The 72,089-nt window shown below is 39.2% G+C and overlaps 2 protein-coding genes across 17 annotated transcripts in view; one reads left to right on the top strand and one right to left on the bottom strand.

The window, feature by feature from the left end:
* The window catches only part of C2CD5 (C2 calcium dependent domain containing 5), a 58,051-nt gene extending 44,006 nt beyond the window's left edge, over positions 1–14,045 (bottom strand). For 4 of the 16 annotated variants that reach the window (XM_026035791.1, XM_026035786.1, XM_026035794.1 and 1 more), the window contains exons 1-8: positions 14,008–14,041; positions 13,662–13,764; positions 10,957–11,043; positions 8,840–9,011; positions 6,354–6,449; positions 5,681–5,836; positions 4,172–4,370; positions 1,399–1,550 (exon numbers count right to left, since the gene is read on the bottom strand). In XM_026035791.1, coding sequence (XP_025891576.1) covers positions 1,399–1,550; positions 4,172–4,370; positions 5,681–5,836; positions 6,354–6,449; positions 8,840–9,011; positions 10,957–11,043; positions 13,662–13,751 — 952 coding nt within the window. In that variant the 5' untranslated portion in view covers positions 13,752–13,764; positions 14,008–14,041. Of the gene's footprint in view, positions 1–1,398; positions 1,551–2,520; positions 2,646–4,171; positions 4,371–5,669; positions 5,837–6,353; positions 6,450–8,839; positions 9,012–10,956; positions 11,044–13,661; positions 13,765–14,007 lie in introns of those variants that run through there. The other 12 variants (XM_026035787.1, XM_026035792.1, XM_026035784.1 and 9 more) reach the window with 9 other exon arrangements.
* A 22,719-nt stretch (positions 14,046–36,764) lies between these two features.
* ETNK1 (ethanolamine kinase 1) lies at positions 36,765–64,134 on the top strand. Its single transcript, XM_026035779.1, has 8 exons — positions 36,765–36,982; positions 48,172–48,431; positions 49,226–49,366; positions 50,269–50,411; positions 56,483–56,566; positions 57,857–58,017; positions 61,559–61,632; positions 62,624–64,134. Exons 1-8 carry the CDS (start codon positions 36,827–36,829, stop codon positions 62,694–62,696), a joined length of 1,092 nt encoding a protein of 363 aa, XP_025891564.1. The 5' UTR covers positions 36,765–36,826; the 3' UTR covers positions 62,697–64,134.
* Positions 64,135–72,089: the final 7,955 nt, after the last annotated feature.

The following is a 72,089-nucleotide window of genomic DNA, read 5'->3' as shown; positions in this document are numbered from 1 at the left end:
AAAAAAATTGAAATACTTGACTTTTCACATTAAGCAATCTGAGTAGTTGATATCTCAAGTTTGGTAAAGTTTTATGCATCACAACAGAAGCCTGATACGCTTTAACATAACCAACTTTCACATGGAGATATTCCAACTTAGAAATAGTCTTCAGGACAGGACTTCAAGGCATTTAAATTTAGAGATGATCATTAACATTGCATTTAAATACTTTGCAGCATAGGCTTCCTACCATGAAAATCTGGTCAAATAAAAGAAATACATTTTCAAATACTTAGTAAAACAAACATACGAATTCATAGTATTTGGTTTTAATTTTACATCTTTAAAATTCCTGGCCACCACAGGTTATTTGCTAAAACTGCCATCTATATATATACATGTTTTTCCCCTAAGAAGACACAGAAGATTCTCCTGCAAAAAGACAGCTTCCTAACTCAAAATATTTTTCAACATAATGTTGAAGAATAACCTGGGTAAAAATACAACTCCATTCAAATGCAACATTTAACTTCTCAGCTTGGAAATGTTCTTGAAAGAAGTACCATCAGGTAAAGTTAGTTATCCGAATAAAATTTGATATACTTTAAAATTGTCAGGAATAGATGGAGACAAGAATGTTCTGAGCTTCATATACCACAATTTATAACACTATTTAAGAAGCAAGGCAACTTTTTTTAAGCAATATTGCAACATATTTTGCCTTTGAGTGAAAAAACTCAAGGTACTGACTATATAACAGAAAACTCACAGAATACAACTCTGAGTTGTGCTGACATTATCACTGACCTGTAAGGAGGAGTAAAGAAAAAAGTTCAAAAAATTATGATAATCCAATGGATAAAGAAAAATTATTTCAGGTGTTCAGAGAATCACTTATTTCAAAATGGATACTGTGTATTATAAGCCATTTCACATACCAAGGAAATTAAACAGACAGCAGATGATACATTTCTAATATCACGTTTGCAAAAAGGAGTTAAAAAAAATCAGTCATGTAAATAAAGATACATTTATTGTATAATAAATTAGGCTTGGATAAGAAGATCTCTTTCTCTCTTAGTATATTAGGATAGGAAATAAATTCCTCTAATTTGTAGTATGAAGTGGAGGAAATAAGAGAAAAATGCTTAGGACTCCCTTAATGCCCTAAGATGCCATATTTCAGCAGACATTTCTCTTGTGTTACAAATATCATTTAATGATATCCTAACACTAGTGGACATATAGACAGGTCATACACCTTACAGAAAGCCTTTAAAGATACAGTCGTGCTATCTGAAGTCTCCATTTTCCACATCACTTTGATAACTCAAATGCCAAAAAGCAAAACGGGGTCAAATGAAAATATAAAGAGAGAAACACAAATTAACCAAAAAGCGGGTGGAAGCGCCTTACCAGTTTTGGGTGTCAAACTCAAATCTGTGTCAGAAGAAGAGGACTGTCGACTGTAGGACTTGGAAGGTGAAAAGGAATAGGTTTGGTTTTTCAGAGGGGTGGAGGGTCCTGATGAATGAGTATTGGGATTGGGATCTTCATTGAAGGGAATCCTGCCAGAAGAAGGTGGAAACATATTCAGTAATCCTGTGCCAAAGGACCCGGCTGACAGCAGCATGATCCAAACACCAGGATGGGATTGGGGCAGGGCCAGCAGCTATTCCTTAAGTGCGAGACTGGGAATGAGGCCAAAGGCAAAGAAATGCTGTTTATCCGTTCAGCATTCTATAGCTAAATGCTGAAAATCTACAATGAAACAATTAAGCCAAATGGAAGGCATGAGATGTGATCAAAAAAATCATATATGCAAAAGAAAAAAAAGACACTTTATGGCTTAAAAATCTGATCAAACGCACAATGTTTTGAGTTAGTTTAATAAAGAAAATAATGATCTCAAATTATATTTGTGTTTATACATATTTGCACATTTATGTATATACACACATATATATTAGAAAAAGTTTCCTTATCCTATAGCATCAACAACATGCCACAGCTAAAAACAGCAAAGAGGAAACCCTTTTGGGGAACAACTCTATTAACAAAGAGTTTGGTTATGCACAGAATGACTTACCTGCTCTCCAGAACTCTCTCTTCCACAAGTAGCACAAACTCTTCCTATAATCATTTTAAAACTCAAGTACCATAAGTACCATACCTGAATTAAGATTAGAAACAATTATGAACTCCAATCAAAACATCAGTGGCTGTAAAAATTATAGATGTTCCCCAGATCTCCTTTTTTTTTTTTTTTTTTTTTTTTTAAAGGAAGTAGTACACTTGAAGAAAGAGTGTGGCTTTGTGGAAGAGCCTCTGAGGATACACTTATTTCCAAGACACTGCTGTCTTTGTTTCAGTAGCTGAACACAGTAGCTCTTCAATGACAACAGAAAGAGTCTTCATGAGAAAATGAAGGAGAAAAGATGGGTGGTACCTGCCTACACTGCCTGCCTGCCTGCACTTGGCGACCACTGTGCCTGTGGCCTGCCTCTCCCCAGCTCTTGAGTCTGAGCAGTCTCGTACCAGTGTAGATGAGAGTGGGAACAGACACAGAGAAGTTCTGAGTAAGTCGTGAGCCAGTAGCAGTGTGAATTGGGCTGTTGTGAGTCGAGCGGCATCCATGGCTTGGCGGATGAACCAGCGGAGACCTGAGAGAATTTGCAGCCAAGGTGGAAGAAAAGAAAACAATACATACAACAGGTTGCAAAGTTATGTTATAAATGATTTCAGGGAGGTTTAGCTAGAGGAGATCTTTTATTTTAAGCAGACACTAAGAACTGTAACTCCTAGCATGCAAGAGGCCAGATGAGAAAGAGAGAAAAATAGAGAAAGGAGGAGGGAAACAGAAACACACACACACACACACACGCACACGCAGAGAGAGAAACAGTTTAAGCACTAGACTGTAAACATATAAATGTTTCTTTGGCAATAGGGCATCCAGTTAGCAAAGGCAGTAATAACAAGTGTTAGTTGACTTTGCTGGCCTTGAGATTCTCGCTTTTTGGACAGAAGGAGAATGATTCTTTCAATATCCACCACCAAGTTGCTGAACACGGATAATTTGTGTGGTGGAAAGGAAATTCTACATTGTGCTCTAGAGTGAATGTTATTGATTTAGGAATGCTTTTTTAAGTCTATGATTGCCAGGTCCACTTCATACTTTATCCTCACTGAGATTTTCCAATGTCTGTATCCAGAACTCTTTTGATGGCAGATTTTTAGAAACAAAACAAATTAAGCAAACCTCTGATTTGAAATAGAAATTAGTAATTTTGAGAAGTCATAGTATACTGCTCCCTGCATTACCTTCACGATGTAACAATTTAAGTTAATAACAATACATAATCAAAATAATACCTCTGCAAACCTTACACAAAGAATACGCTTGTTGGGTTTCTTTCTTCCCTCTAGAAATTGGTTACCTCTATCAAACAGAAAATAACTAATTTGTTCAAGCAACAATATACTAACAATTTAGGGATTGAAAGCATTTGTCTTTTATTTCTGTATGCATTTAAAAATACGTATTCAAAATGTGTTTGGTGCTGCTGTGAGGGATGATGAAATTCTATTTCTCATCATGCAAAGTTCCCCATGCAAGCACACCCTAGTATCCTCTATTGTTAACTTTGCAATGGTAAAAAGCAAGACATGCAAGATAAGAATATTACAGGGTCATTCTCTAAACCACTGAACTGTCTGAATTTAAATGTAAATTTATCTTTTTTTAGATGCTCAGAATTAGAAGTCAAACATGATAGTATCAGAACTGGAAAGTCTCATACAAAAGGTTTTTCATAAGAAATCCTCACAAACAAAAATGCTTAATATACAAATACAGAGTCAAGGCAGAACTAGTTATTAGCTAGGAAACTGGTGGATCACAACCCAGGACTGTGCAATATCTCTGCTGTATAAACAGAAAAAAAAAGTTACACTGTCATATTAAGGTTTACCATTGCAGCTCCTAAGGAAACAGTGCAAGTAACCCAACTTATAACATTTCGAAGTTGTGAAATACAGACTGAGTTGCAGACAAATAAAACTGCAAAAGGAAAAACAAATTCTGGGGGGAAAAGAAAAAAAAACACACTGGTTATGCAAAACCAAATGAGTATGAAAAGAAGAAAGATGAAACTTATTCCTCTACAAACTATTAATTCATACTTACTCCTTCATTTCTTTGGATGGGGAGTTACATGCAGGTAAGGATGCCGATGTGCTACTTAATTTATCCAAGGTACAGGCTGTTCCTATGGCACGTACTACTAGTCCAGATTCTCCCTCCAAATCAAAACACTGCAAATAGCCAACAACAGCATTTCCTCTCATTTCAAGTACCTTCAAGCCAATCTTCCTTTGCAGTTCACCTATAAAACAGTAGGTAAAGAGCTCATAATTGTACAAACTACTTTTCACTGTATCATTTTCGGGGCTTTCTCTAATTTTTGGAATTACAGAGTCAAGAAAGCTGCTAATAGACTCATACATAATCCATAATACTTAATTATACCAACTAGATCACAACTTCTGCTTATTAATTACCTGATGTTGCATAGCTTTTTTCCAAATCTATTCTATTTGTCTTTCAGAAGTGTTCTTTCTCCTTTTCAACTTCATTAGCTTTTTCCATTTTCTAACATTTATAGCGAAAGAGATGCCAAAATGTGTGTTGGAACACAAGAAATTTTCTAAATGCTCCTTTATATAATTCATACCAATGAAGCACCTTTGAAAGCAACATGAAGATATTTACTGTTCTTCTTTCATTTAAAAATTCTTAAAACTAAAGCATCTTTCAACCTAAAACGATGCTTTAATTTCTTTAATGTTTTTCATTAATCTTGCTTAAGAACAAAATATGACAACCAACACATGCCTATATTTTCTCCATTTTTCTATTAACTGCACACAAAAGAGATTGCAAAACTGTAACTATAAGGAAAAAAATAGAAGTTCATTGACCTCTGCAGTTGGACAGCCTCTGTATTAGGTGCAAAATATCTTAGTTTCCCTAAGTCGTCTAGTGGAGGGGCCTTATGTTGTGCTACACTGACATCATCGGGATCTTTTTTCACAACTGGTCTTCATAAACATTACAGCAACAAAGAAGTTTTTGAAGATTCTTGATGCCATATGGGCTTTTAATAACTGGTCTCTTGAGAATTAAAGATCTGCTCTACAAAACAGATGCAATTATACAAATGTGTGCTTGAGAAACACTGAAGCAATCTTGACTCTGAAAAAGATAAGTTCTGTCATACTAAATCCGAGATGGTGTTTACATAGACTGCTCACATATCAAACGCAGTACAAGGGGTGCTGGAGTTGTTTACATTCTTAGTCATTAAGAGTAAAATTGCAGTAATCTGAACTAATAACCTAGACTCCTCGGATGAGTTATAAAGATCATCTTTTGGAGAGCTCCAGAGGTTTCCTAGACCTTCCTAAAAACAACCAATAGATTAAGTAAGCAGCAGCATAGCTCACCAAGGCAAACAAAGAATCAGCAATACTGACCATCAGTTAGGACAAAGAAACTTCAGAAACTGAGTAGTGTGAACTGAAAAAATATACATAGTTAATACCAAAATTCACAATTTTATTTTAAATAATCTATATTAGAAGGTAGATATTTCAAAATAGCAGCAATCACAAGTAGAGCTTACATGTTTAATACCTGACATTAGAGAAATAAGTCTTTGTCTAGCCTCATTTGATGCCCGTGGTGTACGAATTCGGTCTATCCACTGGTACTCTGGGTCTTCATTAACTACAAGCTCTTCCACAAATCCATGTATTATTACTGCTCTGTAACACTTGGGAATAGATGTAGCTGTTTAAATTTAAAAAAAGAAAACAGTTTAAGGATGTAAACTCTAAGTCAAAGAGTTAAGATTTCAAAGGAAAAAAATAAAATTACACCTAAAAAGGGGTATGAATGCTTTCAGAAACTAATCTGTATAGCTTTCTTTCTGTCAGAATCCAGACATATCCAGGCAGTTTTGTTCTGGAAGACCACAGAACACCGATAATTGTCCAGTGTATCTCACACACAGCTCTGTTTCAGCATGTACCATTAGGAAATCTTTTCACTTGTGTCTCTCGAACAAAATATACATACAAAGTAGCTTAAGGTGAATATGCATCATGCAATGAAATGCAACTCCAGACATGCAAAGAATGACCTACATTTTTCAAGATATAAATAGCAGAAATTAATTTTAAAAAAAATACATCTATAATATTTGCCATATATTTGCAGTGGACTGGGGAGAGAAAAGAAACTGACAGAATAGGAAAGGAAGAAAAAAAAAGATTTGTGTCCAGATAAACTTTTTCCCTCTACTTACTGCAAAAAAATTTGACTCCACAGGATGACTGCCTAAATCTGTTCAAATCATTGAAGAGATCTACTTTCACCACCACATTGATCTCCCCACGTATACCTGTAGGCAAAAAAAAACAAAACAAAAACACACAAAAAATGAGAAGCTGTACCAGAAATCAATTCAGAACTCTATGTACTATTCTATATGATTAGTAACTAATGCACAATTGAGTTAGTTCTTTCTTGACAATTCATGTCCCTGCTAAAACAGCACCGTTCATTTTGCAGGTCATGTATCAATCCTAGGCCAGACCAGTGCAGCAGGAAGACACTTCCTTGCCTTGCGGTTCTGCCAACAGTCTCCAAGGCCAGGGCAGCTTTTGAGGCTGAAGTCTAACATGTACTGTTCCCAAAGTACCTGCTACTCCAAACAACATTTTAGAGGAGGGATGGGACTGGTGAAAGAGAAGGCATTAGCCTCCTGCTACAGTAATGGTCCCTGCTCCAGTGAGCAAGTGTTCCTTCAGCTCTCTTGCCCTGCATCTGCAACACAGCAAGAGTATAAAACTGGCATCTGGGATCTCCTGACACTCTCCCCAGATATCCTAGGTACGAAAGGTAACTTGAAAGGCATTGCAGGTGACTTGAACTGGAAGCTTGGCCATATCAAAAATCATTAAATAACATTAAAAGTTTTCCACGCTTTTCTCCCTTAAATGTTTTTGAGATCACAGTAAGGCTGCTCTCTGCAGTTGATTCTAATGAACAAATTTAAGAGTGCCACAACACGAGAGTGTAAATTTTTGAGTACCACAGAATAGGCATATTAAATGCTTATCAAAAACTTTGTCTAATACTTTGTCCCTTAGAAGAAATAAAGGTACAACAGACTTCCTAGACCGAGCTTAATTTTTCAATCATAACTAAATCTTGTTAATAAAGAAATATTTCTTCAAAATACATCTAGTCCTTTTTGATTTTATTATGTTTCTCTCCTGAACTTTCTCCTTTTTTCCCTACCTAGGAATGAAAAATATTTTGTGTCACTTTATTATAGATTCTGACACATTGAGGGCTAAGCTTCTTGATGAGTCTGATCTCTAGTGACTTCAAAAGCCTTTACCACCTAAATATCTGGTACTCAATAGCAAAAAAAGTGAGCAAAAGTATGTGCTTTGTAGATTATCTCTGACATTAGTGCAATAAAGTCACCCAGATCTATCTTCCAAAATGTCAGTAGAAAGAAGCATTCACTTACTTCAGTAAGAACTATATCAGGTTTAGGTATTTTCACAAACAGCCACGGTAAAGTACAAGGAAAGTCATTTTCTTTTTCAAAATACAAGTCTGCATTATGCAGATTTTTTTTTTAAGCGTCAGTTACTGTCTGACAAGAATCAAGGTAATTGGAATCTACTGAAACAAACATGAAAATATAAGAATTCTTATTTCACTTGAATAGAGAAGCTAAAAAGTACCGTACCTAGAAAAACAGGGAGAAATTTAGTTTCTCTCTGTCACAGAAGTTGCACATGGTTCAAAGACAATACAATGTTCACCTAGATCAACTTTAAAATAAAATGTATGATATGAAAGAGAATAAGATAGGAAAAATCTGGATAGAATTAAAAAAATGCATGCAGCACTTCTAAAAAAACTGTCAATATGACTGCTACAACAGATTCAAAATATTTTTATGATTATATAAAAAATGCTTTCCCACTAATAATTTGTAATTAACTTTAATATAGTTAAATCACTGGGTTTATTATTAGATAAAAAAATCAGGTCTTAATCACAGACTAAAAACAGATGTTCTGCAATAAGGCACTAAAGAAAGTAACTTGCTATGAACCAACCCTGACATTCTGCATGAAAGCTCAGCTTCGTTAAGTTCAGAAGTATTACTACCTTCATTCTCTCAATTCAAGTATTTTGAAGAATTCTATCTAGGAGTGTGAGTATGTTCTTAAGGGGGAGGGGGGAACGAGTACCATGCTGTACTTTATACTGGAAAGTTGTTACATCCTATCCCTCCATTTCAACTGAAGTTTGTCTAGCATACCAGAAGGGAACACCGCAAGTGACTTCAGCAAGAGTATATTCTTTGGGTAGCAGTAGTTGTGGAAAAAAAAAGAATAAATTAAATTTCACAGTAATTACTTTAACTAACACATGAAAATGTTCTTCTGTTTGCCAAATGCTTTTCATAGAACTTGAGACAAAGCATTATTCTGAACTACTGAATTCTCAGGCTAGAAATTTTAGACATCATTTCTATACAATTGGTATTTAAAAAAAGTATCCTAAAAGTATAATTGTCCCTGATTTTTAAGTTGCACTTTATCTTAGTAAAGATCTAATATGGAAAAAAGCCCCAAAATGGTAGCATTCTACCTACTATGACTATATTATTACAGATCTCAAAAGACAGTTTGAAGAAATGAACATCTTAAGTAGGCTGCATCTCAAACAACATAATGTTACTTCTAAATCAGCAAGCCTTACCATGGATGGTATCATAAATGGGAAACCATCCTGATATAACTGTTGCTGCCTCACTATAGAGCAAAGGATCAATGTCTATGTACACTTTGCCAATGGCATCATTAGCACTGTACGTATCATGATCAAGAACTGTGATCTGGAGAGGTTCATCTTGTAGTTCTTCATCATCTACCTAGAAAGAAATGTTGACATGAAAGGTGAATATAAAGAAAAAGCAAGGAAACACTGCTGAAAAAACAAAAGCAAGAAGATACAAGTCATTTATCTACAATAATACGACAAAGATCTCTAATTTTATTTCCTCTAGGTAAACAACACATTCACTTATTTTGATTATTACCCTTCATATAGTGATAACATCTCAAACCAGAAGTTATGACTGGGACAAAACAAAACAGAAAAACAAAAAAGCAAAATTATAGAGATTATACATTCTAAAATTCCACGTGATTTTTTTCTTTTCGGCACACACTCTATATTGACTATAAATCCTAAAGACATTTAATATAATCCATTGCAAAAACAAAACAAAAACAGTAATTTCACACATGCACTTTCTTAAATAAATGCAATTATCCATATTCAGATACTTCAATTATATTTTTAGAAGAACATACAACTAACTTTCTGTGCTAAAATTCATAAACCAGGAATTAGACTTAGCCAAACATAATGGTATGACTCATAATAAACATTTGCAGAATTTTAACAGGTAGCCTGGCAAACTGATCAAACCAAACACACACACACACACACAATGTGTTAAACAATCACTGTTTTTCTACTCTTTGAAATGTGGAATTCTGATTTCTTTTTCAATGCTGCTCTTTGGCTCTTTCTTTCCCAAATCCATTTGCCATGTAAAAAGATACAATTTTGAGACTTCTGTTATTGTCAAAAAACTCTTTCTGTATGAATAGTTAATAGTCCACACAGATCAGCTAGTCCTTCCCTCTCTCCAAAAAAGAAGTCAGGAATTGCTAGATAAAAATTAAAGTAAGTGAACTTTCATATCACAATTCTATTCTCTTCATCAAACATTCAATGTTGATTAACAATCTGTTTTGAAACGAACGTAGTAACAAACAAACAAAACAACACTAAGTACTTGTTCAGGGCAGAACGTCAAAGGGCAGCTCTGCTACTGCTATATTCAGCTCAAATTAACCAATTAGCACAGGAAAATGCCAAGCAGCCTCATCCTTATGCAAACAAAAGGGAAATGAAGGCATTAATAAATGCCATCCTAAAGCTTTATATTTTGTAATTTCTAAACAAAATGCTCCTGTTTTCCTTTGTTAAAGGCATTACGGTAATAACTAAAAACTCCAAGCATATTCCAAATACCAGTTAACTTTCCTTACTCTAAATTATTAAATAAATACCCATATTGATATGTAATATGTATAATTAATATGACTGATTTTGATTAATATGTATAAGAACATGAAGGGGGAATGTAGGGAGGAAGGGGCCAAGCTCTTCTCAGTGGTGGCCAGTGACAGGACTAGAGGAAATGGGTGCAAGCTGCAACACAGGCAGTTCCATCTCCACGTGAGGAAGAACTTCTTCACTGTAAGAGTGACAGAGCCCTGAAACAGGCTGCCCAGGGAGGCTGTGGAGTCTCCTTCTCCGGAGGTCTTCAAAACCCACCTGGATGCCGCCCTGTGCCCGTGCTCTAGGTGTCCCTGCTGGAGCAGGGGGGTTGGAATAGATGATCTCTACAGGTCCCTTCCAATCTTAACCATTCGGTGAGTCTGTGATATGAGGTGGTCAAACAGATAATGTGGTTTTGTTGTGGGTTTTTTTTTCTCTTTTCATTTTTACCTTTATCTCTTCTATCATTACCCATTACTCTGAGTTGCAGCCAAGATGGCAAGTTCTTACCCACAAAACAGTTCTAGAAAAGCCAATGCTGAGATGCTCTGGTGTCTCTCTCACACACCTCTAGCAATCAAAGTCTAACTTCAGGTAATCTTCCTGAAAAGGTTTCATGTGTATTTAAACAGTAACAGCCTCATTTCTCAAAACTCCTATTTTCACCCTGAAATAAAGCAAATTCACTAAGAGTCCCTAAGGCAGAGTAGCCATACAGGTGATCACTAAAGAATACTTACTTCAAATTTAAACCATTCAGAATTCCACTGAGGATTGAGCGATTTGGGATACACATCCGTCTTAAATGTTGTATTTCCAAATTTTACCTAAAAACACAAGCATTCAAATACAAATAAAACACTAATAAATAAATTTAGAAAAATGAGTTACCCATATTTTATCCATATGTGCAGATAATTCAAATATATATTTCATTAATATCAGGGAATCCTCAGTGACAGTGGCTTTCTGAATCGATTCACATGCATCAATAGGTAACTTTCTACATATCATCAACACTTAAAAAAAAATTCTCTAAGCACTTTTTCTTTTCTCCACTTTACAGTTAAAACTACAGCTTTTTTGGCTACTGACAATCCCTTGGTATGCTCTCTTTGCAGTCGCTTGCCTTTGCTTTATAACTATGTTAAGCAAAACAATTCCTGATTATTCATTCAATAATTTATGTAAAATAATTGTGTCCTCTAGGATTTCTAAATGGGCTTTACTGGCAAGTTATGAAACAAATTCAGAACTAAAATGGTAATATTCCTAAATAGATTTCTTAACATATACTGTATCCACAGATGCACACTACACAATAACTGAAATAAATCAAAAATAATAAATAGAAATAAAGATGTTTTCCCTTCCTGCTGTGAATTTAGTGATCAGTGTCTAATATACAGTCTAATATCCAGTGCCTGCAGTTTCTGGAATTATTTCAGCTATTATGGTATTTCATAATACCATATGGGGCAAAGCACTATAATAAAGGGATACTGATGCTACTTTGAGCTACCTCATATACCATGAGTAGCCAGCATGCCACAGTCCTGAGCTCCACCTGGACTAATTCTGCGTGTTATTTAGCAGAGTAAATTAGTTCCTTTGGAGCCCTAAGCGGCTACAACTAAACTTCTCCTGCAGTCTAGCCAGTGCTTTAAAGATAGCACAGCAACTATGCACTGCATTGCAGTCTGCTCTTCAAATTTAGAAGCACAATTGTAGAGATAAAATTGCTTCCAATCACGGATTTGGAAGAGCTCTGAATTCTGTCCTCCTTTTCTTTCTTAATTCCAGATTATACTAAAAAAGAGAAATTAACACTAATCAACCAGTTAACATTACAAAATAGTATTTGCACTGGAAAAGAATAAAAAATAAAAGCAGAAGACTTCTAGTATCCATATAAGTATGATTATAATAAAACCATAGTTTCAATAGCAGTTTATTTTGACATAAATCTCCCCTGCTGTCTCACCTACTCCCTGGGTGGAAAGGATGGTTCCCACCCTCTCAATACCTTCTGTACTTACTAGTCTAAAAAGAATGACCTAACCTATGTATTTCTTCTGCCTTACTTGTGCCAAAATGAACATGAAGCTGCAGAGTAAACCAGATAAGCAAACTGAACATGGTGAAAAATAGAAGAATTGCTCTAGGCTGGCTTTCAACCAAATTTAAAATTACAAGAGGAGCAATTTATAGATTAAGCATATTGAGACATTTGAAAACAAACACTGTAATGCAAAATTATAGAGTACAACGTGCTCTAGATGTCCCTGTTTGAGCAGGGGGGTTGGACTAGATGACCTCTAGAGGTCCCTTCCAATCTCAACTATTCTGTAATTCTGTGAAAATTAAATCATTTTCACTTATTTAATACAATTATTAAATTCTATTTCAACTCCATTAAAGAGCATGTCAAAAATATATTTTAATTATTTATTGTCCCACAAAGTAATATAGTGTCTACTGTCAACTGAATTTTAAGCAACAAACTCAATTTAGACTGAAATGTCCAAAATCTATTCTGAAATCAATACTAACGGATTTTCTAAACTGCACAGCTCTGGAAAGACTTTACATATACAACTAGACCTTAATTCCAGTGTCATGCTAATATCAATTACTGTTTACAGTAAAGGCTTGTATTCCTTTAACATCCATTTTTAAATTCTCTAATTTCTTCTAAAATTATGATCTTCTGAATCTATGGCATTTTATTGAAACTGCTCTAAATTAATTGCACTGGAAATACTGAACCAAAAAACAGAAGGATGTCAGTTCATTTTACAATCCCTTCCTAAGAAATTCCTTAGGTATATTTCCTATCAACTACGTAGAGATTGGTTAACAGTAGATACTTCCAGTACAAGGAAACAATCTAAACGTTCAATTAAGTATTTGCCCACAATAAGAACCGTCCTTCCATTAGATTTAACGCTTTAAAAAAAAAAATCTGAACGTGGGCCTTGAGAGTGAAGCCTGCAGAGCCACTGTGCGCTTCACGTTCTGAAGCACAAACACGTCGTCTGACGTAAGACCTGTTTTTACTGCTCACAACAGATGTACTGCAACTTGCAACGGACTCCACTGGGCTCACGTATCAGCTAGAGCCGCTCACTAACGGTCGTCACCAGAGGCTTTAAAAATAAGCGAATAAAGAGGCGGCAGACAGTGATAAGGCTGGACGGAGAGGCAGCAGCCCCGGGCTCGGGGCGCGCCTCGCCCCCGCGCTGTGGCAGGTGGGACGAGCGCGGCCTCGCTGCCCCCCCCCCTCCGCCTCGGAGGCGACGCCACCAACGGCCGCGCGCGGCCGTTAGGAGCGCGGCGCGCGCCGGGAAGCGCCCTGCGTGCGCGGGGCGGCAGCCGGTCGGGCCGCCGCCAGGGCCGGGCAGGTGCGCAGGGGTCGCGGCTCCCCTCCCTCGCTCCCGCAAACCTCCACGAAGGCGTCGGTCAGGTCGCTGGCGCGGTCCATCACGGGCAAATGGCGCCCGGCCACGATCTTGACCTTCAGCTTCCCCGGCATCTTCCTCCTCCTCCTGCAAGGGGGAAAACAAGAGCGGGCGCCCCATGCAGCGGCGGCGGCGCTCCCGCGCATGCGCCGCGCCGGGCAGCGGTCCGCGCTGCCGCAGCCACTGCGGGGCACGCGCGCGGCGTGGCGCGGCCGCCGGGAGCGCGCGCTGCCCACCCGGCGCCCCGCCGCCACGCACGGCCCGGCCCGGCCGAGGGCAGCCGGGGAGCAGCGGGGCAGGCAGAGGGTTCCCCCTCCTCCCCGCTCCTACCGGCTGCGGGGTGCCGCGGTGCCCGGTGCCGCCCCGCTTCAAAATGGCGCCGCGGGCACGGGGGACCTAGCCGCGAGTCGAACGCCGACTCCTCGATGGGTTTGCCGTGCCGGCGGCGCCGGGCGAGGAAAGCCAGGGCGCGTGAGCGCCGAGTCATCGATGTGCGCGGCGGTCGTTGCCGCCGCCCCGGGGGCTCCTCGGGAAATGAGGCGATCCCTAAGGCAGGGCAGCAGGAACGAGGGAGGATCTAGGGCGGGAATCGAAACCGGGGAACATATTGCTAATGTAGGAGCTAGTAATTCCTATGCTAGCATTTTAGCGTGGTCCGGAAATATGCTTTTGAAGGGGATCAGCCCCTCTTGCTGCGCTAATAGACCTAATGGCTCGTGTTGTGGAGCGGTCCCAGAGCCTATGAGCTGGATATTCCGTTTGGATAAGATTGAACTGAGAACTGTGCGCTAACAACACCCCTAAGAAGTCGCAGCTGCTCAAGGGCATTCAGTCCATGGCTAGTCTGAAATGAAGCCCCCTGAAATAAGCAGTGACGGTGCGGAGGCTGAGTCCCCAGCCCCGATCCTCTGGGAATATCTGCCACCAGCCACTGCAGCGCTTGCTGAGACGGCCGGTTGTGTCCTAACCTCCCCGTTAGAATAGAAAGTCAACTGCAGAAGGTTGCGATGGCAGGAAGACATTCTCTGCTGCATTTTTTGGCCTTTGTTATGTGATGGTGCACTGTTTTATGCCCCAAGATGTAGTTGTAGGGAGGTGTAAATTCAGCTCTTCTCTATATAGAAGAAGGGGGAGAAAGAAAGTCCTTTGTTCTTTATGTGTCAGGAGATTGAATCTGCTTCCCTTGCTCGCTAAATTATAATGCAACAAATGTTAGGAAACTGCAGTTCATGAGATTGTACTGTATTGTGACATGTAGCATTTTCGTTTGCTTCAGGCTATGAAGAGATGTGAATACATGAAAACTTTGGCTTCAGTTTAGAAGTGGGCAATGTTTTAGTGCTCCAAGGTAATGATAAACACATAAGCATATGACACACCTACAACTGTGTTAAGATACGTAGGATCCCCCACCTCTGTCTACACTTTTAGGAAGTTACGCATCAGGGAGTGGTTTCTACGCCATCACTCAAGAGTATCGCATGGCTCTTGTCCACATTGCTTACTCACACCATCATCGATTTTCCATGTTCTTATTATCTCAGGTTTGTTGCTAGTGTCACTTTGTTTTCCAAAATTGGGCTGAGCATTTTCCAATGCTACTACACGCTCCTTGAGCTGGGAGGGAAGGGGAAACACCCTGTTGCAGAACATGAATGAAACTTCTGCTAACAGCTCGTTTAACTGTCACAGGTTTGTGGCACTGTATTAGGATATGAACTACTTTTTTTTTTTTTTTTTTTTTTTTCTGTCCACGTCTTAACAGTTGTAAAGAGTTCTGCAGCTAGGAAGTTCTTTCAGGGACCAGGTGTAATATGTCCCTTCTCGGTCTTCCCAAAACCTATTCTAGTCAGGCATGGAATCCTTGACTCAGACAAAGACTTTGCTGTTGGATGGCAGCCAAGGAATCTTCAATCTAGGGTTTACATCTTCTCAAAAGTCTTAGCATCAGCTCTTCTGTTCTTGTTTTTCCTCCTTTCAGTAGAAGAGTTACTGGGATAAGTACTACAAAACTGAGCAAAAAAAAAGAGCTCTCTGTTGTTCTGCAAGACTCAGACAGTGTGACTGACTAATGGCCAGTTAAAGCAATGAATACCTGACTAAATATCCTGCTTTGTTAAGTGGAATAGCCACAGTTGAGGACAGGCTGTTGACTATTCAAGTATTACAATGCCAGATGCTTCCTGAAAAGGAAGCATTCAAGAGAACATCTAACATAGTAGTATGTTCTTCAGGCAGGCTTGGGTAAGATCTTCCCAGGCAATTCAGTACTTTTCTATTCTCGAGCTTATTTATTTTTTTTTTCTAATGTTTAAACAAATCTTTTGTGCTAAAATACAGATCTAATTGTTTGCTTACTTTTTTTTCCCCATTGTCTTATCCACTGAACATGGAGAACAGATTAAATGCTTTAGAAATACAAAAAGAGACCTACTGGATTAGATTAGTAATAACTGATACATATGCTTTAGGTAAGCTTAAAAAAAAAAATCAACAGCATCCATGGCCAATACAATAAGATGCACGTGTCAACAACTTGCTTTGAGAAAGTTTATCTTCTTTTTGTATTAAACTTAACTGATTTCATTTGTGGACCCTTATCTTTTGTATTTTAGCTGTTGCCTAAATCAACTTTTACTGCCACAATAGCTTTTTATGCACTGAAGGACTTACCATCTTTTGTTGTTGAGAATCAGTAGCTTTTACCGATTTTACCGATCTTTCTTCATCATTCTTTGCTGAAGTCTCTGCACATTCTCTTGTTTTTTGTTATCGCAAAAGTATCCCAAAGTGGAAACAAGTGTTTCAGTGAAGTTTTACCAGTCTGGGGTAGTGAACATGCCTCTCTCACTCTAGGATAGTGGAACATGGGGACTGGTGCAGTACATGCTTCTTTCCCTAATATTTGTGTCTGAAGATCTTTGCAAATAAAACTTTAGCAGACCAAAAAGACAGAAAACATGAAAGCAAACAAACAAACAAGAACATTTGCTTTGGAGTCCCAGTTCAAATCTGCTCCTTAGATTGTTGGAAGGAGCAATTCAATGAGATTTAATGCTCCAAGAAACCTGCTTGGTATTATACCTGTCCTAGGGCTAAGCACTTCCTTTACTAACAGGATGAGATCTCTCTTCCCATTAATTAGCAAGTCACTTAACACATTTCACCGCAGAAATGTGGAGTTCCTTTCACAGAAGGGATTTATGGAAAGGTGAAAGCACAGTCAAAGCATTTGAATATATATTTAAACGGTGTTAGGCATCTAAAACAAGCATTAGATTTCACTTTTTTTAGGCAAATGATGTTTTCTGTAATGAATATGCCTAAAAATAAAGCCCCAGGATGTGCTTTCTCAGTAATGTGCATACCAGAAGTCCAGAGGAAATGCTACAAAGATTCATATTTTCATCGTAAGGGCAAAAATGATGTGAGAAACTCCCTTGGTGCTTTAGCATTTTATCTTCTGCTAGAATTTCCTCTTCTGTTTAAAACTAATGTTTTAGCAGGTCATGACAACAGAAGGCCAGTCATTAGAATAAAAAAAAAACTTTTGTGGAACAATTTATAAAAATAATGTTATGGTTGGGAAGCTGACAGCTTTTTACCATCTAAATGTAGAGAGATGGGTATCCTTTCCTTCCCAAATGTTTTAAATATTACAGGGTTTTGTGTTATGCATCCTACTTAACTACTAGCTAAGTATTTGCTTTGATTTCCAGCAAAGAGCGGTTTTGTTTGTGACAGATATGCATGCTGAATTGTTACTGTAGAAACCAATGCTCTAAAGAACAACTCTTCTCCCTAGATGTAGGCTGATGACCCTTTCAGGTGTGTTTCAACATTAGGTTATCAGCCTTTTTTTCTCAAGATACAGATTAGGGGATTGTAGCAAAAGCTTCTCCCAGGTTACAGTGTGACCTGAAGTGTGGTGAGCTGCCTCTCAACTGTTGGCAAGAGTGTTTTCTGATTGTGTCCCATAAACTGATTTGAATTAAAGTGAAGGAAAGCTTACTGAAACACACCAAAGAGACTTTCACCAGGAGCCTAAAAGTAATTCAAGTGTATCTGCTTTTGCTTATTAGCCTCACATAAGATACTGGTTCCATTTCTACTACTGTGTAACACTATTATGTTAAGCAGTCCCCACAAAAGCAGGCTTTGCCAACTGTTTCCAACATGAAAAACCTTACAGTAGCAGTTCTTGGATTCCAAAAAAATAATCCTAGCATTTCTCTGTAAAACTGGATGTTTTAAAAAAATCTGTCTGAAATTTATAGAGCAGCAATCCAAAAATATATTATAATAATGCTCCTATATAAACTGATGTATTTACACACATACACACTTTTACATATATATGTGCATGCATATACATTAAGGAATATATATATAAAAATGTGTATACATATATATAAAGGATATATATATATATAAAGAGAGAGCGATAGAAAGGGAGAAATATATAAATGGATGGATGGGTGGGTGGGTGGATGGATAGATAGATAGATAGATAGATCAATCTATACCCTATCCCAGGAACACCCCTAGGAACACCCCTGTCCCAGACAGAAAACCTTACATCTGCTCTGTCTGTATATTTCAGAATATTTCAGAATATTTCAGAATATTTAAGGTTGGAAGGGACCTCTACAGATCATCTAGTCCAACCTTCCTGCTCAAGCAGGCACACCTAGAGCATGTGGCACAGGGTGGCATCCAGGCGGGTTTTGAAGACCTCCAGAGTAGGAGACTCCACAACCTCCCTGGGCAGCCTGTTCCASKGCTCTGTCACCCTAACAGTAAAGAAGTTGCTCCTCACCTGGAGACGGAACTTCTTDTGCTTCAGCTTGTGGCCATTACCCCTCGTCCTATCGCTGGCCACCAGTGARAACAGCCTGTCCCCTTCCTCCCTGCATTCTCCCTTCCTGAACTTAYACATATTAATCATATCCCCTCTGAGCCKTCTCTTCTCCAGAGAAAACAGGCCCAGCTCRCTCAGCCTCTCTTCATACGAGAGATGTTCCAGTCCCTTAATCATCCTGGTTGCCCTTCTCTGGACCCTCTCCAGAAGCTCCACGTCCCTCCTATACTGGGGTGCCCAGAACTGAACACAGTACTCCAGGTAAATGGTACAGTATATGTACTGTGCTTTATGCCCACTCTGAGGATTTAGATGGGAGCAAATTCATGATCAGTACTATTGAATAGTTTTTCTTGATGTATTGGAACCCCTACTCCCAAAAACAGTAGGGTGAAACCCCATGTTATTAAAATAAATAATTAGCTTTGCTATGAACTCCTTGGGGAACAAGATTTCATTGGTGAGGTTTCCAAGCCACACTGGAGAGACTCACTCTAGTTACCCTGTTTAAACAAAAGATGAAGAGAGCTTTTAATATCTATTACTATCTACACAAAACAATTCCTGATACTGTAAGGCCCTTCTGTATAGCAGGCACTGATATGGAAAGGTTAGGAAGTCTAAGACAAATGAAAACAGGAAATACGTGTGCATGACTTGCAGAAAGGTGGATTATCTTTGAAAAGATCAAAGAGATACATTTTTAATTGCCCATAATCTTACGTTATTGGGAGCACTTTGAATCTCTAGGTCCTTCGCTTAAGCTTTTTTTTTTTTTTTTTTTTTTTTTTTTTTCCTCCAGACCTATGGATACAAATGGAAGAAAAAGACAAGCGCTGCATGGAGGAAGGTGGAAGAAAGGAGGAGTGTGGACAGCTTGCAGCCTTCCATTATGGTCATCCCACTGCCCAGGCAGGTTCCTGCCTGTTTATAAATCCCCCTAAACAGGGGAGAACAAGCCTGGACGCAGCTCCAGAAAGAGGCCCAGCAGTTGAGCCAAAAGGTTCGTTTGGACTACTTAGAGAGAATGTCATGGGTTTTGCTGCTCTTAACCTGCCGTGCCTGAAGCTGCCTCTCTGAAAAACACTGTATTTTGGGGGATTTGGTTTTGTTTTTAATCTTGATGTGATAAATGATAAGTAAAAATCAGATGATGATAATAAATGATTTCCCTTAAGAAATTAAAGTGTCTGATAGAAATAATGTCATGCACCGCTTTGGTAAATACAGTGGTTTACTTATGTCCCGTATCCATTCAAACCAATTCCCAGGCTAATGGAATTAGGAAAACAAACTGAACCTCCATGGGGGATATATGATAAAATGGTTTATTCATTTGCATTATACAGAAACTGAATACAGAATTTATTTGTACTTCAGAAAGAACACAGTATCTTGAAATTAATTCTTGAAGTTGAAGATTGTCACGAAATTTCAGTAGTCTACTAGTGATATTTGCACATATAGCTGGATTTGACTATAATATGTTCGAAAAATCCACTAAATTCCAATGATTTTCTAAATTATTATTCTCATGCAAGTCAAATCAGTTTAATAAACATTTGATTTTTGAAGAAATATTAAAGCCAAAACTACTCTCAAATGATGCATTAAGGAAGAAGAAATCCCATACTTCATTAGATCAAAAGTTACATTTCCGATTTTTAGTTATATTCCTGGGTAACATTAGTTTCCTGGATAACAAAAGAAGATATGCCCTTTGGGCCCAAAGAAGTCTTTCCAATAGCAAACTGGAGTCAATGGCAATCTTCTATTGCCTTAAGCATTTGGGATTGGGCCCATATCAAGCAGTGCATAAATATAAAATGGCATCAAAATATTCCATTTCATGCTTTTTACTGAAAGTATTTTTTTTTTGCTTTTTACTGAAGTATTTGCAAGTCTCAGTTTCCATAAAATTAAAAGAAAGTGGATAATTTTATCCACTTTTATGCACTAACATATGCACGTACAACTACCGACTGAAGGAATGAAACAACCAGATCTGATGTAATGTTCATAGCAAGTAATTGGTACCATTTATCTTTTTTACAGTTCTTTAAAGGAAATAACACTGTACATTTTATGGGCACTGAGTGGCAATGGCATAACTGGGATATCAGTTCACAGAGATTGCAGCAGAATCCTGTGTACCCATGCGGTAGCAAAGATATTTGGTTAGAAACAGTACAATAATAACAGCTATCAAGAGTGCGTCACATTTACAAAGCCCTAGTTAATTAGTCAACACCTAGTTAATAATTTAATTAAGTGCAATTATCAGCAACAGTGTTTATATCATTAGACCGAAAATAGACCTTCTGTGACGCTTTGAACATTTCTGCCCTTTCTCCCTTTCAGGGTTAAGTCAAAGAAACGAAACAAAACGTAACTGCAATTGCAGTATAGATTGGACTTGCACATTATTAAAACAGTTACATTTCCTGGACTTTTATTTTTCTTTCTTCTGATTAACATTGTTGACATTTTGTCTTTTTTTTGCAATATATATTTCTTTATAAATATGTATGTTTTTATGTTTGTTTCCTTACCCCAAAAGATGGAAGTATTAATAAACATACCTTTTTTATGTATTGAAATTGCCATCATGATCAAAAATGATAGTCTGAAATTTCAAAGTGGACTAGTGCTTCTAAAAGCTGTGGTCTATATAATTTGTCTTGTTAACATCTATGGCACAGGCAGCAAGAGTACATGCATACTCTGCAGCCAATTCATCTGTCTCAGAGAAGACTCTTTTAAGTATAGTAACTATATAAAATATCTATAGAGCAGTCTTCATGATCTTTCAACAGATATGCAAGTTATTTCCTGGTGCATTAAAGAGATTAAATTGGATTACAAGCAAAACAATAAATCTTTGTTTTCTAAAACTTAAAACGAGTGCACTTCTTAAGAACCATGTGATGCTTTTGCTTCTTGTGTTCCATTAGGAATATGTGTGATGTTATTGTAAGCTATTAAACCTATACATCAAAGTTTCGTTGAATATATGTAGATATATAAAACCATAAAGCAAACTCGCCAGGTTTTGCTTTCAGCAGCATGTTTGATTTCATACAAGCATGGAATGCAGGCTTGTGTCTACGCTGATACTCATTCCCTGTCAAAATATCTGAAACAGAGGGGTTCACATTGTTTGTTTTAGGAGTTTGGCTTTCATGCCAAGCCAGAAGGGACAAGGAAGGAGACTCTGGATCTGAATTCTGGTTTTCCACCAGGAAGCTCAGCTTAGGAGAGTGGTTGTGACATACCAAGAAAGTAGGCAAAAACGAGATTGCTATGACATGAGTCACTTCACAAGCTAGATGGAAAAACTTTCTCTCCAGGCTCTCTGGGAAAAAAAATAGAAGAAAATAGGGGAACTAATAGAACAAATTGTCCCCTTCTTATTCAAAACACTCAGAAGAAATGGTTGGGGAAAAAAAAAAAGGAAGATGCATGTTGTGCTGTATTGTCTTGTTTTGTGTCCCATATGGTGTGGTGTGGAAGAACAGTATTTGTTGCTATCAACTTTAGTGGTCTGTACTATTTTGAAAATAAGTTATGTGGCCAGTGAAGATTGACAGAAGTCCAAAGACCAAGCTGATCTGCTGCACGTGGGTCACTGGGATGATGAGGGTGATCACTTCTAACAAAATTTTTATTATTACTATTATTATTAATAATAATATATAACAACAATACATAATTATTACTAATAATAATAAATAATAATATTTTAATATTAAAAATGTATATTAATATTAATATTAATATTAATAATAAATGTTTATTATTATTATTATTAAGAAGAAGAAGAAGAAGAAGAAGAAGAAGAAGAAGAAGAAGAAGAAGAAGAAGAAGAAGAAGAAGAAGAAGAAGTATTCTATTCCTGACCATATTTCCCAAAGAGGAAGTCTCCCATCAAAGAGGAGGGTTAGGAGCTTTGGACCTGTGGGAGAGCTACAACCACACAAAGCACCCTGTACTGAAATAATCCAGTATATGCATAACTTTGGATGTTTATAACTATGTTTTACAGAATGGAAAGAAGAGAAAGTGGATGGGCTTAGTACTGCCCCATTTGAATTGCTGTGAATCAATCCAGGATTTGATTTCCATCTTTTGAGTGAAAATCTTCATATTCTCTGCTTACCACCTTGCTTCTTAAGTGGAAACTCTTGTACCGGAAAACCGGGCTATAGGCATAACTAGGGAAGGATGCTGCGCTCTCGCATCTTGTGCTTTTTCTCTGGGTGCTATCGTAATTCATTCCTGACAAAGTTGTGTTCAATGCTGCATTTGACCCTGTTAACTGCAATTTATTGAGCTTTTGAAATATGAGGACAGTGTCTCCAAACTGCTTTTAAAGTACAAAAAATCTCATTCATCAGGCTTGTTCTGCCATTTCTTTGCTTTTATGTACAGAAGAGTTATGATCATCACCTTGGACTGTCTTGATAGCATCTGAGAGAGAGATTGCTTTGATTTCACCAACAAAGATGATTATCAACAGCCCAACATGGGAAACATATGCTAGGTGCCTAACTTTGTAATACTTCTTAATAATTTTGTGGGACAACTGAGAATCTTTAAATGTGCTAAAGTTGAACAGAGACTCAGGGAGCAGCGAGAGTAGCCCACTGGTCATTAATAAAATTAGTGGTTGAGAACAGACCCATGTGGCAAATCTAGACAGTCTTAAAGAGGTAAGCTGAAATAAGATTATTGCAGTAGATCCATCTATATATATAATAAAAACATTAATGAATGAATCATCAATATATTAATAATCAAATGCTAATTTTTTGGTTTGACTTTATGGTACTTATCTTAAGATGACTCCCAAATGATATTCAGTAGTATGGAAAACTAAATTCAGGAAAAAGAGTTGTTTTCCATACTACTGAATATATACTCTTTTTCCTGAATTTATTGTTTTGACTCCCAACACTTCACCTAACAAAGGGCACATGAGACTGATATAAAAAGCTTTCAAAGACAACATAAGTATCCATCTAATAGTTCACAAAGATTACTAATTCAAGAGTCTCTTGCAAAATGTAGCTATGACCGTCTAAAGGCAAGGCCTTGGTTTTTTTTGCATACTGTATTCTAATGCACTCTTTGAATCCAAAGAGTTAACCACTGTTGGCCTTAGTATCATGTTTTATCTGTGGTCTTTCTTTCCAGTGATTTTTCATTTATGTCTGAGATTATCTCAATGACTATGTAAGCTTCAGTGCTTTAGGTCAACAGATTGAGCGTTTCAGCCTTCATTTTCGAGGATTGTTTTGAAATTAAGACATACCTAATATTATTTTAACCTTGTTATTGTCTGTTTGTGGGGGGAAGCGGCATGATAACATTGATTTTCAAGTTTAAAAAAGCACTAACCATGTCAGATAACATTTGAAGCATTTTCTTTGTGATATCTCCCACGTAAGATCTTGTGTTATTAAAACATGCACGTAAGTGCTTGGGTTTGGTTTTTGTCACTGGTTTCATTTATGTCATTGGGATGGACAATCGTAATAGATTAGTTACACTGCAGATGGCCTATTAAAACTAATCCATAGCCACAGATACGATATTAGTAATTGGTGCAGTCAGATTTCTTGCAGTCTTAAAGCACAATCAGCCACTTAAGGTGCAACTCTGTTAGAAAAATACTGCTTGTTCTCTGCAGACAGTAATTCTTATGCATAGGTTATTAGCTGTTTGCAATGCATATGTATTAGGTGTTATTGTCATGCATTCTGATACTCACCTGCACCTGAAGGCCCTCCCAAAGGCACATCTGAATGTGTCTTAGATTGCAATGAGTCTGAAACAAAATCTATTTAAGAGAGATCATAGAATCATAGAATGCCGAAGGTTGGAAGGGACCTCAGAGGTCATCTAGTCCAACCCCTGGCTCACGCAGGGTCACCTAGAGCACAGGGCACAGGGCTGCATCCAAGCGGGTTTTAAAGATCTCCAGAGAAGGAGACTCCACAACCTCTCTGGGCAGCCTGTGCCAGTGCTCTGTCACCCTCACTGTCAAGAAGTGTTTCCTTAAGTTCCTGTGGAATTTCTGGTGCCTCAGCTTGTGACCTTTTTCTCTAGTCCTATCGCTGGCCACCACTGAAAAGAGGCCGGCCCCCTCCTCCTCACTGCCTCCCTTGAGGTATTTATAGACACTGATCAGKTCCCCCCTCAGCCTTCTCTTCTCCAGGCTGAACAGGCCCAGCTCTCTCAGCCTTTGCTCACTGGGCAGATGTTCCAGGACCCTGATCATCCTCGTAGCCCTGCGCTGGACTCTCTCCAGCAGCTCCACATCCCTCTTGTGCTGGGGAGCCCAGAACTGGACACAGTACTCCAGATGTGGCCTCACCAGGGCTGAGTAGAGGGGGACGATCACCTCCCTTGACCTGCTGGAGATGCTCTTCTTAATGCACCCCAGGATCCCATTGGCCTTCTTGGCCACCAGGGCACACTGCTGCCTCATGGTCAACTTGTCATCCACCATGACCCCCAGGTCCCCCTCTGCGGGGCTGCTCTCCAGCTGGTCCACCCCTAATCTGTCCTGGTGTCCGGGGTTATTCCTCCGCAAGTGCAGGACCCTGCACTTGCCCCGGTTGAACCTCATGAGGTTTCTCTCTGCCCAGTCCTCCAGTCTGTCCAGGTCCCTCTGGATGGCGGCACAGCCCTCAGGGCTATCAGCTACTCCTCCTAGTTTGGCATCATCATCAAACTTGCTGAGGGAGCACTCCATCCCTTCATCCAGGTCATTAATGAATAAGTTGAACAGGACCAGACCAAGGGCCAACCCCTGAGGGACACCGCTAACTACAGGTCTCCAACTAGACTCTGCGCCACTCACTACCACTCTGTGCACCCTGCCATCGAGCCAATTCCTAATCTACCTGCCCGTCCACTCATCTATCCCACATCTTCGAAGCTTGCCCACAAGGATGCTGTGAGGGACAGTGTCAAAAGCCTTGCTGAAGTCCAGATAGATGACATCCACCGCTCTACCCTCATCTATCCAGCTAGTCACTCCTTCATAGACCGCGATTAGGTTAGTTAAGCAGGATTTCCCCTTGGTGAATCCATGCTGGCTACTCCTGAGCACCTTCTTCTCCTCCACGTGTCTGGAGACAGCAGCCAGGATGAGCTGCTCCATCACTTTTTCGGGGATGGAGATGAGGCTCACCGGCTTGTAGTTGCCCGGGTCCTCCTTGCCTTTTTTGAAGACCGGAGTGACGTTGGCTTCCTTCCAGTCCTCCGGCACCTCCCGTGTTCTCCAGGACCTTCCGAAGATGATGGCGAGCGGCTCGGCTGTGACATCCGCCAGTTCCTGCAACACTCTGGGGTGCATTTGGGGGCCCAAATGCTACTAAGCTAGGGGAACCAGCAGAAAAATGTGGAAAATATGGGAACTCCACTTGTAATTTTAAGTATTTAACAGTTGAAATTCACTTTTTGAAAGGTTTTTTTTTCTGGCTTATCAGTGGGTATTTGATAAGCATTTGAAGTTGTGCCCATGGACACAACATATACAACAGTGTTTGTCCTTTGCATGTAGCAAGGTACAAACAGCTCTTTCCTTCGGATGCAACCTTTGCAACTACAATTTTTCCAGTTTCAGACTGAACCTTCATTATCAGAGCACGCTGTTACATTTAAAATCAATCTGTGAAACTGAAGGACTCCCAGTGGAGAGGAACCTTCGGCTCACAAGCCAGTTAGGCCTTCATTTTATGTTTGTGGCTACATACATTTTTTTCTGCTATTACTTTAAAGTACAATGGCATGTGATAAAATGTGATCCTTAGACCTGTATTAACTGGTCATGCCAAATCGTGAGGAACCAAATCATGTACTTTATGCAGCTGAAAAGTAATCTGGAAAGTTTTATTATATTTTAGCCACAGTAGATCATTATATGGTGCTAAAACTCAAAATTGAAGGTGCATGGGATCCAGACTGAGTCATGCTTCTGTGCATCTTTTCTTTCTTTCCAAACTGCCATGACTGGAAACAGCAGGATACTAAATTTGAATTACAGGCGGCTAGCTAGCTGCTCTTCTCTACTTCCCTCTATGTTCAGAATAAACGCACTGGAAATGTCTGATATTTCTTAAGGATGATGTGCTATCAAACCTTTTTTTTTTTTTTTGTAAAAAATTTAGCCCATTCTTTTCAGTAGATAATATATAGCTAGTTAACTTGTAGATTAACTCACTTTTCCTCCCCTCTGAATTAAAAGGGTGCATTCTGGGAAGCAGATAGGTATGTGCATAAAATGTACTGAAGCTTTTAAAAGCAACAACCATGAAATATCTCTCTTGCTTAGGATTAGAAAAAGATCAGATGCTTAAAGTTAATAAGAAAAAAACAAGCATGGATTTAAATTCAAAGACAAATCTTGTCCATAATACTCATACTTGAAGACTGTGAATCTCCTTGCATAGTTAGAAATGTCTATCTAGAACTTCAATAGCATTTTATGCCTATTTTATGCACACCAAGATTGTCTTTTAGCCTAAATAGATCTTTTCCCTTCAGGGTATATCTGCCCTAATGTTTTTGTAAACGATGCTTCTGTCCATACATGACTTTTCATTCACTAGATAGGGCGAGTCAGGCTCTTCCAGACTCTTCTTACAAGAGACTATAGGTCTCCATCTGCATGGTCATGTTGTTATGCCTGACCTGTACCTGTTTCAGTTTTGAATATATGGGACCAGAATTGTACAGAGTACTGCAGATGAGATCTCAACAGTGCTTTTATAAAATCCCTGATTCCTAATGTCTTTTGGGGCTACCCTGTTTGATACATTCTAGGATTACTTTTGTGTATATATATGTGTATATATATATCTGTTGATCAGTCAGAGAAGATGATAAAAGGAAAAAAAACACACACAAAAAATAATGCCCTATCAGAGTGTAATTATAAAAACAGACGAATAGAAACTAAAAGCTAAAATATTTGTGCTCCCCACTTGCATCACCGTTGATAGACAGATTTATCCAGAATCCTCTAAGGACCTGGATTTCCTCTGCAGCTGGTGAAGGGCTGGGAAGCTCATTAATGAAGACGAAATGTTCAGCAGCAGAACTCTCTCTTTCTCTCTGATCTCCACATTGACGTTCAGAAGTGTGTGCACTGAGTGCTTAGTGCAGAAACACATTCCAATTCTTAAGGTGCACTCAGCTTAGAAATTCCAGATATACTAAAACATTTATATACATAAATGTTGCAGTTCCACCAGTATGCAGAAACACATTCCAATTCTTAAGGTGCACTCAGCTTAGAAATTCCAAATATACTAAAACATTTATGTACATGAACCAGTTCCACCAGTATACACCATTTTACACCCTTCTGAATATATATATATGTATACATATAATTCAGTGAGTTTCTTTCACTGTAAATGACTACTTACTTTTTTGCAGGCTTTATAATTTTTACCAAAGTCACTAAAAAATAATCTGACACCAGAAGATACCTGTGATCCACTGTCCTATTGCCAAAAATATCCAAGAAACAAAAGCTTGAAAAAAAAAGTGTCTAATATTCCCTAAACAAGTATGCAGTGCTGCACCTATAATAAAGTTTGTAAGAAAAAAATCCCTCCTGTCTTTTAGACCATTTAGTTTATACCAATCAAGATTTAATTACCTTTATCTTAATTATCCTTATCTTGCCATGTACTGTACCTGCAGCTATTATGATTAACTATAAAATCATTCAGCCACAGAGCTTAACTAACTGCCCAAAGCAATGTTTTCCACAGACCTGTAACAGTAAAAAATACTTTATTTTAAATTCACGGGGCATAAGTTTTATTGGAGTAAAGATAAGAGACATAAAGGTAATAATTATGCTTTAAAAAAAAAAAAACTGCACTCAGCTTTTGTCTGCATGGAAACATACTTTGCTCATGTAAAACTGGCATTCATTTCACAGTAAAATTCAGTCGAAGACATAGCAAGTGTACCTCTGTAGCTACTTCTGTGGCCATTTCAGCTGTTTCCTGAACTTTGAGTCTAAGCTTCTCTACCATGCAGCTCTTCTGTTATTTACTGTTTTATCCTTAAAATTGTTTCCCAATTCAGTATGGAAACCCTAAACCTTAGAGTAACTATGTTTCATAATTACAAATGTTTTCCTGATCCTGCTTGCTGATCACACCTCTTTCAAGGACAGCATGAAAAATACAGTAGGTTGCACTGAATTGACATTCCATGATTCCTCATCATATGGAATGCATTTTTTCTTACACTCCTTTTTGCCAGGTGAAACTTTTTATATTTGAGCTTTTCTTTGTCAGAGAAGCCTCTGCTTTCCATGAAAACACCTGCTGATATTGAAGATATTTTTATAAATGCAAGCGGGACAATTAAACCATGAAATTATAGGGGCAATCAGTGTATCTTTACAATAGTGTTGAGATATCTATTTTGATATATGGCGTTTGTCTACAGATTAAAGCATCCTGTTCCCTAAGATCCTGAAGTTACTGACAGTGAGAATTACTCTTAAAGATAATGAAAACATTCTACGTTCATAGTTGAATAAGATTTTAGAACCGTTTTACCCATTTGCTCATCTTAAAGAGAACAAAAGACAGTTTTCAGCATGGCTTACAGTGATACATTTGATTAAATGATCAATAAGTTTATATTAAAGGATATTTAAATGCTATTTTTAAAGTATTAAAGGATATTTGTATTTCCAACTGGCAATAGGCAACTGATGTGATCAGAAAGATCATTTTTCATTTAAAAAAAAAAAAAAGAGGAACAAGGATGACATGAAAATCTATTAAAATGTAAACTGCATCTAGGGAAACAAGAAGAAATCAAATTCACTTCTTTTCTAACATTATTACATGTAACAGATGTTCTAAAAGGCTGCTGATGAGCCCTGTGTTTACCGTAAGCATTCTTTTAATTCTGTAGATTAAATAAATACAGGGTCACAAAGCCTGAAAACATAACTTTTTTTTTTTTTTTTTTTTTTTGATTACAGAAGAGGGAGTCTGGGCAGCAAAGAAAAAATATCTCCTGAGAAGTAACACCTCCAAAATATCTTGCAAAGCAGTATTAAAAAAAAAGACAAAATGAGTGATAATTAACAGAGCTAGTTGACACCATGTTCTTTAAAAGTAAGTTAAAGATGAACATCAGTTGGAGGCAGGCTATCAAATATCAGTGCAGTCAGCAGCAGGAAACCTTCCACTGGGTGAAAGGGATAAAAAGAAGAAAAACAAGTCTTAGCCTCTCAGTTGTATTAACAGCTGACAAAGCTCCCATGGTACTCAAAGCGCAGACAATAGTAGTGAATACCAGGGAAAACAGTCACTTCTAAATAAAATTGCTAGTAACCAAGATGTCAAGATAAAAAATGAAACTTCTCAACAATAGGCTGAAGATACATGGGTCATAAGAATGAAACGAAGTGCTGCAGTGGCGATGTGCTTGCAAAAGCAGCTCTGCTGTGTTGTGGGGAAACTGGGAGGCCCAGTTAGCAAAGCAGTGCAAAATGCCAGCCCTGAACAACAGCGATGCAAAATGCCAGCCCTGGGCAAGAGCGGGAGGCGATGCTCCAAACCGCGGCCGCTGAGGTGCAGAACAGAACGGAGCAGGAATTCACATTCTCTCCTTCACACGTGTTAAAAGATTAACAGATCCAAACAAGCCAGAGAAGCCGTCAGCTCTTTAAGTTTAAAGACTTCAGCAGTACATCTGTTGTATGGAGCGAAATATTTTAAATGGAATACGAGAAAGAAGAAGACTTTGGGAAAGCCAGTAATGATTAATGCTATATGTGTTTACACTGCAGTGAGGCTTCCAGTTCTCTTTCGAAGTGTCGTGATAAAAGTCTTGAATTCGTAATTCCACTTGCACTGTGACCTCTTGGTCACAGGATGTTCCAGCAGTAGCAACTTTCCTTGCCCTCCTCCGCAGTGACCCTTCCACTTACTTGTTGTCTGCATTGGCAGGACCCAGGCTAACCATTCTCCTCCTCTGCAGCCTCATGTGGGGAAGACAGAGGCTTTGGCAAAAGCTGGCCCTTTTCACTGTTAGAGTTTTATCGTTCTTAATACATAGCTCTAAATTTAATTTAACGCTTTCCCTGAACAGGCAAAAGTATCATCAAGCAAAGCTGACAAATTCTCACGTTTCCCCAGCCTTGCAGCAGATGCAAACAGAGAAGGCTGTAAGAGATACCTGCAGTGTGCATGCGAGTCTCAGGTTGTATGTCTTCTCTTGTGTCCACACAAGGTTTGCTTAGGCAAACCTTATTTCTCAGATTCCCCGCTTTGGGAGTAAATACAAGCCTCAGGGCAAATCATAAAAAAAAAAAAAAAAAAAAAAAAAAAAAAAACCCAAACCTGCTTTCAAACAAAAGCAGGCTGAGATGGTGCCCTACAGTTGTGGGTTCAGAACGGAAACAGGACTCTGTCCCTCTGGAGTCAAGGTTGGTTCTCCTGTACCTCCTAGAAAGACAGTTTTGTTTTGCCGCACAGTGGGGACACAGGCAGGTCCCCGTGGGCAGCCCTGCCCTGGCCTGGCCCTCCCCTCACTGGGCCTCCCCCAGCCCCATCTCAGCCCAGCCCCAGACCACCCCAGCTGGGCCAGCGCTGGTGACCCCATCCCCACCACGGCCCGGCCACTGCCCCTGGCCAGCCGCGGGCCCTAACTCCAACGTGCGCTCCGACACTCTGCTCCCTTGGGGCTGGGGACAGGCCCCGTGGCGAGGCCTGCTCCCGGGTTAGGTACAAGGGCAAGAAAGCAGCAGGGTTCCTGATTCTGCAGTCCTTGAAGTCGACGAGAGCATCACCGTGAGAAGTGTTTGTGTGAGACGGACACCTACGCCACCCCAGTGATTTCTTCTCGCATTGACATAGAATGGAAACAACCTTCTGTTCTTTCCCTCACTCCTCTCCCCTCTCTTCCTCACCATTCTCCTTGGCATTTCAACCTTCTTGATTCTTGGTTCAGGTTGAATGTGAATTGAGTCATTTGTACAAGATAAACAGACTCTGTCTCTCAAGATCCTAGGACAATTTTTGTTTTAATTTAATTCAGCTAACTCTCCCCCCCACACACTTTTTAAATCATGATTGCTGGTTAGAGATTTCACTGGGGAATACAGAATCACATTCTGGTAGAGAGGGGAAAGTCTTTTAGGCTTCTTTTACAAGTTTACATAACACTCCAAAGCACAGTTTATGTTTTCTTTATTCACACGGAATGTTTCAAATTACTAAAATTTATCACTTTTTTTCACAGGAGGACATTTGATTAGTCTGTATGTTAGGAAACTTAAACTTCAAGAAGGTCTAAAAGTCATTCAACTTCTCTTTTATTAGAGCAGATTAATTTGCTCTCATATGCAGAGTGTTCCAAATCTGCTTACATAGACTCTCTTTGGCTACTTACCCTATGTGCGTACTTGTTGCCCTTGAGAAAGCCTCGGGGTATGATAAGTCATTGGATGCTTGTGCAGGTTAACTTTGGTTAAGATCAGTTAACTTGTAATTACTCTTCATATTTTAAAATACAAATATTTCTATGAAAATAAATGCATGTTCTGATCTTACTGCCGATTTTGTGCTGCTTTATTTAACTTATATATGTTAATGACTAATGTTATGACTAATTTATGGTCACTTTTTTGGATAGTGTTATTAGTAGGATTTTTTTCTCTTCTTTCCTTATATCCAATGGCTATCATCCTTTATAAATAAGTGTAAACAAATATGTAATTTAGTCTCACCAGAATGGAAAAATCTCACAAGTCCTTACTCAACTCCTCCCATTGAATTAGCACATGCTTAAACATAAGCATGTATTTGGTCCCCCTGATTTGGGCAGGTTGGGTTTCTTTGCTGAACTGAGCTTAACTCTAGTGCACATCTAAGTACTTTGCTCAGCTGAGGCCAGATTTCCTGATTCTTGCAGGATGTGTCATTGAAGAACTATTCATGATGATTCAGCCTGCACATCACAGACTCCCTGCTAGAGACAGAGGAGAGAGGGAAAACCACCAGTGGGTCTGAAGTGACCTTGGAGGTAACTAAACCCTTTTTGTCAGATATCCAGATTTCCACTAGAAACTTCTGGGTATCCACGAGAAAAGAGCTGGAAACCACTAAACTATTACATGTTTTCACATCTGTTATAGTGATGACACTATGCACAGCAACATTCACATACTGGAAAAAACAGGGATAAGATAGCGAGAAACTGAGTTATCCTATGCAATGTGTCAAATGACCATCACTAATTGCTAGGCTAATAAAGAACTAAGTTGTAAAACTGCAGAGCATTGAGAGTTACAGTCTGCTATCATACATGGCTTTTAAAAATAGACTTCAAAAAGCTGTAATTCATTCTTCTGTCAAGCAACTTGCATAAGAAATGGTTTTTACCATTTAAACAACATACCAAGCAACATCTATCTCGGAGACACTTACAAACTGTCAGGATTTTTATAAAATAATATATTTCAAGCTAGTATTCACCAAAATGAAATCTGTTTACAGAATGCAAAAAAAATATGATAGAACTATCAACTTTCTGTGTTGCAAAATACATCTGGTAAATCAATATGGATGTTAGGGCACCAGGCACTTTAAAAAATCAATATAATAAATAAATATGGGAGTTGAATAACAGTTTAACAGTGTGTGTACAGAGACATGATTCATCTTGACACAAATAACGCATGCTGGATAATCAACAGAGATGACATTCTTTAAAGCACTGAAGAAAGGTTGTGATTAAAGGACTGGTCTGGAAGTCAAAAATTATTTCCAGACTCTCTGACTGACTGGTCTAATGGCAGGTTTTAACCTTCTTATAAGTCAATTTCTATATTTGTAAGATTAGGACAATATAAAAACAGTATTTTGAGACTCTCAGGCATGCAAACTATTATTACAATTAATTATGGCTAGAAGGGGTACATTTTCCATTTATAGTCACATTTATGCACTGAGTTCTTCAGAAGCAATTACTGAATTACAGGGTTTTGGAAAGCTGCCAGGAGAACTGCATCAGGGAAGTTAAAACTGGTTCAGAGCCTGACACTTCTATTTCTTTCCTTCTTTTATTTCTTAAGAGCTTACAAGACTCCCAGCACTAACCTAAAGGCAAGGTGAAGAACACGGGAATAAATGAAACAAAAAGAGCCTAGTTTCTGATTAGCAGGAGAAGAAAAAAAGAATGCCAATACAGCAAGTATAAGCAGGTCAAACAGGCTGTAGGTAGTCAATACCGAAATTGCTTGTTACAAGTGCAGGCCTGGGAGAAAACTCAGATACCGGGTTTTCTTAAAATTCCATGGTCCATAAATCCACAAGATCAGTCTTATCATGACTTGAATTCAGTATCTAAAAAATACCAGGCACTAAGAGAAAGGGCATTCTATATGCTCTCCCAAACTCCTACTTCATGCAAAATCAGGTCTTTTTGGAACAAATCTACAGCTGACTTGAACACCTAGCAGCCTTGGAGAACCCCATTAGATCTTAGTAATAAATTTCATAGTTTGCAAGCTGTGGAGAGAAATCGTTCTTGGAAACTTTGTGAAAGAGTCCCAGGATCCAGAACACATATTCTGGATTTTGATTTGGATGCAGCTCATGGGAACAGGGAACAAAAAGTGAAGAGGGGCAGCAACAGGGCTAATAGTAAGGTATAACTTTTATTGAACTGTTTTAACACCGTAATGAAAAATTACCCATGCATAATGGGGGCGAATAAGAAGGGCAGGAGAGATGAAGGTCCTTCTGCCTGAGCCTTCTTCCTTCTTTCATCTACTCGATAAATATTAGCAGGCAGAATTCTATTCCCTTAATTCCCAGCCAGTCCAAGCAAACGTACTCACAGTCAGCTTCTGGAAATTTAGCAAGGCTTTGGTAAGTTTGCAAGGCTTCTCAGTGTCAACAACTGAAAGTAGCAGGGCTTCTAAGAGGAGTAAGTGTTAGGTTAGGCACTAACAAGCATGATCTCTGAGCAGACCAGTTCTTGTTGACTTTAGCACATGGAAGCCAGGGCGTTCAACCTTTGACATTTTCCTTTAACAAAAATGTCACTTTGCCTTAATCCGTAAGTAAGTCTAGCTTATCATCTACCAAACTGCTTGAGCAGAAGTCAGGCACCATGGATCACAAGTGCGATCTGATGGAGTGATATCAAGTCACTGCGTAATACTACCTTTTAAGACTGAGCATGCATAAACGATGAAATCTCTAAGTATGTTTAAAGAAGTTCTTTTTTATATATAATAGAAAAGAATTTAAGTGTAAGGATAAATTTTAAAGGTGTAAAGAACACAAAGAAGAGAAAGTAGAGTGGAATAATGGAAAAAATACGCAAATCAAAATAGTGAGATAGAGGGGAAAAAAGGTCGTTTTAAAAAATGGTGAGTTAGAGTATAAAAAGCTAGAAGCAGTATCACGGAACAGGGAGCTACAACACTTTAGGTTTTTTTTGTAATGAGCAGATTTAAATAAAGGTAGAGTTATATTTGTGACCCTAAAATCTGCCCTCCATATTCTTGCCCTTTAAATCTCTGTTGGAAGAGGCTACTTATATAGAATATTTACACTAGTAGTATTTTACACTAGTCTGTAACTGTTACATTTCATGTAAACAGAGCAGAAGGAAATGTTGTTTATTAAATGCCCACAGAGACACACTCTTTGCTATAAGGATTTTCCACGCTAGAGAGCATCAGGATGAAAGTCCAAGTAGAAGAGGATAGCAAGGTTAATGTATATATAGAAAGATTTATGAAGTAAACGACTTGAGAAATTGCTGACAGAGAGACTTTTCCAAATGCTGAATGCTGTCTGAGGAGACAGGCATGCAGGTGACCATATGAGGAGGAACTATCACAGGAAGGTGAGATGTTCAACAGAAAAAGTGGGAACAGAGGTGACAATACACACAGTCAGGCTATGTGAAAGCCTCCAGCGACAGGAAGACTGCACTTCCTGGTAAAACCTAAGAGTTTCAGAAGCAGATGTTAGTGCAGGAAGTGGAAAGGTTACTAATGCATCGCAGTCTTGGAAAGCAACATGTATGAGATTAAGGAGAATTAAACTCCTTAGAGTAGAACTAGCTGCTTCCCTCCCTGCATCACTCAGTCTAAATGTGTGTTCTGCCAGTTTCCCAACCTGCGTGTCCTTAGGGGAGAAGCAATTTTGGCAGAGCCACAATTCCTGACCATTACTCTATTTGCATGGCTGCAAAAACTCTTGTGCTCTAGGCTAGCTGGCCAAGAAACTCATTTCACAACAGAGGATCTGACTCGAATCTTCCACATTTCCTAGCCAGGCACAAGGCACTGCGGAAGCAAGTGTTTCTAGGAATATTATGGGTAATATCAAAATACCAGACTCATTAGTTTCGCCTTGTTTTTTCCCCTTAGATTGGGGAAAATGCTTTATTTTGCTAGAGTTTGGTAGAGTCTGATTTTCTGGCAATAAATAAGAACTTCAGCTGCTCCATAAAGCCTGGAAAGGAAATAAATAAAAATGGGTCTGTAAGAAACTCAAAGTGGCGGTAGAGGGAAAGGGCAGGGCATGACTTTTCCATTTAGCTAAAGAGCAGGATGGCATCACATAAGATGCTTAAGTCACTTAATAGCAGCACTCCTATTTTTATTATTTGTCCATTTATTTAGTTATTGAGACCTACAGGAACCATCCCACAAAGCACCACCGTCGGTAAACTGTAGGAAGGTGGCGAGCAGGAAAACCGCCCGCGGGGGCCGGTAATTAGTAAGCACGGAGCTGAGAGGCGTAGCGGGGCCGCCGCACAAAGGCAACGCAGACACGGGCGGCAGCAGCTCCCGCGCGGAGCGGAGCGGCGGCACCATCGCTCCCGCTCCAGCCCGGCGCCTCGCGGCCCCGGAGCGCCCGGGAAGTGGCAGAGGGCGGCCCGGGACGGAGCGGAGCGGAGGGCGCTTGAGCCGCTCCGGCTCCGCCGCCGCCCGGGCGGCCCGCGCAGGTGCTGGGCGCGCTAGGCCCGGGCTCAGGCTCGGCCCAGGCTCTGGGCCGGGCCCGGGCAGGCGCCGCCCGCTCTCCCAGGCTGCTCCGCGCCGCGGCGAGGGGAGGGGAAGCGGGAGGTGGAGCCGCTTTATCGAGAGCCCGAGTGGAAATTTTCTCCCCCCGCCGCCGCCGCTCAGTTGCCGGCTTCGCCGCCGAGGAGACGCCCGCCCGAGCCGCCCGTCTGTCCGTCCGCGTCTCGTCGCCCCCCCCCGCCGCCATGTCCAACTACATCCACGTCCCGCCCGGCTCCCCGGAGGTGCCCAAGCTGGACATCACGGTGAGCGAGCGGGAGGGGCCCGGCTACCGCCAGGGCGCCCTGCAGCTCCTGCGCCGCCTGCGGCCCCACTGGAGACCCGAGGAGGTGACGCTGCAGGTAAGGGTGTGCGGGGTGCGGCGGCGCGGGCCGCCATTGTGCGGGGGAGCCGCGGCCTCGCTTCCCTCCGCCGCGCTCCGCTCCCCTCCCCCGCTCGGCGGCTCCGCAGCCCCCTGCGCGGAGCCCCATTTGCTCGGCAGCGCGGCGGCGGGGCGGGGCGGCGCGGCGGGCACAGCATCCCCTGCCCCCGCGCCGCCTTCCTCCTCCTCTTTCCCGCTTCCTGCTCCCGCCGCTCCAACGTGGCTCCCCGGCGCCCGGGGAAGGAGGGCGGCAGCCGCGCGCCTCGCTTCCCCTCCGCCCTGGCGCGCGCCCCGTGGCGGTGCCGGCTTGAGGGGGCGAGGGCGGCGGGGGAAGGGGCTGAAGATGAGGTTGCCGTGAGGGTGTTAACCGGCTGGATGCCGAACGGGGGGGGGGGGGGGGGGGGGGGGTTCATAAAGCGCAGGGGGATCTTCTCCTCCTCCTCCTCCTCCTTTTCCTGCAGGGCACGGGCAGCCGGGGGAGGAGGAGGCGGCGGCCGGCGATGCGCCTCGTGCGCCGCCGTTGCGCGGCGGGTGGAGGGGGAGCGGCCGTTGAGGTAACGGCCGCGCGGTAACGGCCGCCGAGTAACGGCCGCCGAGGTAACGTTGTGCGGCCCTTGTGGCCTCTCCCGGCGCCTTCACGCGGAATAAATAAAACCGAAAAGCCTGACAGTCGCCTCATTTCATATTTATTTATTTATTTATTTTGTTCTGACGCCATCTCCTCGTAGCGTCCGCCCCGCTGGCGTCCTTGCTGGCGTGTTCCTTCTTAAAATCTGGCCTGTGTTCGCGAGTATCACGCCTGGCGCTCAGCTAGGTGAGGCAGTTACCGGTGCTTGTGATGAATCATCTGCCTGGGGGCCGGCTGCTTTTTTGCTTTTAGAGTATATATAACCCCGCCCCGTGCAAATCGTTAGTCAATTTAGTTGACAGAAACAGCAGCAGAGATGCAGCCTGTGTGTCTTTGAGCATTTTATTGTACGCCTTTATCTGTGTTAGTCAAAAGTTATTAATATGCAGAAATGTCTTATTTTAGGGGACTGGAGCTAAGCTGAAGAGAGGAGCTAACTTTTATAGAAAAACAAAGTGCATTGTGGCAGTGGAGCGTAAATTGATGGGAATTTTCTGAAGTTCCGTGATAGGGAAGGAATGTGGCGTGCCTAAATCCTATCAGTAAAATAGAAGCTCATATCTTCCTCCACATAATTTCCTTGAGGTCACAGGTGTAATTTATGTATGCTCCCAACACACTCCCAGCGTACACAGAATCATGGAATCATTATGGTTGGAAAAGACCTTCAAGATCATCGAGTCCAACCATAAGCCCATCAACACTATACCTGCTAATCCTCGTCCTTAAGAGCTTCATCTACATGTGAGACATTATTCCTCACTGAGGAAATGCCTTCCCTTGAGGCGCAGTGAGCATACCTTGCGCAGCATAAGCAGAGATGTTAATACATATATACATATATTTGCTTTTCTAGTTGTATGTTGAAGGTTGCTCTCAACAGGATGTTTCTTTCTCTCCTTTTTTTATACAGGAAAACTAATAAATGAAACTGAAAACTTTTCCTCTACAGAGGAGTGACCTTTTGGGGAAGTTAGAATAGGTTTAAAAAAAAATGCTACTTCCTTCTTCCACCCTCTTCTGAAAGAAGCAACTTGCAGAATAATAAAACTGATAAAATTTCTGTGGATCATGGGCTCTTCACTCTTCACTGGTTTTGCAATACTAAAGCAATAAAATACTGTCCATGATCAGGAATTTGTGTCTAAAATTTCCCGTAAGTTTGTTTTGACCAAAATCCTCTAGTCTTCTTACTCACTTTTTTTCTCTTCTGTGCCTTTTGTGCAACGAAGGAACGTGCAGGTCAGAAAACTCTTCATTAACTTTTTATTTTAAGTCTTATCTTGTAGTTAGTTACACACATACCATACAGAGTAAGATGCTAAAATACTGCTTTTCTTCTTTTGTTAAGATACAGGACAAACAGAAGGTCTACTTTGAATTTTCCTCATGTCTGTTTCCTCGGGTGTATATATTTAGGAGGGGGATGAAAATGAGAATCATGCATTGTGTGGAAAACACGCTTGACTAATCTGAAACAGCAGCACTAGAGCAAAGTAGATTAAGAACCTTGTTAGGCAGAAAGAACTGCTTATGAACGTGGACTTCTTCTGTTGAACTCTGCACTTAGGTACCTTTGCTCTTAGTACCTCTTGTTTCCAACAGTTAGAAGGAAAATGAAGAGTTTGACTTTTATAAGTTAATTAACTTACCTTGTAAAAATGTGCTATGCTGTCTATGTGGCATCTTGTTTAGTCAGCGAAATAGTTCTGAAACTATGTAGTTAAAAATGCTTGTGGTCAATCTTCACTTCTTACAAGATTTTTAAGTTAAAGTATATCTACATATTAAATATTTTTTCTTTTTCTTTTTTTTTTTTTATTATGATATAAGATTAACCTGTAGGACAAAGGGTTAAAAACCTTCAAACTTAAATTAGCATTTTACTGCAGCACTTATTAGAAACCCCGTGGAATTCCTGTTGGCTAATACTTGTTGAATCATAACCAGGATTATTGTAGCTTATCTCCTCCATCTGTAAGTGTATGTGATTATTATCACTACAAAAGTGTATAGGCACTCACATTATACTGGTAAGGAGGGGAAAATGCACTACCTAAATACTCATCTTCATGTAGTTACTTTATGTGATTTTTGTCTAAGGATGTACAAGGAACAATGTAGAACTCTGTTCTATTTTTACTTCTTACAGTTTTGAGGTTTGCTTTCTTCTGTTTTGCAGTAGTACCAACCAATATACTAAAGAATTTTGCAGTAGGGAGTTGTGGTCTGTGCCATATGATCTTAGCCACAGGATAATAGACTTAATTTTGTTTGGAATGAGTCTCTGAAGGCCTCTATTCCAAACTCGTGCTCCAGGCTCACTGCTTGCTTAACTTAGAAGCTGACTGCAGTGAAATGCATGGAGAATTTTTTACGGTTTTCATAAAAATAGATACTCTTCTGAACTCTGTTCATTGTTCGACCCTGTTCTGGATTAGTGGGCAGTTTACACTGTGACAGTGGACATTCCAGAATATTCTGGCCATTTTATTATTAACTGGATAAGATAGAAAACCTTTTATTAGTTCTTAATGTCATGAAAAGGTTTAATCAGCCTTCTTAACATAAGAATGCAATAACAGCTTGCAACCTTTGTTGCCTATCATGATTAAATATGTGTATAATATTGCATATTTATATGTATATTAATATCATATGAATATGTATATCACTGTGTGTATGTATGTGTGTATATGTGTGTCACATATATCACATATACACACATATATACACATATAAAAATATATCATGTATAGGTATAAAATTATATACGTTGTATATTAAAAATTAATCTTTTTCTGTAGTAGTACCTGCAGAAAGATCAGTGTGTGGTTTTAGTATTGAAATATGTCAGTAGTACTGGATTGCTTTCACCTGTGCAAACATGCAGGATTCTCTTATGCTATGACCTATTCCATATCTTGTAAATCTGCTTATAATGAAGAATTCCTTAAAGTTCAGTATATTACTGCGCACCTGTTGCTTGGTAGTTCAGTGTTACAAACCAGGAAAAAACCTTTTGTATTTCTCTTTTGAAGTGTTCTTTAATGCTTAACATGGAGAATAAGTATGGCTGCTCTTACTAATGAAGAGGCTTAACATTAGTTACTTAAACATTGATTGTTTGGATTAGCTGGATACCTTTAGTGCCTAAAATTCAGCTACAAATCTAAAATGATACAAATGACATTTTAGAAAACCCCAAAAGAGTTTTGTAAAGGAGATGAAAATCTTCAGTACAACTCCCCCCACACCCCCCTCACTCCTTGCAAACCCTTCTCTAGAACTGTGTTCTAGACTGTCTCCAAATAAGTCTGTAAGGCCTTTTATCCCCTAGTGCTCTTTGTTACCAAGATATACATGTTGACCTGTCATAATATTCTTCATTGTTTTATGTGACTATAAAATCTATTGCGGCTTTTTACTGTTCTTTACAAGAACTTAACTCCTGTAGCTTTGATTGTGACCACACAAGAGTGATTTTTTTTTTTCCCCTAATGTGCATCTTGGTGTTCTTTTTCTTTGCATGATTTGTGGCAAGGTGCAGATTAATCTCATAATCTCACTTAAAATTGAAGTAACTTTTTATTTTGCATCTTAATATTAAGATACACACACATTAAGATACAAAACACATTTCACAAGAGTTTTTTTAATCACTTAGCCTTTTTTTTTTAAGGACACAGTGACTTTCAGTAGCGAAAGCAGTTACTACTAAATGGCAAGGACTGTGATTTCAATATGCGAGTCTGTAATTTAATTGCAGATAAACATGCTGAAGTAAAAGTAGAAAATTGCTGAATGGAAGCTAAATTACAGTTTTTGAACAGACTGCTTTGCTGCCGTGTTGTGAAAAAGCTACTCTCTAAAGCCTGCCTTGAATGCAGTGTCACAGTGACTGGGAAACCTGGGCAGTATTAAATGTCCCTTGAGTCTGGCCAGCTTCTCTCTGCTGGCTACCTGCGGAAGCTCGATGGTCTCCTCTTGCAAGGGAGGTTTCGTGATATGGCAGGGTGCGGCAGCCGGCGGACGCGCTGTGAAGTCTTGGGCAGCCGCATGCCACGTCACTGTGCGTGGTGTCACCCGCTTGCGTGCACACACGGGTGTGTGCCAGAGGCGTCCTGCTGCCTTCGATCTCCGATCCTCATCGGGGCTGATCAATAGGTGCTCAGGCACAGCTTGTGACCTGGCTATCTAATGGCATAGAGCCAGTGCTACAGCCAGCTCGCCTTTCACTGTTACAAGTCTATCTTGGATTTTGTTTTAAAAACACATTTCATTTTCACATGACTTCTAAAAGAAGCAGCAGCAAATTGAGCCTTGGAGTTGTTGGAATAAAATTTTAGACTCCTTTGAGGTCAGTGTCATTTTTCAGATTTAACTCTTTAAGTGTCCTAATAACTATCACAATGTATGTAGAAAGATGTAAAACAACTCACACCTTTGCAAGCCTTAAACTCGATTTCCTGATGTTGATTGTTTTCTTAGATAGGAGACTATTTTCCACAAGCAAGGTAGAAAATTCTTAATTTCTCTTTGGAGGGTTCTTCTATCAAAAATAAAAATAACTTTTTCATCTTGTCATGCATTTAGATGAGAACCGTCCTTTCAAGGGATGACATCATATCTATAGATAGCATTTTATAATAGAGTACTTGAATCTTGGATCTATTTTTAAATGGTCTTTTGAGAATATGGAGGATGTGAAATCTAAATTTAGAATTAAAAAAAAAAGTCAACAGTGAATTCTTCCTCAAGGCTGCACAATTGGCAGCTTGGTTACATGAATGTTTTAGTACTGTTTAGTATGGTTAGTAGTGGCATTACTTTCTCTGTCCGCCTGGTATGACTGTGGGCTGCCAGAGTTCACTAGAAGGCTGGTAGTTCAGCTTATGTCCTGACTTATCCTAGAATGGTGCCGTTCATTTACTGGCCTCCTTTTAGCCTCACTGCTCTTAACACCAGGAGTGTTCAACCCATAATTATCTGGCCACAAAAATCAAGTAGATAATGGCTTTCAGCTGTCAAGGGTAATGATGTAGAGGACACAACATGACATCTGGGCAGCTTTGCATGACAATTTTATCAAAAGCCAAAGTGAATATGTGAGAATTTTCTTAAGGCCTCTGTTTTACATTTGTCATACTTTCCTTTAAGACTTACTACAGGAGGGGAAAAAAAAAGAAAAATAACTAGCCTTGTTCCAAGAATTAGGTTTGCCTGTGTTTAACTTGTGTAGACTGCACCCTTCCAAAAAAGATAAAGTCTTGTTTTACAGTACAGACTTTAAAGGAGTATGATGCTTGCAGAATTTTAAAAAGAATGCAGTAAAAGGCTCCCATTCCCTTCTGGTGACTTCAACATGCAGGCTGGAATGCAGAAACAAAATTGGGGAAACTGCTGCTTTTCTGTGGTAAAACTTTAGTGTGCTGTTCCTCCAGTATCACAGTGCTGCTTTTACTGTTTTTCTTCCTGTGGTTGTAACTGCCAGCTGGTAAGCGAATGAGCCCGGTTTCACACTGCTGATACACACTCTCTGCTTTGCCCCTGTGACACAGTATTTCTTCCTTTTCATGCCTGATCCATATGATCATAATCTGGTTTTCATAATTTTGAACACCTGGATCAGATACAAGTCTTTTATAACCATTTAGTTATGAGATGGGAGAATATCCATCACGTGTGCTTTTCAGGTGTCTTAATAATATGACCAGTGTTGAGAGGAGGGCCTTCTTTTTTTTGAGTCTGCTCAGTCTCAAAGGTGCTTCACATCTCCATTGGGGTCTTCCTGGTCTTGCTTGTTTCTATCAGCTCTGCTTTCTGCTGCTGTGTTAGCATAACTCATTTGCAGTTTTCTCACCTTCAGTTTGTGTTTTGGTAAATATGTGTTCCCAGAGCTCGGAACCCCTTAATGTATCTCCTCCTATATCTCTCATCTGGATTGATTACAAGAATATACAAACCATGCAGCTAAGTTGTCTTGCGCATTTCATCCTGTTCTTTGTTTCCCTTGGTATCTGTGTTTCTTTCTTCCAGAATTTTCTGTCTGCTATTCATAACATCCTGTAGTTTCTTCTGCCTTTGTCATTGCCTTGCAGCGTTTACCATTTTTTTTTCTCCTCATCCCTGTAGTGAGAGTTTGTTTTCTATTTATGCTGCTCTGCTGAGACTTTTGTTACAGAGTCACTGTTTTGCTCTAGTGAGTCTCAGTTTTAACCTTTGGGCAAGACATTTTAAGCTGATTCTTCAAATTCAGCCCTTTGAAAGAAAGGTACCTTGAAAGAATAAAGTATTAGGCTTTTATCTTACATGACTAGACAACATGCATTATAAAAAAAAATCATTTAATGGAAGTTGTCTGTTCTGAATAATACTTTTAGGAAAGTAAGCCCATTCTTCTGCATTTCTAAGAAGCAATAAATAAGACTCCTGGGTGTCAATAATTACTTACAGCAGCATGCTACAATTACATGTTAATAAGAAGTAGAGTTCTGAAATTATCAGGTGAGGGAGTCCAATTTCCTTCTTGTAAATTTTATTTATCAGCACTAATGAGACTTGTTTTGAAAGAATAATAGACCTGTGCAGTGGACGGAAGGGTGTCTGTCTAACAGTAATTGTAACTCAAGCAAATTGAGTTCATGCTGTTCCTTTCTGCGGGGGAGGGAGGCGGGACTTCTTATGCTTGTGTTTTTCCGGCAGTCAGTATTACTAATACTGTTACTTATGGGGTCTGCTCCTTCTTACTTCAGCAGACTTTCACTTTTCTATGAAAATCCTGCAGTGACAGGAGGAGGACTTTAATGCTACTTCTTAGCAGTTTTCATTTATCTCTTGCAAACAAGATGTTTTCAACTTGCGCAAAATGTCTCCTCATATTCAATAAATAACCTTCCTTCTTGTTTCCACTTCCTTCCCCCAAAGTATGGCACTCTAATGAACATCCTATTCCCTCTTATTCATGCCGAGAAGGGGACAGTGCTACTATTTAGGCTGTGCCTGCTTACTGAGTTGTATACGTGTGCTAGAACTGCATACAGTATTAGAGATGCTTGAGTACTTGTGCTTGAGTACAACTTCTTATTTGCCTATTTGGCTTTCTCCCTCCTTTTTCATTAATAGGATGAACTCCACTGTTGCCTTCCAGCATTGCAGTTACAAAAATGATTTTTGTTCCTCTCCTTACACTCAGACAGGTGTTTGTTTGTTCTTAAGATGTGTTGGCAATGGTCTTGTTCATTTGATATGCAAGTGAGTTGATACAATCCTTCTCATAGTGGTGCTCATTGTGTTTCTGAATATGATCTGTTTATTTTATCTGGTTGAATAGGAGTGGAAAAACAGTAGAATAGTTTTGGTTACTCTTGCTACTCAGGGCAGCAAAACTGTGGCCAGAAGCTGATGCGCTGCTCATGGGTTTCAGATGCGTCTGGTTTTGATTTTGATAAGACATTCCAAAATAAGCATGCTTTGCAGCAAGTTTCATTTCTGTTCTGAGGTCTCTGCCCAGTTTCAGATTCTGCTGACTCAAAATAATGTTGCATTTTTAATGGCTTTATCTAAACTATTGGCCCAGGTGTTGGCATGTGTAGGTGAGCCAAAACCCCAAAGACTGGGATGGAGTCCAGTGCATGACCCTGGATAGTGTGAAAATGGGTGGAGGGGGAGAAAAAGGCACCGCTCCAGGACTAGATATGTGGTTGCTCAGGCAACCTCTATTGACACCAGCTGTGTGAAATGCTTGGGCACTTACAGGTCTTATATGGAGTCACCTCGCTGAGATTTCCCGCTGTGTAACGTTGATCTGCTTTTGCAGGGACTCCTGCCAAAGGGCTGTGTGTGTGTGTGTGTGTGTGTGTGTATTAGAGGTCTGGCATGCCATATGTTTGCAGGTTCATTGCTGGACAAATTGGTACCGACCTCTGGACACTTAGGCATGTGCTTAAGTAAATTGCCTTCATTGGAAACTAGCTAAGACACATAATGTGCAAGGTGTGTATTTCTGATCTTGGTGGCTTCTGAAAAGCAGATGACTCTACCTTTTGATGCTGAATTCTTCAAAATTTCTTGAGAGTTAACAGTTCTGCTTTTATGCAGCAATACGGGAACAGTACTGACCCATTTGTTTGCTGGTATATAATACACTTAGGAAGGGGAGTTATGAATGGACCCATTATAATAGGAAGATGTAGTTTATGACTACACATCAGCCACACCTGAAATGCATTTAAATATTGTATTTGGTTAAAGAAGGTAAAATTCTTCAAGCATATCATCCTTACCGTGACCCAATATGCTATACTGGAATAATATTCTTATGTATGTAGAGAAAACTTAAAATGTCTGCTTTGTGTCAAGGAAAAAGATAGGGTTAAAGATAGGGTTAGAGTTAGAGAGCGTACACTTACATTCAATTTAATATGAAAACCTGGAGATGTGATGTACCTGTACCTAAAAGGTACAGTTTTCTTCTTGCTGTTGCAGTAGTTATCATAACAATATTAATTATGAAAACTGTTGAGGGCAAAGATTCTATATTACTTGTGTCTTATTCTGGCTCTGTGTACTGTCATGCTTATTTTTTATAAACTGATTGTGCGAAGGACTAAAAGATGTTTTCATCTGTTCTCTACAAGTTCATCTCTCTTTCTACAAGTTTATTTTAATTTCTATTTCAGTGAAAACTGCAGTGAAAGTTCATTGGCACCTTTTACTGCTAATCTTGAGGGTCTAGGGACATTTAGAGAACTTAGAAAATTCCTAGTAAGACAAAGGGAATAAAAATCAGTAAAACCCCTTGCTGACTCTAAAGAAGGTAACTATAGATTTGTGTAGTGAAAGATATATGTCCTGAAATACCTATTAAGAAGTGTTAGCAGTAATGGAATTAGCTATTTTGATAAATATTCAGGAGTGATTTTATTTCAAAAAAAATATGTTCCATTTTAAAATAATCTCACACCTTGTAATCTGATTTTATTGGCAAATTATATCAAGTAGAATGATCCTATATGTGTCAGCTTATCACTTGTGACTTCTAGAACAGGCTTTTTGTCCACATCTCTGTGTAGTATTTGGTTGCTCCGTAAATATGAAAGCATTGCCTTAAAGCAAGCATTAAAACTTATGCGGACTGGCCTTCCCAAAAGAAGGCCTCTAGCTTTTATTTTAAGAGAGCAACCAAATTGTAGCTTGCTCCTGGAATTGGTTCTGAGGCTCTGCTTGTTTTAACAGAATTCTCCTGTAACCCAAACAAGCCTAGGACAAAATACTCCCTGTGTCCTAAACTCAGCTAGCAAGTTTATAAGCCTTCAGGCTGGGTTGACGGGATGCAAAGAATTTGAAAGCTCCAGATCTGTTTTACCTCTTTTCTGAATTATAAAACTGTCCTCGATTGCAGGAGAATAGAAAACTGCTGTTTAGAAATGCTTTATTAAATGCTATTCTGCACATGCAGCACAGTATTTCATCCTGTGTGATAGTATCGCCTAGAGTGAAACCTCTCTATTGACTGTCTAGCCCCTGTCATCAAAGTTGAAAGAAGTTTTTTTCCATAGAAGACAAATTGTGGGATCCGTATCTTGGCTATTACTTAGGAGGCAATGAATAGCTAGTCATTAGATTTTAAATATAATACCCAATTAGTGTTCTTATTCTTGTGAGGAGTTTGCTTCACCTTCAGCTTGTACAGTCATGAATGAATAGTCTAGTCATCCAGACAAAGTAAATAGCAGGGCTTTGAAAATTGCTTTTCCTGTGTTTTGGTGATCAGGACACGGAGCATTTGTCGTTTGAATGTCACATGCTAGTTGTGAAGTGAAATGACATAATATAAAATTTTTCTTTAAACTCTTACATTTGAGATGACATTTGAGCCTGAAAACTGGGATGTTGCTCTTGAAGCACTGTCTCAGATTTGCAGTGGAGTCAGGGCGTGCGACTGCAGCATTTGTCATTCTCAAGCAAGAGAATCTCAAGGCCAGTGGGAAGGTCATCACTGAGCTTGAACTGAGTTTCTGATGTGAATTCTGGTTTTTGAAAGGAGTAGCGTAGGACTCCAGAAATACCTTTTATACTCATCTGTTGATCAGCAAATGCTGGTGTGATCAGAACTTTGTTTTCATGTGATGTGTCTTAGTGCCAGACAGGTTTTCCTGTCTAAGATAAAGGATTTCTGCCTTGTCAGGCTTTTATTTCAGCCGTTCTAATAATACCATTTTTGGAGCGTTATATGAAAAATTATTTCACAGTAGTGAGCTTTCAGTTGCTGATTTTTGCAGCAGTATTTCTGTATTTCAGTGTAGCATGTTTTTGTGTCATCTTTGTCCATCTTCATGTGTTACGTGTAAAACAGTTGAACTTTTCTCCGTCTTCTTTTTCCCTGTGTCTTACCATTTTCTTTTGTTAATTCTCAGTCTTGTAAAGAGGCATCTTTCATGAGCTTGGGTGGAGAAACCCTGTATTCTCTTCCCTCTCCTGCACGTTCAAAATACAAATGCAGAACTAAGTAGCTCATGCATTATTTTTTTCTCTTTCAGCTGTTCACTGATGGAATCACCAATAAACTCATTGGCTGCTACGTGGGCGACATAACGGATGATGTGGTTCTAGTCAGAATCTATGGAAATAAGACGGAGCTCTTGGTCGATCGAGATGAGGAGGTGAAGAGTTTCCGAGTGCTGCAGGCCCATGGCTGTGCCCCTCAGCTCTACTGCACTTTCAATAATGGCCTGTGCTATGAGTTCATGCAGGGAGAGGCGCTGGATCCAGAGCATGTCTGCAATCCAGATATTTTCAGGTAAGATTTTTTTATTTCATCAAGTTCTGCTATGCATTTATGGTGTTGTGTTAGGCCAAGTGATCTCAATGATAGTTTGACAGTAGATGGAAGGCAGCTTATTTTACTTCATAGGAGCATTTCATAATGTGCTTACTATATAACAGCTCATTATCCTCTGGTTTATCATGGAATTTCAGTTTTGAACGTATGTAGTAGCCTTCAGGGGAAGCAGCAAGGTTCATATTAAAGTTGACTTCATTGTAAGATGTTTATTTACACTTGCATGATACCATCAGGACGTTTATTTATTTAACATGGTGCATGATTCAGTGTAGGAGGCTGTTTTTGATTAAAGGGAATGCTCACTCCTGGTTTCAAGTATACTGTTTTGTGTGAATAGATTCAAAGTAGTCTTCCATTGAGACTTAGGGGTTTTTAAGCTATCAGCAGTGAACTGAAAAGGTTTTAAGACTTAAAACAGTTCACGTTTCATACATGAGCTGAAATGATTTCGTGCCTAAAAACTGCAGCTAACTTGAGTGAATTCTTAAGATGCACAGGTTACAGTGTAGCAACAAACGCAGCTCAAGTGCCTTCTGTAACCAAGTTAATGCATTCCTCCCCCTGCCAAGCTTTTAGTAGTGCTATTAAACACCTTTGAGTCTTGCAGGATGCTTGTCCCGGCCTTGTGCATAGTCTCTTTGGATTCATTATTGCACAGGTTGTTGTCTCATTGCTAGGAAGAGATGTGGTAAGGACTGTCCCCTCTATTGCAAACATAACATTAAATCAAGCTTTGTGTTTTTTTTCAGACTGATTGCCAGACAGCTTGCTAAAATCCATACTATTCATGCGCACAATGGATGGATCCCTAAATCTAACCTCTGGCTGAAGATGGGGAAATACTTTTCTCTTATACCTACGGAATTTATGGATGAGGAAGTAAATAAAAGGTAAATTCTTTATTATCTCTTTTCCTGCTTCATCCTGACCCTTCTTGCTCCTACCAGGATAAGGAGGAGAAGAGTATTTATGACGTAGTTTGAGTCCCTGGTCACTAGGGCCAGAGGAACAACGATAGTAGGAGCAGTGCTTAATCTGAATAGAGGTTCTGTGCTCTGTAATCTAAAGCTTGAGTTGAAGGCACATTTTTCAGGAAGGAAAGGGAAATCAGGGTATAAAGCTGTAATTTGGAAGTGTTTGTACAGTATCATCAAACTCCATACTTTTCAGTAAGCAGGTTCCAGCTTTAAACAATCTTAAATTTCTTGAAATATACTGATGCCCATTGCTCTATTTGTTGCACTTCAGTTAAGAAATCCATTAGCAAAGTTACTTTATTTAACTTTCTTCTACTAGCTGAAATTCTCAAGAAAACTGAAAAATTTAAGTAACTAATGGAAAATCTGAAACATAAAACAACTATTGGAGTGTTTTCCTGTACTAGAGGAAAAAAAATGATACTTTTATTTGTATAGATATATGTATTTAAAAATTTAGTAATTATTTAAAGAAAGAATGTAATGTTTTAAGCAATAAGTGAAAATGTTGCTTCACCCATTTTAATCTATAGTATTTGAAAATGTGGAGAATTTCCTTCAGTCCTGCTTCTCAGTTTTGGACTACTATGGTTCACAGCACAGACAGTCTTCAGAAAATGTTTTTTGGGTAGTAAGAAGGGAATAGTCGTCATGAATTGACTCAAGTAGAGGCAGGGAAAATAGTGTCCTAGTCTAAGAGAAGGTTTCATTGATTTCTTGGAAATAAGAGGATAGAGGATAATACCAAAGCTATTTCATTGCAACTGTTTGCTGTGGAGCCCAGTGCTAAATACAGATCTCTTTTGTCGAAAAAGGTTTTTAAGCGACATTCCAAGTCCTCAAGTCCTTCAGGAAGAGATGGCCTGGATGAAGGAAAGATTGTCAAATTTAGGCTCGCCAGTGGTACTCTGTCACAATGACCTCTTGTGTAAGAATATTATTTACAACAAGAAACGAGGTAGGTATTGAACAAAGCAGTAAGTATTGGCTTATTTTGCTTTGTTCTGTAATTGTATTTGCTAAGTTGGTCATGTTATTTCACTGATAACCACAAGTGAAACTCTGACATTGTAAAATTCACTGTAGTGGTAGTATTAGTGTAAATAATTGTTCGCTTAATTAATTAATTCACATCTATATGCTATCATATAAAGAAAAATCTTGGCGTTCTTGCTTTCTCCTTAATGAATTTGTTAATATGTAGCCTGCCTTTAGGACTGAAGGCTTCAAAGTATGCAGCTGTTTCCAGTAAATCTATTCTAGTGTGCAGACTTTGGGAGGGAGGGGCGTTGGTAGGGGGCCAGGGAGGGCAGGGAGGATCTTGTAAGCATAGAAAATAACCTGAAGCTCTTTGTCTCTGTACTGTTCTGGTTTGTCAGACCATGGTGTTTTCAAGGAAGAGATCTGTGTGATGGAGCATCCTAGGGATACTTGGCACTACATTCAGTGGTTTGATTTCTATTCTGTATGAGATACGTGGACATCTTAATGTTGAAGGTTTCTTTTGTAAATATATGTTCTCTTTTAACTGCTGTAGGCAGTACACATCTTGGCAAAGATGAATTACATTTTTGTTTTTATTATATTACAGTAAGCTGAACTCATAATTCATTTTTATTAAAGATGAAGCTCTCTAGTTTCTGTTGAAACCCACGATATCTTTTTTTTATTGCTTGATTTTAGTGGTTTGAGGCTTGGTTACTAAATGAAGCAAAGGGTATTTATATAGAAACACAAAGCCAACTTAAGATGCTGAAATTGATTTGGTGCAGGAAAAATACCTACTTTTCTAGTTTATCTGCTCTTTTCTTCCACTTAAATATCCAAGCTAGGGCAACAAATTCATCCAGGTACTTCGGATGGAACTGAAGTGTTCTTCCTCAGTCATCACTGGTCGCTTGAGCTCTTCAGCGTTTGTGTCTTAAATTCTAAATCAAAGTTAACAAAATGCTGGAGTTGCTTCTCACATGAAAATTGGCTCTGTGTATAACCACTCTGTACATCAGACAGACACGCACATACACTGTCTTTTAGACCTTCCATCTGAGCGACTCCATTTTTCAAGGGAAGGCAGTTGATGGCACTTCTAGTTATATAGCTGCAGCATTTTTTTTTTAGGTCCAGCTGTAGATTACAGTTCTACCTAATGAAGAAAAAAATCTGCTTGTGGTCTTTCCAGTATGTGAGGTTCTTTTTTATAGTAGAACCGCACTTCAAAATAAAACACGAGGATTTCTTTTAAAAGACTCGCTGTCATGGTCAATAGGTTTAAAGTTGCAAATGCTGTGTGCTTTTCTTTTTACAAACAGAATGGAGGAAAAAACAATGCCAGCAGTGCATCACTTATGAGCAATCCTACATAACCTGTGTGTGAGTGTTTAGTGTTTGGGGACAGGGTGGGGAGGAGGAAGGTGTGTAAAGCACTTTGGCCTCAAGCTAGCTATAAACAACTGGGAAAAAGCCTTGGAAATATTAATGTAGGGAGACTGTTAAACTTACATGCTTACGTGTTGCACATGTATCCTGTACTGTAAAACTTGAACCTGCAGTCCCGGTCCAGCAGGTATCATTCCTGGAGTAATCAAACCTCAACCTAGGTAGAGGTAGAGTAATTGTCCTACAGAAACCCATTTCTTGTACTGTGCTTACAGAACCAAGACTACCCTTCTGTTTCTCAGTGTAATCTTAAGATGTGGAACACAGTTTTTGAAGTGGAAGTTCAACCATCACTGTAATTAAACAGAATTCAAACAATTCATATTTAGTAATGGAACATTTTATATTAGTATGCAAGTAACTCTGCAAGTGCAGAAAATATCATCTTTAAAGCTTGCACGTTACGTTTGGCTTCTAACTGTTTGAAGTAACAGCTTTGGTGTTGCAGAGATCTTAATAAATTTGACTGATTCGTCTGGAAAGTCTGGAAAGGTTCCTGTGTATGAGAGAGATCCTGTTGACCCTAAACCAGAGCTGAGAGGAATAAGCAGTATTTTAGATGAAATACTATTTTTTTCCCTCCCTTTTACTCAGTAGGGTTTGATCAAAGCAGGTAGTCTTCATCTTACTGGCACAAACAAAATAATATTAGTAGTTACTGATTTTAACACTTCATCCATAATGTTGTTTGAGAACAAACTGCTTAAGAGTAGGCATGGAAAAAAACATAGCTACAGGCTGGCAACAGACACAAGAGCTCCGGTCTCATGAAGGTAAAATGGTTGTTATGGCTTGTCCCCTGCTTTGCTTTAGATTTGTCCTCCAAATTAAGTTCATGTTAAGTTGCAAGAAGAAACATTGTGCCACATAATTGTTTTTTAGAAGAGTCAGCCTTGTGTCCTTAAGCTATTTTAAAAAGACTGGAATATCCTGTTGAGTGATGCCTTTATTTAGTGGAGTGTGTCACTCATCTGACTTGAATTTGCTCGCGCTGCAGCTTGGAGAACTTGTGCCCCTTGCTGCTTTGCTAATGTCTGTTGCAAGGCACTCAGGATATGAAAATTAGCAAGTGTTACTTTTCATGGCTTATGAGTATAAATGGCTTTTCAAAGAAACCCCAGAGCTTCTTTGTGCTGTTAATTACATTTTGAACATCAAAATAGCCTGCTTACTTCTTGATATTATTTATATATGTATAGACCTTGTGATGATCGCTGGGCTTTTTTTAAACTTGTGCTGGGAGGTTTGAAAGATACCTGATGCCTTAAGAGTATTTCAAATGCTTGCTGTTCAGCAAGACAAAGTATCAGAAGTATCTTTTTTTTTTTTTTTCTCCCTTCTGTATCTATCTGTGCTCTGGGTTAATACATTTTTAAATGTATTAAAAATATCTGCCAGGTAATTCAGAGTGTAGGTAGATGGCTGATGTTGTTTTATTCCTACCTTCTGCCCACCCAATGTTTTCTATGATCTTTGGTAGGAGTCTGTGGGTGCTCAGTGCTTCTGAAGACTGAGGTATGTTTAAGGCTTCTGGTTTTGCTCTAAAACCTATGTTATTTTGCAAAGGTATATTGGATACTCATAGCTAAAATTATTATTTCTTGGGTATGTAGCCTTTTTTTGTTGTTTTTTCTTTCTTTTTAGTATGTCCATAGCCTAGATCATTCTCTTTAATGAAGCTCTATTGTAGGACCTCTTTGGTTTACATCATAAGCAGGATAGGAGAGCTTGGGATTTGTGTTTCTCTTGTGATAACTCCTGCCAGGACTTGCACATGGAAAATCAAGAGCACTTAGAAAGACGAGGCACAGCACCTTCCTGCCTTTCAGTTCTCCAAAGAGATGCAGCAGATGCCCTCTTCGTTACTTCTTTTGATATTTTAAAAACGGGTTTCAGATGTGAAGTGCAATATGGCTGCAGTTTGTATCTTTAAGTAGTGACAACCATTACATTTTATGTTCTCTACAGGAATAGAAGACTTGGTAAAATAAATTCTTTTCAACTTTAAGATATTAAGAATGTTTGAACATTTTGTTGCTGTTTATGAAAATAGTTTGTCCAGAGATATGAGAGTGTGTAGTTCTAACTACCCTTTGACTTCATAAAATAAATGTGCTTCTATTTAGCGTCTGTTGTTGGTCTGCCTGCTCCTAGTGATTTTGATGTAATGTAACAGGTTCTTTATACTACTATAAAACAAAAGCTAGCTGATTATCTACCAGTGTAAACCATATTTTTTTGAAGTAGCTTTCCTCTACGAATTGCAGATTGTCTTAAAAGTAGCTTCTAGCGGTGTGGACATTTTGACATTTAATGCAAAGTTTCTTCGTGGAAGCCTCTTGCATCTCTAATCTGTTTCATGCCAAAATTTAAACTTAAAGTTGAAGAGCGTGGGCCTGGAAGAGAGCAGCAAAAATGCCAGACTTTTTCACTTTAAAGTTTTGTTTTGCCAAATACGAGTTTGCCAAATTTTCTTCATCTGCTACAGATTAACTATGCCCCTGTCGCTGCCCCGTGGTGGTGTGCACCGTGCTACTAAAACACACTGCCTGGAGGTTTGTCGCACCATTTGTTCACATGCACCTCCCCATAGGAGAGCGCAGAGCCTGGTAACAGCCTCTCATGTACTTTGTTAGCTTGAATTTCTTAATTTAGAATATAATTAACTATGTCTGGAAATAAGATCTAAGGGATAACTGTATTTAAAAAAAAAAAAAAACCATACAGATATTATCAATGTGTTCAAATTATTTTAATGCCCAAGTTTAACATTTAATTTGAAGTGTATATTTTGATATTTTCTAGACAGATTTATATTTTACTTGAGAAACTCTGAATACAAACAGTATTAAATGATTGGGGAGGGATTTAGTAGTTCGGCTGTGTAGCAGAATACGAATCAGGGTTGGGCGGTGTAATTTTACTGGCTTGTAACTTGCATGTTTGTTTAAAGTAAACACAAGCTAAAGAACCAGTAAGAAAACATAAAAGTGTATGAATGTGTCAGTCAAGTAGCAGGAGAAGTTAAAACTGTGACTGTCTCATAAGATCTTGGCTGCAGCTGTTGTAAAATTGCTTTAGTGTTCTAGAGAACCTGAATTTTGTACTGCCAACAAGATTTCCCTGGGAGCAGCTTGCTACTTTGCAGGTCAGTCCCGTGTTGGTTTGTCAGAGCCTAATATGTTTAACCTCATAAGCTTGGTGCACAATCCTCCCTTTCTGTGGAGGACAGAGCAAACTCAGAGTTGGAGGATTGTGACTAAGTTGTTCTGTTCATGTTGTGGGGTTTAATTTCCCTTTTAAGCACTTACTTAAGATGAATACACATAAAAACATGAAAAACACAAATGGGGTAATGTTTCAAACATGCTGAAGAAGATGAACTGCATAGATATGAGAAACTGCTGCAGTTGTCCTGTGATAACTTGCTTGGGACATTTCCCTGTGGCAAAGCTATTGTATTTGGTAGGTGCAATATCCATGAATCTTTTTAGCGAGTACTGCATTAGAGTTCTGTTACAATCCTTACAGTCCAGGAAATAGTTAATGTAGTTCAAGTTTATTCTTGCTTTTTTGACCTGAAGGTGCGGTCATTAACGTTATTCTTTGTAAGATGTTTTAAGTTGCATGAATAAGGCTATTCATTTTAATAGGAGGAGTATATGTGTTTATTGAATAAATATGGGGATATTCATGCAGATAGTCAATAAAAGTAAAGCGTAGAGAGGGAGTAGTGCAGACTATGAAGTCTATTCCTTGTAGCATAACAGTGGGAAATACAAGATTGCAATTTCTATACATATTTTAGATTTCTACTGCGAACAACTCTTAAGTTACCCCTCACTTCCCTTTCTGATGTTTTCAGTAATTTCTCTGTTTCTCTTGAAATACAAGACATTTAGTTTAATTATTCCGGCTTTGCAGTGATACAGACCTTCCTGTGAATGTTCAGGTCTCTACCACCTTGAATGACTTTCTCCTGCACTTTCCCCTGCTTCCCTGCTGGTAAACACTGTGTAGTAAAAGTAATTTGGAAGCATATGGGGCATGTTGCTGTACATGAAAGTACCTGCATTCAAACATTCGAGCATTTTCTGTCACTTTCTTTTGACTTAGTAAAAATAATAATAATAAAAAAAAGCAATATTGTTCTTAAGTTATAAGTATGGTTGGTTGTGGGATAATATCAACAAACTACAACCTGTTAATCCATCTTGGCTACATGTTTGTGAGAAAATAAGCAGGGCTGCTATTTATGTTGGGGGGAAAAATACTTTAGTTAAGATTTGGGTAATGGATCCTCTATGGCATTTCTTGTTCTGAAGGCAACAGATGCCCTCATGTGGTAGAAGTTAAAATCAAACTTCTTCTATTCATAGTTTAAAAATAAGTGTATTGTAAGCTCTAGGTAGTTATTTAAGAACTTTCTCTAGTGAATGTTGAGGATAATCTTGTATCATAAAATTCACAGCCTTACCCTGGAATGTTTGAGTACACACAACTAAGCAGAGATAATTTCAAAGGCACCAAGGAATTAGGGCTCTGGCTTCTTTGATGCTGATTCTGATGTTGCTGTCGTTGTGTCTCACATAGGTGATGTACAGTTCATAGACTATGAGTACTCTGGATACAACTACTTGGCTTATGACATTGGGAATCACTTCAATGAATTTGCAGGTAAAAATGTGGATTTTCAAGGTGAAGATTAACTTGGTAACAAAACGATGCGTATTGCTGTACCTCACACACTGTATGCATACATGTATATGTATCTTCCTGTCTATATCTGTATGTGTAGCTGCTCATCTGATAGTATCAGAATGCATTCATGTTACTTCTGCAGGCTTATGTTGCCCTTAGATTTATTTATATATTATGTATTAAGTTCTTTTAAAATGCTTTTTTTTTTTTGATTTGTTATCTCTTTAATGTCCAAGCAAGTCTTTTAAGAGGTAAGTACCCTAAGAAGATTCTGCACACAAATAAGAAATATATATTGCTTTTGCTTCTGCCAAACAACTGTACCACATGAGTAGGGAATGGCAAAGCTCAAGCACAAATCTGGCTTTTTTGTTGTTGTTTGTTTGCTTTCAGGAAAGAGTTCAAGTGTTCAAGGCCTCCAGTGTTTATAAATAGTACTTTGTGCCTCATATAACAGTGCTGATGACACATGCACGTTATTAAGCACAATGTTCCTGAGAAAGCGTGTGGTGCTTCCACATCACACAGTGAAATAATAGGAGGGAGACAAAGCAGAGGGGCCCTGGGATGGCTAAAAGCACATTATTGAAAGCAGAAAAGCTTTTATCCAGCCTTGTAGACAAGATACAATCTTAAATCCTCCGGAAAGAATAGCCGGGGGCGGGGGGGGCATGAACTTTGATCCAGGATTGGGAATTCGATCAAACTGCACATGGCCTTGGCTGAGCATCTGCAGTTAGGTAGGTTTTGAGCTTTATGCTTTAAAGGAAAAGTAGGACCGAAAGGTTGGCTGCAGAGATGAGAGTTCTAATGCTACCAGTGCCCTGTGGAGGGGAGAGAGAGTTTTTGTAAAGCTTCTGTCTTGGAAACATGAGCTTAATCAGTGACGATATGTATATCATTGCATTCTGCTTTGGATAATATTGTCATTAAGTCCCTTTTTATATGAAATGCATTAATACTTGACATGTGTGGGAGGCTTTTGTTTCACAGTGCAGATGCTGCCATCAATATTAAACTTGCTGAATTTGCAAGTTTAATAAATAAAGTATGTGTGTGGCTGCAAATATATACAAGATAATTCTTTCTAATTTGAATCCTGTGTAAGAAATTCTTGCCAATCTGTAACTAATAAAATCAGCTCAGAGTAAATATGCAAATGTTTATGTTTGTCCACAGAAGTATTTGACTTCTGTGGTTCTGTGTGCATGGATTTTATTATGGTGATGCTGTGAAATCCTGACAGGAATTTTTCTTCTTTTCTAGGAGTAAATGAAGTAGACTACAGCCTTTACCCCAACAGAGAGTTACAGGAACAGTGGCTGAGATCTTACCTCGAGGCCTATAAAGAATACAAAGGATTTGGTACAGAAGTCAGTGAGAAGGAGGTTGAAGTTCTTTATGTTCAAGTCAATCAGTTTGCACTGGTAAATATTTGTGAATTAAAACATATCAAATACCATAGACAAGCCTGCTATTTTATAGACAAATGTGATTGCCAATTTCTTACACAGTGTGCTGTGTATATGAAGAAAAACTTCCTTAACCATTTTATTTAAATTCTGAGCTTACTTTTTACTCTCACTTTTTAGATGGCACCCATGCTTGTTCCCCAAATGCTGCTCACATGTGCATCAAGTGCTCACTCAGATCCCGTTTCATCTCTTAAGAGACAGATAATGCTAGCCCACATACAATTATATGCTATGACTTAATTTCCTAGACAAAGTCATTTTTGAGCAACTTAAATATGCCCATGGACTCTTGGTGCAGCAAGATGTGCTTTTCCTGTGTGTGACCATTCTCCTTCTGCTCCCCTTGACCTTTCTCCTAAGGTTGATTTTCCTTGAAAAGGCTCAGGTCAAGCATTGTGTCAGTTTAATGAGATTGATGCCATTCCCCATTGTCAGGGAGAAAATAAGGCTGTATCCTGGGCCTTGATGGCTGTCTTAATGAGCTAGTAAAGTTCTCTATTATGGCAAGTTCTTAAAGTCTCTAGTCCAGCTGACCACTGTATGAAAAAATTGGGGGGTGAGAGGGGTGGGAGAGAGACGAGCATGAGGGAGAGAGAGAACCAAGGATCAGAGAATTTGAGTTCTTGGGTTTTCCTCTTCTAATATGGCTGTCAAAGGATCTCCCTTTTTTCACTTTTATCGGGCCACCATTACTGTTGCTTCACATAAAAGTTACCAGTTCATTTTTAAGATTATTTCATGTATGGAGCATGTAGTACTTGTGCCAAGCCTTCTAAGAAGAAATAGGATTTGGATTTGTTTTAATGCTGGGTGTCTGGATTTTAGACTAAAAGCACAATACCACCACCCTCTTCGATGTTTATGCCAGAAAGTCATCAGAGTTTATGACAAGAGGGTAGCAAGTAACTTTGCCTCACAACTTTGGTGTGTTATGATTCTTGTGTAGACTCTTCCAAGCAAAGGGTATCAGTGTTTTGATACTGCAGTCAGTATCTGGCAATAAGGAGCAAGTATTTTCTTCAGCTGTTCATTAGTGCGACAGATCCCCAAGTTGTCCACAGCGCTTTGGTAGGGTGTGCATTTGACTTGTAAGGAAACAGAAGAGGAAGGCAGTGATCCATAAAGACCTATAGCACTTAGGAATATAAAAGCTTCTTTATTTTTTAAAGAATACAACTAAGATGCTTAGTTTTTCTAAAGATAACTTGGTCACCTTTGAGTCTTTCAGTACTGTCTCAGCTGCTCTGCCTGCAGTGTCTTGGCAGACCCAGAGCTGCTTCCAGGCCGGGTTTCAGTCACTTCCATGACGTAAATTGCAGCAAAATTGCTTGTGTTTTGCCCTGTGCTTCCTAGGAAGGTACCTGGAGCCTAAGACCTGGCTGGGTGGGTCCACCCGCTGCTCCTCCTGCCCTGTGTGCTCTAAGGACTCTCTGCTCTATTGGTCAGTCGTAGATTCTGGATCTAAAACCTCTGCTCTCCAATCTTGTCCCTTTGAAAAGACTGAGCAGGTTTTTGAGCTCTCTTCAGAGAATTCAGTATGATTTTGCTGTCTTGTTGGATATATAAATACTTTTTTTTTCTTAAAAGACACAGTCAAATACAGTTTATGAATAAGTGAAACAGATGTGACATTTAATCATTGAGAACCCCTGCTATATATGTAGAGAGAGAAAGATACAGAGAGATACAGGCATAATATGTATACACACTGTTAGAAATAACTTGAAGCTGCCTGTCTGCTTTTCCAGGAGTTACTGAAAACATATCTTTGCATTATTTCCAGAGTTACTTGCAGACTCACGCTATCTTTGTTCGTTTTTTGAACTAGCCTTGATGATGTTTTGCCTGAGAGATGGAACATGAAGTGTTACAACAAAACTACCTTTTATCGAGCAGATAGGTAGTAAAAAAGCAAAATAAGATAAAACTAAAGCATAAAATCCCAAACTCTGCGTGGGAGGACTGTGGCGAAGAAGCCAAAATGCCCTTGTTTTAGTCCTCTTTCTGACTATGCAAGTATGCACCATAATTAACATAATGGCTTTAGTTTTCTGGCAAAAAGCTAATGGCTATGGTGAGAAAATAACTTGATTTCTAGCAAGGCGACTTACTAAAAAAATTTGATTTTTCTTAAACAAGAAAATACCGTCTTGTTTGCTGTTACTCTGTGGATTTATATTACCAGCTGTTACTGTAAAATTCAGCTGTCCTGTTCACTTGGGAAAGTTAGATTTGCAGTTATTTAGGCTGGTGGTCTGTGTTAAAAATTCGATATTGTTTGTCAGTTCTAAGCTATGTTCATAGTAATGTTTAAGAGGATAGAATTCTGTTTGGAACTAGACCACACAGAATGTACAAATACAGCCAAACACAAGATATAATGTTATTTAAAGCTGGAGGTTTTATTACGAGAAAACAGACAAAAATGAAATAATACTGGTATAAAACTACAAGCTGCTTGCCATCAGATGGAGTTAATAAAAACTAAAGGTAGAGAAGAGATTCACACACGCAAATGCATAGGGGAGTTGCAGTTTAAGGTATGTTTTCAGGTGTGTGTTTGTGTGCATGTATATGTTGTCTGTGTCTGGTCAAGATGCACATTTAAGTACAATGCTGTTAAATGCAAGCTTCAAGAAGCAATTTAGGTAGTTACTCTAAGCAGCTATCTACAGAAGTCTGAAATGGATTGTTTGTAATATGGGTGGTCCAGAAATGAAATGCATCTTTCACACGGAGATTATCCAGCTATGGCCAGTGCGTGTGTGTGTGTGTGTGTGTATTTGTACACATACACAAATATATATATATTTGTACACACATGTATATATACGTTCCAAAGTTTACTGAAGTATATCAATAGCTATATAAGTTATAGTTTCAGTCTGAACAGTACACGCAGGCTACATCTTTGGATTGGAAAAGCAGGTAAGGTTGGAAGAGATGAGAAATTTTTGTAAATGCTAATGACTTAGTATCCCTGTCCAAGTCAGTGGCAAAGGCTTCATCCAAAGAAGTAAGGTGTAAATCTAAGGGTATGCCCAAAGAATCAAAAAGGGCTTTGCTGATCTAAATACATACATGTGTGTGTGCACACACACACATGTTGTGAAGATACATGATATGTGAAGAACAATACTAGTAAAAATTGTTTAATTGATAGCAGTGGAAACTAAGTAGAATTATTCCCAAACACTTTTTTAACACAGCTATATAATTGCACAACACTGTGCTAGATTGATCAACAATTTTAACAATTATAACAGTATCTTTCTTGGAGAGGAAACTCGCGGAGTCAAGAGACCTAAGGAGACAGTCTGATTGCCAGTAATTAAATCTGTATTGCTTATTGAAAAAGTTCTGACACAGTAGACACAGATTTACAAAGGATTTGATAATTTTTTGATATCCTGTAGATTTTTTTTTCTCTATGCTAGAATATATGTTTGTTTTTATATAGTGCTAATCTGTTGCTACTAACTTTTTCCTTTAGGCATCACACTTCTTCTGGGGATTGTGGGCTTTAATTCAAGCCAAATATTCTACCATCGATTTTGATTTCTTAGGGTAAGTATGCTGTATGCTTCCCACATAGGGACCTGTGGATTCCACCCACCCTTTCGTTTTGTTTTGTTACTGCATTTCATAAGAGTCACAGAATAGTTGAGGATGGAAGAGAATTCTGTAAATTGCATAGTCTCCCAAGTATCAGAAAACAGCAGACCTGTCCTGTGTGACCCTACTGTGTTTTTTTAATTATTATTACTATTATTATTTTTTTTTAAGAGAAAACTTCTGGGAGTTGATTTGAGAAGTTCCTACCCCTTCTCCTTTCTAAGGAATCTCCATAATGCTAATGAATACTTGATTCTATTTGGAGATAGACTAGTTGATGATTCCTTTCAGGTGAATGTACGTCTTGGCATGTTTTCCCTTAATCTTTTATCAGAGAAGGCAGAATTTGTCCATTGAGGACTGGAAAAGGGGATGAAAATTAATCACCTTCTCTTAGTATAAGGCTTGGCCTCAGCTTAGATTTTTTTTTAAATTTTGTAATGAATGACTGAGGCAGATTGCTAGGCTGAATTGTGTTTTTAAAAAAAAGAGTTAGTTTAGGAAATTGGCTTGCCCATCCACCCCTACCGCTAGCTTTGTGACTTACTCAGTTTCAAGTAGAACTACGTGTTATGAACCACTAGGTGGCACAAAAAAACAAGATAAAGGACAGCGTGGAAGGGAACAGTACATTTTGTTGCAGTTTCTAAACTGGTTTTGAAAGAGCGTTCTTGCAGTCCCCAAAGCCTGAGCTCATTTAAGTACAGCTGCCCATTCACCACCTCTGATAACCCCTGGCATTAGCTCCTCTCCAAACAAAGCAAACTGGGCGAGTGTTGTGAGGATTTACCACAGTGTGATTGCTCAGACCTTTGATTTTTTCCCTCAGCAGCTGCTCTGGAAGGTGCTGGGTTAGGTGCGCTTCTGATTAGCCCTCGTAGGGCTCTATTTGTGTAAGGAATTACCTGCTCTTAACTGAATCTCTCTGTCTCCCTTTGGTTAGGTATGCAATTGTTCGTTTTAACCAGTATTTCAAAATGAAGCTGGAGGTCATGACATTAACTCTTCCTGAGTAATGAAGAGGAGGAAACTTACCAAGTGGATAGACAACCCCTGAACCTTCTGAGAACAGATACTGGAAAAAAAGCTAAACATTTGTTAAAGTTCTTTTAATGCTCACTTGGTGGATCTTGCTTTATAAATAATGCCTCTAAACAGTCCTTCAATGTTAATATGAGGAGCATACCTACTGCTGTTGATAAAAAAAAAAATGGATTAGAAACTTGCTAAATCTATAAAAGGTTGTAGAAATGGCAATTTAATCCTGTTTTTGTAATTTAACATATGTTGTATGTGAATTATTTATTATAAGTTTAACATGATTCCATTGCTGCTTTCATCAGTTTTTGTGAAAGTTGGGTGCAAACAGTGAAGTTGTTCCAAAGGATTTGTTTAACAACTTATTTTATTGAAGTTGTGTTAACTTATATTAGAGAGCTACATGGTCAGAGTATATGAGTCTTTTAGATCTATACGAGCAAAATATCACTGGTAATATACTCCAAAAACACTGATGACCAACATGCAGTAGTGGGGCAGAGAGGCCTGGGAGGATCAAAAAAATGTAGTTTTCCATCTTGCGGTATTTCTCTGTTGTATAAGAATCAACCTGTTTGCCGAAATGGTGAATGACATTTTGATTTTCCTTCTTGGTATGTTAAGCTGTAAAAATGTGAAAGTTCTGTGGCTGTCAGATTCTCTGAGGATGTGAACTGTCACAGTGTTAGATGGAAGCTGTACCATCATTAACTTTTGTGGGAAAGCTGCTTGTTTATTAAGTACTTTGAGACCACTATTCCAAAATCTGTATTCCATGTTCAAACTTGATGCAGAGGTGAACACTATTCTGGTCTCTGTGTTCGATGTACTTCAGCAGTATCGAACGGAATGGACTATTGAACTGAAGATTAGTAAGCAGAGATCCTGTTGCACTGGGGAGCAAGACACTTAGGTTTACAGTTCATGTGTTGACGATGTCTTTTCTTCTATTTTGTCATCTTTTAACCTTGGATCCTAGTCTTAAATGCTTGGTCTTGTAGTTGCAGGTTCTGGTATGTTCTATCTCTTAGTCTGTGGTAGCGAATCGCTTTTCAAAGTCTCCAGTTCAAAAGACAGTATGGAAACATGTAGGGTTTGAACAGTGGAGCTTTGAGCATCTCACACTTACTATTTCCTTATTTCTTAAAGCTATTATACCAAGAGTGATCTGGATTTACAAAATGTGAACTGAAAGTAAAATGTTTACTTAGCAAAATAATGAATAAGTTTAGGAGCGGAAAAGAGGCTTTAAATCTCAAAAACAAAAACTAACTCCCAGTGTGGAGTTGGGCAGACTATACTGGACCCTGATGATACTCTGAAAAAACTTTGCACTTTGGTCATTTAAGTGCCCACATGTACAAAGTCTGTGTGTTGCATATACACACAAGTGAACACAAACTTACCTGAAGAGTAAATATTGTGGGGAGCCTTTTGTACAGACTCCAAGAAAGGTATTTATTCAAAGTTGCTTTACAGCACGTTGTCATACGTGTGTGCGTGCATATACATACGTATACATATATGGGTATGGATACATATGTGTACATCTATACGCATACATATATCTGTGCTTTACAAGAGCTTGGATTCATTCAGGACAAAGAACGCAATTGATGTGAGTGAAAAATTTTCACCTTGAAAGACCATTTTGAATGGCCTTCTGGTATTTTACAAAAGCAAGTTTTTTTTTTTTTTTTTGGTCTTAACTGGTTTATATTCATCTCTGAATGTCTCCTTTTTTGAGAGAATTTGGATTTTTTTTTTTTAACTTGAAATTAGGTAATAGTTTATCCTTTTTTAGCATTTGCTAGTTTAAAGCTATGGGGCAAATTCTCTTGTTAGCTAAATAGAAACAAATAGATAAAAATGATATATTTTCCTTCTGTAGCAGTCAGCAAGGATGTTGCTAGAGCTCATGAAAAGGCACTGAAGACATTTACTTTGTTCTTTTTTTTTTCCTCCTTGTAGATGTGATCAACAAGCTCATGTCCTTGCTTTCTTTATAGTCCACTTTAAGTTTAGGAAGATCTCTTTGGAAGTAAATTTGCTAGTGTTTTAGAACTCGATAACTGTTTTCTTCAAGTGGTGACTTTTTCTGGCAGTTTTGCTTTGTATTCATAAAATACTTGAAAGAGGCTGTGACATTCAAAAAAAAGTCTTGGGAAATCCAGCACTTCAGGATGCTGTTTTAACTTTCCCAACTGTTGGTGATCCATATTTTTTATAGATGTACCAGGACTATTTTAAGCTTGGAGTCAGTGTCATTTTTTTTCAGTAGTGTTTGTTTATACAGCATAAGTAGCAATAAACTCTCTAAGGGTGGAAACGCGCTCCTGCAGAACCAAAGCTCCTCATATGAGTGCAGCTCGCCTCATTTTGTGGAGTAGTCAGGTTCCACTGAATGCCATGCAAGCACTTTGAAGCAGACAGTAGATACTGCAAGCTTTTCCTGAGCCACTTTGAAGAAGCACAAGGACTATCACAGGTTCCAGTGGTGGACTTTGCAGTAGCGATAGGGGCTTTCATGTTGCATGTTGAAATTCATTCTACACACGTAAATACTGCTTTGCATCAGCTTTCTTCCGAGACAAGTACGGATTAAAACAATTCCTCATTCAAGTTGTTCTGCGGAAATACTGCAAAACTCCATCCAGAGTGAAATGCCAGTTACCCTGAGTCTTGCTCCACCTCGGTTACAACCAGTAGCCCCTGGGTATTCTCCCTTGCTCACGAATATCTGCAGGCGCGCTAAGGTTGAAGCGGTAGCGTGAGACGGCGTAGCAGGATATAAGCTAGCTTGAAACTGTGAATACAGGACATCCTGAATGTAAGTTAGGTACTAAAGCACCAAACTAGAAAACGTGTACTTGCTTCAGTTCATTTCTCTCTCAGTCTTATAGCAACTTTAAGATACTTGAAGAAGGACAAAAAAAATGACTGAGCTCTAGAAACATCCCTTAGTTCTGACTGTGACTTGCCAAGAAGATACTCTGTTGCCTTTATGTTAAGCTAAGGGCGCGAATGCCAAAATTAACGGTTCTTTCTGTAGTTAAACCTATATTGTAAATATGAAGAGGACTGTTAGTAATGGCATTCATGCATAAATAGCATCAAGTCAATAGACCACAGTGGCCTGGTTGCTTTTGTAAAGCAGAACAGTGTGAATTTTTTTCTTCTCATTTCTGCAGTCAGGCCTGGTTAATCTGCGTCTAATTTCTTTAAGCATTAAAGATCTCTAAATGATAACTAATTTGAGCTTGCATAACTTGAAATTCCCTCATTTGCAGTTTTGATTTGCATTTTGAAAGGAATTATCAGATTCACATTAACCAGGTCTGACTGTAAATGTATATACAACAGTGTAAATAACCATTTGTAAATTAGTGTGAATTGTACTGTATCTTGCATTTATGGACTCGTGTATTGCATTGTATTCTCTCCTATTTTGTAGAAATTTTGATGTAAAGAAGAAATCTAACTATGTGTGCTGACTTCTTTTGTTAACTTGACCTGTAACAGAGCATAATAGTTTTATGTTAAGGTATCCATTTATAGCCTTGGGCATCCGATGTCATCTTTTAGCTTTTTTTTTCCCCTTTTTTCTTTCTTTCTTTTTTTTTTTTTTTTAAACATCGTGCTCTTGGGAATGATTCTGCGAATAAAGGAATTTATACAGTGATAAGATTAAGAGAAAGTCTGTTCCAACATTAGAGCAAATTAAATGCCAGGTGCATGGGGTACCGATGGTGTATAGGCAAGGCTGTTAGAATTGTTTGCCTTCTTTTGAACCTCCAGAAATTTCCTGTGTATCCTTGAGTGTTTGGTGACTTCTAAACAGAAACATGTAGAGTGGAAGTTCTGTAAGGAGTGTGTTCCTGTGGTGAAAGCAACTAACTCAGTTGTGATAGAAGTCTCCTGTCTTATATGTTTTTGGTGGATTTAGCCTTATAATAAATAGGATTAGCTACTAACTTTTAAATGCTGTAGTAAAACCTCCCTTTCTCCCCACACTCTCCTTCCCCCTCTTCCCTTTTCTCCCCCCTCCTTCCCTCAAAAAAAAAAAAAAAAAAGACCAAATGAGCCCCATCTCATGTGGGGGAGCAAGGTAGGACTACTGAACTTGCAATATAAAAGCTGCTTTCCAGATCTCATCATCATTAGCTACTTCTGTTGATTAAAATGGTCTTGTACTTTATAAATATACGACTTCCGAAAAGTTTCTTCTGGTGTAGGAAGTCTGTTTCTCGAGAGGCCTTTAACCCTGGAAGTGAAGCTCAGACGGTTGTTTTCCATAAACGCCAAATTAAACACTGTTATCGTTGCCTTGCCCTGCCTGTTTGTTTTTAAACTCCGTAGTGTCCTTCAGGCTGTTACTCTGGCCTTGTTCACTGCTGTGTTTTAGTAACGTTGTGGGAAGATAGTGGTGTGCAGATCTCCTCGTCCATCTGGCAGACAGATCTTGGTACCGTCCATAGGTCCCACCTAATGGACAGGGCCTGCGCTGTCGGGGTCAGTGCTAGAAGTTAACAGGGCTTCTGGAAAGGAAGCTTCTCTCACAGAAGTCTAGGGTACGAGGAGGGATGGGCTCAGCAAAAGCAAGTAAAAGTGAGCAACTTGCTTGGAAGTTCAAGCTAAAGTTTTTCCTGTGATGAGGTGTTGGATATGCCTTCGGTTTAACTGCATGGTTTAAGGACAAGAGCAAATTGTAAGGAGTGAGCTTTTCTCAACATGAAGTTGAGGTTTCTTTTAAAGCAGTTGGAAGATAGCAAAAGCTTACAAAATATCTGTTATGACTCCTACTGAAAGAGATCTTAAAATTAGCTACTTTTATCCCTTCCCTCCTTTTAATATAATGAACTGGAATATTCTTTCTTGTTTGGAATCGTCCTCCCTTGTAGCTTGTAGAAGAGTTTGACTACTTCCTATCTGTCCTAGTGTGAGGTGGCTGTCCCTTGATGGATTTTAATGTTCCTGTGTTGTTCAATGTGTTCTTAGCTGCCTTTTGAGGTGTGCTGGAGTACTGGGCTATTGGAATTTCCCGCTGTCCTGTCATCTCTCCCACACCAGGCAGGTTGTAATTGGAGTAGCAGAATGGAAAGCATTTGGTGGGACTTCCACTTCTCTAAGGCTGGTGTTGAGCAGTCCCACAGCTGATGTGCCCCACGCCACCTTTTTAATTCAGTTGGCTGAAGGCCAGTTGCATTTGCCAGTTGTGGAAGACGTGAAAAGTCGTGAGCTTGGTCCAGCAAGAGGGGAGGCCTTCTGCTAGGCAGCCACACAGCCGACAGAAAGAGGGAAACTGCAGCGGGAAACTGCCCAAGCGCAGGTGCCACGTGCCAGAAGAAACCACCTCTTGTGGCCTCTAGACCACGTAGAATGTGCTCTATTCCTCTAGAGTGGAAAGGAACTCGTGTAAATTGTTTGTTGCCACCAGGGTGGTGCTGCTCTTGCTTGATGCGGTGAGGACTGGTAATAGCGTGGAAGTGGTTCTTAAAGCCAGCCAACCTGGGGGGAGAGAAGAAGCATTCTGAAACTTTCCAAAAAATGCATGTGCAGTCAATTAATTTGCCTTATTTCAAGTGCGTGCTTGGCTTTTTTCGTGTTTAACCGCGTAGCTGTTCTTGCACCAGGTTCTTTGACAATAAGGGTTTGTTTTATTCTTCAAGTGTCAAAATCTAAATGGCCCTGTCTGCAGGTACAGAGTCCTGTGAACTTGGAGCAGATGGCTGTGGTCACCAGATGTTGTGGAAACTAGAAGTTGGGTGAAAGTTAAGAAAGCATACAAGTTACTTGAAATCTAATAAAAAATAAATGCTGAAATAACTTCAGGTACTGCACTAGTCCAACCTTTTTTTATGGTATTACACTTCTTTTTTTTCCACTGTGTTGAAGTGTTTTTTTCACACAGCAAAGATCCATGCAAAACACAAGATGAAGCCAACCTTGGAGGAGAAATGTGAAAAATGGTAAACACGATGCTGTAAAATGCAGAATAAACTGGAAAAAAAAAAAAAGACATTTCTAAGCTTTTGATGGTAGGAATTTTTAAGTATTATCAAAAATGCTAGGTGTGTAAAGTCTTTAGTGTGTGACAGCTTGCTTTTTTGTTTGTTTTCGTAGAAATGTTCCTTTTTAACATTTGTATTGCAAATATAGTCTGTGGTAGTATAATGCTGCTTTGTACACAAGTGCTTTGAATAGTCTCAGCACTGAGAATGTATTCAGACTTTCTTAAACATGACTTAAGTAGATGCATTGGTTCAAGCCTCTTAATCCAGCTATCTAAAATCTTCTAAATACTTGCAGAAACGGCCATATTATATTAGGGATATATTCCATTTCCTGACTTGTTTCACTGCATAGTTTTTTGGAGAGAGGGATGTTCTTGCCTTTAAAAAAAAAAAAAAAAAAGAAAAAAAGAGTTTCTTTTATGTCCTGTGAATAAAACACGTCTGATTTAAAAATAAGCCTTTATCATCTTCCAGTACTATCATCTCTCCAAAGACCCCATGACCCTTCTTGTATGGTGTGGAGTTTAGCTGCATCATTTATCATTTGGAGTGAATTGTATTTCTTTTGAACTAAACGTTGAAGCTATATTATAATAAGGCCTTCTACCACTGATTAAATGAAGTAATGTATCTTTCGAAGAGATTTATATTGTGTAAATAATTTAAAGCTGCAACAATAAAGTTGGTTTCTAACTGCACTGTTAGCATACATTGTGATGACTTTGCTTTCTGCAGATTTGAAAACATTTTAAATAGATTTTAAATAGAATAGTTCAGTTTTCCTGAAGTTTCCTCAAGAGTTTTCTTATCAATATGAATTCCTATCAAAATGAATACCTTTTCTCCAAGGTTAACAGTACATCTATAAATAAAATACATTGCACCAGTATTTGGCTTGTAGAGAGTTAATGGCTTTGTTTTGCACATTAAATGCAGATTTTTTTTTTAAGAGCTAAAACCTCAAGGCTGAGAGGCAGGGACTATTTGTAATACAGCTCTTGGTAGGATTTACTGCTTTTAAAAAATTGAGGAAAAATATATGAAATGTTTGGTCTAGTGTGAAGTGCTGGGTTAAATGCAACTCCCTTTTTACAGGCTGCTGCACTGCACTGAAGGAAGGTTCTGCATTCAGTGCTGATGGCTCAGTGCTGGAAATTTGCTTTTGGGATTAACTGAGGTGTTAAAAATGTGGGTCAGTAAAATTCTGGTTTCTGTATCTCATTTATGCACCTTAAGGAGAATGACTTCACCAAGATCTGGATTTTACTTGGGAGTTACCCAGGTGCAACTGCTCACAGCAAATATACTGAGGAAAACTTGTGTCAAAGGCTGCCTTCCTGCCACACTTGTCACTGGAAATGGGACTTTCCTGCATACACTAAATGCAGACTTTTGTTAGCCATCTTCCTGATGGGCTTGGTTTAAAAAGTACAAGAATTTATGTGTATATCCAGTAAGGGATGGGTAAAACAAGCGAAGTAAACATTATGCACATTTTGCATGTAGGGACTAGTCTTGGGTTTAAGAAAAGCAGGACCTGGCCTTGGAGACTGGAGACATTTGTCTTTGCTTGAGTAGGTGCTTGTTTATAATAGTTCTCTCTAGATTTCAGCTTGCTGGTTTTCTGTAAGTGTCATGGCCAGCAGTAGTGCCGTACACTCAACTTCTGTGTGTGAGGGTCTCTAATGGGCCTCATAAGTGACCTAGGCACAGGGCTGGCTATTTCTGTGGGGCTTTTTCTGCTGCTGGAGCGCTGTTTCTGTGACAAAATGTCCAAGGCTCGTTTTTGTACTTAATAGAAAATACACAAATATGACCAGAGTTAGAGGTTTCCTTGTGGCTACGAATGGGCCATGAGAAGCGAGAAGAGCCGCTGCTTGTGCCTTCCTCCTCGGAGACCCTCAGAGCTCCTGCTACGCGCCGAGCTGTCACTGGGCTCTGCTCGCCGGGAACAGGAGCCCTCTTGTGCTGAGGGGCCAGCCCATCGTAACATGGGATCTTTTTCCCAGGTAAAATGGTTTCATTCACAGCTCGGGCCTCACCTTTGCGGAAAAGGCAGCACAGGCTTTTGCTGAACTGAAAGTTGTCAGCAGGAAGTAATAAATGTTTGTAGGCCACCTCAGGAAGGTTTTGAAGACGGTATTTTCCTCGAGATACAGAGCAAATTGCAGATGTGTAATAAGTAAAACAATGATGTGTAGTGGACTTCAATACCTACTCAATTTAAGCATCAATCATATGAAGTGTGCTGTCATTGTATTAAAAAAAAAGTGTGAAATGAAATCACCACTTTTACCCTTTATGACATTTTTATTCTCTTTATACAGGTTGCATCTAGAATTATGCAGGAATAGATGGAATAGATGACTTTATTCCCATTAGCACTAACAGAGTCCCGTAGTGTGTGAGTGAATTGCAATCTATGTTTATTGACATGTAACTATATAGAATAAAGGTGGAATAAAGGTTGTGGGGTTTTTCCTTTTTCCTTCCTTTTTTTTCAGGAATGTGAAGAGAGCGACGCAGCTAGCAGCAACCTAAGAAGTCAAAGGTGTTCTCTACTTTGGATGACCTAATGACTAACAGGCAAGCCTGAAGCGCAGCTCATACTTCGTTGCGGTTCCTTTCTGTGGATATCTTCATTTCTCTGGGTCCTGTGAAGCACAAAAAGAATGGCAAACTCCACCACTTACCCACAGGTGGCAATGGAGCTGCAGGCTGCGTCTCATTGCTCGAGAAGTGTTTCAAGACGGCTTATTTTTGTAGTACAGCATGTCATACATTGAGTTAAACAGGAAAAAGGGTATTCTTTTATCTCTCAGTGAGTCGCAGCCAAGATCTGTAATTGCCTTGCTCTTAATGTTGCGTAACTGTTAGCAAGACTCAAGCCAAGCATTAATGAATTTCATCAGAACTTCATTTTTTAATGAGCATCATTAATCGTTAGTCATGCGTGCTGCAACCTACACTTCTCTAAAGTGGGTGTTTGCCAATTGTGTTGCACTATGAAAACAGCACTATATTTTCCCCAGATTTCATCAGTAAAATAACAACAAGAAAGAAGACAGTGGTGGGGGGAAAACCTGGTTTCTTTGACCTTTTGAGTACTTGAGCTGCTCTCTGAAAGCTGGTCTGAAGCATCAGCTTGGGAGCAGCTGCTAGCCTGCTCCATTCTGGGCTGTTATAACAGCATTCCCAAAACGTATGAAATGGGAAGGGTCTCGCCCGCAGAGCTTAGCGGCAGTGCTCCAACCCTCCGTGCTGCTCCCGCCTGCTAAGGTGCAGTCACTGGGCATTTGCTGGCTCACGTCACAAAACCTTCCCAAGTTTCTCAGGCTAAACTTGCTTTTCAGGCTA

Source organism: Nothoprocta perdicaria, unplaced genomic scaffold (genome assembly GCF_003342845.1).
Source record: "Nothoprocta perdicaria isolate Ctin4 unplaced genomic scaffold, notPer1 scaffold_167, whole genome shotgun sequence".
Lineage (NCBI taxonomy): Eukaryota > Metazoa > Chordata > Aves > Tinamiformes > Tinamidae > Nothoprocta > Nothoprocta perdicaria.
The sequence above is the reverse complement of the archived record's forward strand: the minus strand, read 5'-3'. Positions and strand labels throughout refer to the sequence as shown.

Excerpts from the sequence above, each read along its gene's own strand:
- ETNK1 (XM_026035779.1), top strand. The coding sequence starts at position 36,827 with ATGTCCAACTACATCCACGTCCCGCCCGGCTCCCCGGAGGTGCCCAAG. Across the intron at positions 36,983-48,171 it reads CCGAGGAGGTGACGCTGCAG|CTGTTCACTGATGGAATCAC; the intron begins GTAAGGGTGTGC and ends TTTCTCTTTCAG. Across the intron at positions 58,018-61,558 it reads AAGTCAATCAGTTTGCACTG|GCATCACACTTCTTCTGGGG; the intron begins GTAAATATTTGT and ends TTTTTCCTTTAG.